A 72,089-nucleotide genomic window follows, 5' to 3' on the forward strand; every position below is an offset into this window, starting at 1 on the left:
CTTGATTACCGGTCAATGATGTAAACCGTTAACAAGCGCGAGAGGAATCACCGATAATGATAATGACCCTCAAGGTACTGCAGTACAATTCACGTGGTGTGAATAAAGGACTTGGTGTCGAACACCACGCAAAATCTTCTGGTCGAAGGTCATTGATGTATACCTATCGCCGGAAGTGAGAAACTTGCCATTGAGGCATGCAAGCTTCAAAGTACTGAGGGGGTTGTTCCTAGATCAACTTCTTGGATAATGAGCTGAAGTCGACAAGAAGTGATCCGTTAAAGGAGGGCCTTAATGAATCCCACATCAGTGACACGGAACGGAGCTAATGATTTTAATGGAGGTGAAAACAATCTGTGACATATGATTCAGGGTGGCGGTCATGGATGGATGAAGGATAATGTATGGCAGTGGATGGGACACGGTCGAATCTTTCTGAACAACATCTCTTGAACATATAACGACACTGATGCGATGGATCGGTAGCATTACCCCAAATGTGGATGGTTTGGCGAGACCATGGTGATGAGACCGGTGAATGAAACAACCCAACCCGATGTGGTACGGAGGAAAAGTGTCATGTTCAAGAGCGACTTGCTACCATTAAAGCTTTGAGGTTCTCCCAATTTTTCCCCAGTCATTTCTGACCAGTACCTCTTTATTTTTGTCAAGCTTGAGGAGGATAACATATGCTTGTTCTATAACCTGCCCTTCGGGCAAGCCCATCGCTATGTTTTAACGAGCCTAGCGATAGGGAAACTCGTTCTCGTCTAAAGACAAGTTTGTCGCTATTTAATCATTTTAACGAGTCTAACGACAAGGAAAACTCGGTCCTTTTCATTTTTAGAGAGTCTGAAAAGGGTACAGAAAGTTAACTCCAGAATTCCTTTTTCGTCATCTAATCCCTTAAGTCCGAAAAAGTATAAAACAATACAGAAGGGATGAGTTTTCGATAACTTTAACGAGCCGAATAAAACAAGCGCTCGACCTTTTTGTGCAATAATCCCTCAGGTCCAAAAAGATTAAAATCTAGAGGAGGGATAGCTCTTCCGGTCCTTTTAACGAGCTGGAAGGCCAAAACTCGACAATCTTTTCATATTTTACGAGTCAGTTGAAAAGAGCTCAAAGAAGACTCATCTTTTGAGGAACGAGTGATAAACAGGGATAGCAGCAGATTCCAGGTACAGGTTGGAATTTTCCAATGATGGCAGTGTCACAAGGATGGCTAGGTGAAATCACTCTTCGCAGCTGTTCCTCAAAATGGGTAAACAATCATATGGAGGTGAACGATCGGCCAAATGACGGTGGAGGTGGTAGGTGCAAACACGACCAAGGCTTTTTATGGCTGATAAATTTACGATCACAGAGGTTATTTACCGGAATAGGTTCATTTTTTATTTAAAAATGAGCTTAAACTCTGGGGGAAACATTGCTCACTGCTTTTATTTATTTTTTAACGAGCATGAAGACCGCGTTAAAACTGCTCGGATCTTGCATTTATTTTTTAACGAGCATGAACTTTATGCTAAAACTGCTCGAATATTATGTTTATTTTTTAACGAGCATGAACTATGTGCTAAAACTGCTCGATTATATGGTCAAATTTTGATTTTTTACCATTACTAGCTTTTCTCTTTTCAAGGATAGTAATGCATTTTCAATTGCTGCAACAAACTTTGTTAGAAATGAATAATATTTGCATGAAAATGAGATTATAACCCTAATATTTCGCTTTGAACTACGTAAAAAGCCATTAAAAGGTGTTTTTACCTCTCATTTTACCATTTCATTTGCATTTGGTTTGTTGGAGCTCTGGAGGTGCCTCTTTCCCCTTGATTTTCACCAGCTGATTCCGGGAGATTCTGCGGACAATTTTCGGCGCCGTCTGGACCAGGTAGGAGCTAAACTCTAGCTCTTTCTTTTCATGGTTTCCTTTTCCAGTTTTATGCCTGTTTTTCAGTCTTTTTGAGCCTCAGGGGTTTTGCCAGGGCGCCCTAACTTTAGCGCAGGTTCCCCATTCGAAACCTGCGCTGAATGTCAAGCTGCCTTAAGGCAGCCTGACCTTCAGCGCAGGTGGGACACTCTCTGCCTGCGTTGGGCTCAGAAAACTGAGTTTCCAGCTCATTTTTTGATGAATTTTTGCCAGTTTTTCATCAAAATCAGGAACTTACTCCTTCTCTTGTTTGTTTTGCAGGGAACTTTGAACAAAATGTCCCTTACATGGCGAGAACGAGAACATGAAGAGGAGGACATGATTGCCCTCCATGACCCTGTCACGGTGAACGCGCTGCGGAACTGTGGCCTGCTGAAGTTTTATTATATAGAGCTCTCTCATGAGGTCTAAGGAGGCTGGAATCTTGTGAATGTAAGGAAGTGCTGTTGGTTTGAGTTTAGAACTATTGGGTGATTTGCTTTGAAGGAGGTGAAGAGGAGATTTCTTTCTGCTTGGAGGTGATGCTGGATTGGGCCTTTTATGGTTGTATTACTTCCTGAACTTTACTTCTTCCATTAATAAAGCATTTGAGGTTCTTCTATATGCATGTGTCTCAATGGTGTATTGTTATGCTTGTGTATTTGATTTATTCTAATCCTTGAATCAATTATGAATGTATGCTTCTTGTAGTTTCCCTCTCTTGCCATTTTGCAGGATCTTAGTGTAGCTGGGCCAGTGAAAGAGCAAGGAGCTGGGAGCAAGCAGGAAGGAGAGAAGATTGGATCAACCATTAGCAGAAGACAATGGTTAGTGGATCTCTTTCTCCCCTATTTTACTTTCATAAAGAAGAAATCTTAGATAGCTTTGCTTCGATTGTTGCTGAGGTACTATCACCCTTAGAGTGGGATAGGGTCATTCCGTATTGGATACTTTTCCCAACGACAAATTGGTGACTCCACTGGGGACAACAAAATGTCCCTTACATGGCGAGAACGAGAACATGAAGAGGAGGACATGATTGCCCTCCATGACCCTGTCACGGTGAACGCGCTGCGGAACTGTGGCCTGCTGAAGTTTTTCCGTATCTCTAGCATGAGAGCACAGATCACTTTGCTGCGGTATATGCTTGATGCTTGGGATCCTATTAATCAAGTATTCCAGATTAGGGGAAAGTCCATCCCCTTGACCATAGAGGACATGTACTTCTTGACTGGATTGTCAAGGCGAGGTGCCCCCATTTCCTTGTCAGGTACGGCCCGGGGGACCGATTCCGTGAGAGATTATGTCCTCCAGTATTGCAGGGAAGGTTCTCAGCCGAGCAGAGACGGCAAGATTGTTATCCGTGAGATTACTGACAGGTCTCTCAGGTCCATTCTGTATACCATTGGTAGGATGGCCGGTAGCGCAGCTCTACATGTTGCCAACAGATCTTATATGCAGCACGCCTTGGAGTGTCTCCAACTGAAAATATTCAACTGGTGTGATGCAGTACTTGTTCAGATGAAAAGTCAGTTGACCAAGGTGAAGGACGGGAAGCTGAAGAACTTTGGATTTGGTTCCATTCTGACTGCCTTCGCCTTGGAGAAAATCCCACTGATGCAGCCTCAGTATATTATACTCGACTTGCCTTCTCTGACTGAGCCACGCATGCAGAGGTGGGTCGATCACATGTCTAGGCATGCTGGTCAACCTTAGATTACTTTTACTGATGCCTTCTTCAGGTGGTTTGAGCGCCAGGAGATGGTCTTCTCCGAGTATCCATATGTGGGTATGGATTTTCGAGGTGATCCAGATTTGGTGTTACCGGATGGCGATCAGTGGGGCGCTATTGGTAAACTCTTTGACCATATTACTGTTTACTGTTCTTATTTATAATGTTGCTGTTCTTTATTCTATCAAGACTTTTAATCATACTCTTGGGTGTATGCAGATGTTGGTCCTGTTCGTCCAGCAGTTCGTCCGAGACCGCCAGTTGCTGCCCCGGCAGTGGAGCCTGCTAGGAGAGCTATCCTCCGCGACCTTGACGATACTGAGACCCTTACAGCTGTGCAGGAGCAGGTTGAGAGCCTTACTCTCGGCATTCCTGATGTGAGGATTGATGAGTTACCTTTACAGCTGCAGCGACACACTACTGGTGTGCCTAGACAATGGACTCGTCTCTTGCGCATGATTGCACAGGCCGTGACGTGCTATCATGAGCACCACTAGGCTAGGGTGCCCCCTAGCATCTTTTGAGTTTTAGGTCATATGACCAATTTTGTCTTGGTTACAGAACATTATGTATGAACTATAAACAGCTTATATATATTTTGATTTTCGAGTTTTATTCTGTTTGAGTTATATGATCCATATGTACAATCTTTGATGATGTGTCCTTTTTATAAATGTTGCAAATGTCTATCTAACACATAGTTTGCTAATGAGTCAGTTAATGTGTTTAAGTTTCTGGAAATATGTTGATATTGAATTGAATCAAATCGTCTTTCCAAGATCTTAACCCTTAGGAACATGCGATAAATAGCTGAATTGCGAACAGAATATATACCATTGAGTTGTAGTATTACGAGCTGTGAGTCTAGCCTGACAATTAGTCGGCGTATGCCACGTGTGATGGCATCAGAGAGTAGTTCTATCAACGCGCTATACTCAGCGATGTTATTCGTTGATTGCCCAATACACACACCTCTGAAACTTACTAACTCGCCGCTTGGATCAAAAATGGCCCAGGCTGCGGAGGATAGGTTCCGCGAACTACGACTCGCTCCGTCGGCATATCCAACACATGTCTCCAGAAGGTTCGACATCTGCAACAAATAAAAAAGGTGGATCACTCGACCAGAACAAATACTTTAGCGAAAACAAAATACAACAAAAGCATGCAGGTTACTATTTAAGCATAGTAACGCTTGAGGTACAGCCCGTTACGGGGCTGCGCCAGTGGAATTCCGTCGTAATCCATTAACTCGTAGGCTCCTTTTGCTAACACCCTTTTAACAATGTAGGGGCCCATCCATAAGGACTTGAATTTACCTGCTCCCAATTTATCGGATTCTTGGTCATAAAGCAAGACCAAATCACCTTCTGAGAAGACACGGGGTTTGACACTTTTGTCGAACTGAGCCTTGACTCGTTTCTTATGGGCTTCATTGGCCAAAGCGGCATCACGACGGGTTTCATCCAATTGGATTAATTCCAAGAAACAAGCCTCTTCTTCTGAAGTTCCGGGGAGAATATCGATTGCGAGTTTAAGCGACGAAATTTCGCACTGGATCGGCAAGATTTCTTCCAGGCCATACACCAGTTGAAAAGGTGTGAACCCAGTTGCGTTCTTTACTGACGTTCGGTAAGCCCACAAGGCTGAGTATAGGATTAGGTGCCATCTTCTTTTATGAACTCCGATCATCCTTTGCAACACACGCTTCAAGACCTTGTTGATTGCTTCAACTTGCCCATTGGCTTGCGGATAATACGGGGTAGAGCTGTCGTGAGATAGCCCTATCTTGGCAGCTAATTCGACCATCATGTGATTGCGGAAATGCGATCCATGATCTGTAACTATAGCCTGTGGTACGCTGAACCTGGCGACTACATGATTAAAAAAGAAAATGGCAGCTGTTTCACCAGTGTTATCCAATGTAGGCATCGCCTCGGCCCATTTGGTAAAATAGTCAACAACGACTATAATATACCCATGCCCCCGGGTCGAGGTGGGGTTACATTGCATGAAATCGATGCCCCACTTGGCGAAAGGCCCAACAGCAACTATCGGCTATAAAGGTGCGGGTGGTCGTCTGGTTTTGCTATCAAAAATTTGACAAGCATGGCAGCTTCTGACTGCGGTTATGCAATCTTTGAACATGGTTGGCCAGAAGTATCCTGCTCGTAAGATTTTTTGTGCTGTTGCATATCCAGATTGATGCCCCCCACATGCGCCTGAATGACATTCATTCGGGGCTTTTTCGGCCTCCTCATGGGTAAGGCACCTCCTCAGAACTGTATCGATACCACGACGGTAAAGTGTATCACCGACGATCATGTAGTCTTTTGCTTGGTATCGTATACGTTTCTGTTCAGAGTGAGAGGTGTTTGGCCTGAATTTTTGGGTTTGGAGGTAAAATATGATATCTCCATACCACTCATCGCTTGTAGATATCAGAAACAAACTTTCGTCCACGATTGACTCTTCTGATGTTTCATCGTTGGACGACGATGGGAGATCGCATAATAATTCTGCGAAAACTAGAGCTTTCTTTGATTTGGATTTTACAAATTCCAGATCAAACTCTTGAAGGATCGCTATCCATTTTGAATATTTTCCCCCCAGCAACTGTCACGACAGTATATAAGTCATGGGGTTGCAATCTGACAAGATGGTAGTTTTCCGAAAGAGGACATAATGTCGAAACCTTTGAATCTCTTGAACAGCTGCAAGCGCTAGTTTTTCCACATAAGAATATTTACTTTCTGTATCATTTAAGTTTTTACTTAAATAATATATAGAATGTTCAATTCCATCGACTTCTTGAACTAAAACCATCGCAATGGTTGTATCCGCTGCAGCCAGATACAGGTTAAAATCTCTTTGATAGTCCGGGGCGTACATTAATGATGCTTTTACTAGACAATCTTTCAGAGCATCAAAGGAAGCTTGCGCCACCTGGTCCCAGACGAAAGGTACATCCTTTTTCAAAAGACGAGTATAACCTTTAGCAAGTTCTGCGTAATTTGGAATGAACCTCCTCAGAAAGTTTGCTTTCCCTTGGAGTTTCTGAATCTGAAGCAAATTTGAAGGTGGAGGCAAATTAATGATTGCCTGAACCATACAGGGGTTGAGACGAATCCCATCCTTAGAGACTACAAAGCCAAGCAAACGACTAGAACTGACGCAAAAAACACATTTGTGTGGATTGAGTCTTATCTTGTAGTGTCGGCAACGTAGAAATATCGCTCTTAAATGCTGCGGATGATCGTCCGCTTTCGTGAATGAGCCGGAAGGTCGTCGAGATAAGGTTGAACAATGTTCTTGATGTCATGGAAGGCATAATTCATTGCCCTCTGAAACGTCGCCCCTGCGTTCTGTAAACCAAAGGGTAATTTTCGATAAGCGAATGTGCCCCACGGACAAATAAATGCAGTATTTGACTGGTCCTGTGGGCGGATATTTATTTGATTATACCCGGAAAATCCATCCATAAATGAAAAGATTTCACATCCGGCGCATTCATCAATTATCTGGTCAATGAAGGGTGTAGGGTAGTTGTCCTTTGGACAAGCTTGGTTTACATCCCTATAATCGACACACACTCTAATCGTCCCTTGTTTCTTCATAACAGGGACAATATTCGATACCCAATCGGTTAAAGGAACCGGGTAGATGAATCGAGCATGGAGAAGTTTTTCAACTTCTACCTTAATGGCAGCGGCTTTCTTGGGGTGCACCTGCCGAAGCCGTTGTCTTACTGGTTTGACATCAGGATACATTTTAATTTCATGTTCAACGATACTCGAGTCAATGCCTGGCATTTCATCATATGACCAAGCAAAGACATCTCTAAATTCGCAAAAAAGAGCGTTATATATTTCGAGTTTCTAAGGGGAACAACCTTCGCCGACATAAATATTCTCTACAACATCTATTTTAGTCGAGATATTTATGGCTATAGTATCTTCAATATTGGATAGGTTTTGCTTGGAATCCACCGTATTTCCAGTATTTGTTAGGAATTCAAAAACTGAAGGGTGATAAAGGTCACTCTGAGTATCTTCTTCATATTCCGGAAGAAGGGAACGATGGTGGTGATCATTCCATGGTGCCCCCTCAATCAACATTGATTGTAAGATTCCTTCGTCAGTCCCATGTACTTTCGACCAAGGATCTAATGGGGTTCCATATTCTCTAGACCTATCTACCCAAACGCTTGACGAGCGTTGATTTGGGTTCGCCTCCCATGCTTGAAACATTGATTGCTACAATATTTCTAAAGGGCTTGGGGGCAAAACCATTGTACGATCCATGTCGACCTTCCTGGAAGATATCATGTTGCAGGTTGCTACAAACGGTACATTTCCTGTGTAAATAGGAGGTGGTAGCGCGAAAGTTCCCATCAATGTGGGGTCTTTCAATAATCCTACTCCGATATCTTGAATTGAATGGTTGCTCTCATGAATCATGGGAATGCTTCCTGTAACTTGTGAACCATTAGGGAGGAAATTCTGTTGGTCGACGATCGTAATCCCTCCTTCAAATGGGAATGCGATCTTCCTAAAATAAGTCGACACAACAGCTGCCATGGCATAAATCCATGGCCTACCCAGTAGGATGTTATAGTCAAGATTTCCATCAATGACCTCAACATCAATTTCTACTGTTTTTCCTCCTAGTTCAACTTTCAAGTTATTAAGGATACCATACGGCTTATAAGTCCTTCCGTCGAAAGCTTTTAATGTCGTCGAAGATCGCGACAAGGTTGGAGATCCTAAAGTTTTCCAGCAACTCATCGACACAATACATGTTGATGCTCCTTCATCAATAATTGTTCTGTGAACAGTTTTGTTGAGGGCTTTCACTTGAATAAGGAAAGCTAATTGAGCTGGTAACTGAGGATCGTATCCTTTGTAATCAAAGGATACAAGATTGGAATCCTTAGGATCAACCCCACCAATCGCTGATAACAATGCCTGCCTTTGGGTTGGACAATTTTGTAGTACCTCAAGAGTCGACATAGCGGATGGCGATTGTGCCAAATCTTCCACTATGTTATAATGCCGCGCCGCTCTGGCGCGAGGATTAAATGTCGACTTGTGTATTACACCCTTTGGTGGTTTTATTGTTAATTCAGGAATGATGGGTGGTACAACTTCTGTCGAAGTTGTTGTCGAACTTCTTGGTTGATCTTTTCCTTTTTCGTTCGACAGCTGAGGATTCCCGTAATCTTTGTTCCTTGTCAAAATCAAAGCATCATTCTGCTGTTTTGAAACCGACAACATAAGTACTTGCGACGGGGAAGCATTTCCACTATCAACCAGATTTTGACCTGGGTTGGGAAATGGATCAGTTAACACAATTGAGGTTTGGGAACTTTTAAAGAACCTCTTTAACTCAGCTTTGAATGGGCAATTCTTTGTGTAATGATCCTCTTCATCACATATTTGACATGGATAAATTTGTTTCCCTTGCCCAGGAGGGTTTGAAGAATTTTTCCGAGGAGATGATTCACCTTGTTTCTTCTTCTTCCCTTTGTTTTGCTTTTTCTTGCTTCCTGGTTGATTGGTTTCTTTGCCCTTATCTGCTGATACGGCATTTACTTCCGAAGCAAGAATTTCTTCTTTTGCATTTTGATCCGAATTCTTACGGGCTTTCTTTGACGAAGCCTTTATCGATTTCGCGTTTGCTGTGCCAATCACGCCATCACCGGCATGAGAGTCACTATTTGATTTAGGAGGAGGAGGAATTGAAAATTCCGGTCTAGGGGCGTCAGGTATTTTGTCGTAGAGCGTGCCGGACTGAGTATAAACTAAGTCCAAATACTGTGCACGAGCGATAACTTGCTCCTCTGTTACGACTCCCCCTTTTGCCACATCTTCCGTTATAGCAGGAAGTAACGACTTTATAAACCACTCAGCTAACAGCTGATCAGGAACGTATGTTTTCACCATCCTACGACGACGACGCCACTCATGTATATGATCAGATATATGGGTGGCAGTTGTCTGCTTGAAGTTGGTTAATATTTCTGTTCCCGTCTCGTACCTTATCGGTAGTTGAAAATGGGTTAAGAAAGTCGTGGCTAGGGAACTAAAATTGTCGAACGAGGCTCTAGGTAATTCAATATACCATTTAGCCGCTAGACCTGTCAATGTCCTCTGGAAAAGGCGAAGCCTTATCGAATCATCGTTTAGGGTGTTCGACGAACACCACAGATGAAAAGTCATCACGTGATTCGATGGGTCTTCACCTGGATTTCCATTGAATTTAGGAATGTCAGATGGAAGTTTATGAGGAATCGCTGGCCACTAAGGGGCATAAGCAATTGGATCGTTGGTTAGCTGGTGTAAATCGGGTAACTCTAAAGTCACCACGAATGGTAACTGTTGATTCAGGTTAGGCGAAGCATAACCAGGGTACGATGGAATCGCTTGAGCAGTGGGCCTTTGCATACCAGTATAATGTAATTGATGTTGGTATGATTGATATGGTTGGTGGACTTGACCACTGTAAAGTGGTTGGTTTTGACCGTTTTGGATATACGGTTGTCCACTGTTCGCAAAGATCTGCTGCTTAGAACCTTGATATACCTGCTGTAATTGCGGTTGTTGGTATTGCACAAGCCATGGTTTTGAAGCCATGTTCTGCTGTGCTATGCTAACCGTTGGACCAAGGTGTGGGGTAATTGTACCCGTTTGGACCTGTGTCGCCCCGCCAGTTGGCGATTGTGGTTGTGACCCATGTTCAAGGGGCTGTTGCATTACAACCTGAGAAATCTGAGGTTGACATGCAACAGGCATCGCTTGAACTTGTGACACTGTTACAATAGCCGGTGTGGTTGGGATGTTCGTCATAGGTACACACTGCTACATAGAATATACAACCCTTGGTTGTTGAGGTAGCATAGGTACCCAACTACTTGATGCAACTCCAGTATAACTTGAATACTGTTGTGAACTCACGTATGGGTACCCTCCCGGAAGGGGTAATGAAAGGGCATACTGCCCCCCATACGGTAGCAATCCGGAACTCAAGGGGATTGATTGTCCTTGGGGACTGGATTGCCCAAATTGAACTCCAAATGGATCAATTTGGCGAGTCTCAACATAAGAGTTGCCGGATATTATTCCGGATGAAAAAACTGGAACAGACCATACTGTCGAAATAGTCCCTTGGTGGACTCCTTCTAGCGGTTGTGAGCTAGTCGGGACAGCTGGTATGCCGGCAAACATCGTCGGAGTGACGGCAGGGGCTTCTGCTGTCGTTGTGTCGTTTGACACAGTCCTAGATGATGACGGTTGTTCAGACATTTTAAGTCTATCCAATAGATTTCCTAACGATTCTACCGGAACCTCCACTTGTGGTGGATTACCTTCTGATGAAGGAAATAGAGTGACCCCGACTCCAAAATGAGTTGGAGTACTTGCTTGCGAATCCTCTGCAATTTCCTCTATCGCAATCAAACCGGGTGGAAGAGGAAAAGTGTCATGTTCAAGAGCGACTTGCTACCATTAAAGCTTTGAGGTTCTCCCAATTTTTCCCCAGTCATTTCTGACCAGTACCTCTTTATTTTTGTCAAGCTTGAGGAGGATAACATATGCTTGTTCTATAACCTGCCCTTCGGGCAAGCCCATCGCTATGTTTTAACGAGCCTAGCGATAGGGAAACTCGTTCTCGTCTAAAGACAAGTTTGTCGCTATTTAATCATTTTAACGAGTCTAACGACAAGGAAAACTCGGTCCTTTTCATTTTTAGAGAGTCTGAAAAGGGTACAGAAAGTTAACTCCAGAATTCCTTTTTCGTCATCTAATCCCTTAAGTCCGAAAAAGTATAAAACAATACAGAAGAGATGAGTTTTCGATAACTTTAACGAGCCGAATAAAACAAGCGCTCGACCTTTTTGTGCAATAATCCCTCAGGTCCAAAAAGATTAAAATCTAGAGGAGGGATAGCTCTTCCGGTCCTTTTAACGAGCTGGAAGGCCAAAACTCGGCAATTTTTTCATATTTTACGAGTCAGTTGAAAAGAGCTCAAAGAATACTCATCTTTTGAGGAACGAGTGATAAACAGGGATAGCAGCAGATTCCAGGTACAGGTTCCAGTGTCTCCAGCCTTCTTTGCAGTTGACATTCAGCGCAGGTACAGGTACAGGTACAGGTAGCCTTCTTTGCAGTTGACATTCAGCACAGGTAGATAGTGGAGCAGTTGACATTCAGCGCAGATGCTCAGTGGAGCAGTTGACATGATCCAGAATTAGCTTGTTTTTGAGTGTTTTCAGGTGGAGAACTGCTATTCAGTGCTGTGGTTTGCTGACCTTGTTCCTCTAGGGGTAGGAACAACATGTTTAGGGACTTTGGATCCCTTAGATTATGGACATTTCATGCTTCATGCTGTAAGGCACAAAAATGTCTATAACACGCGGGACATGGGATAGATGACACGGCGGAAGGCATAGACCCAAGCATGACATCAACACAACTGAAACGACCGTGTAGTACGTAACGAACAGGACCACGGAAGAAGACCAAGGTGTCCAAATTGGATGGAGAGCCTATTACACTGACATAGGGTGATCTATACGACATCGGTAACATAATTCGTGAGGTCACCAGCGAAGTGCTCCAGGAAGCAATGGTGAAGCAGCAGAATGTGTTGGGGGCCCTTAGGGCACAACTCCAGGGACTTCAGGTGCAGCCCCCACAAGAAGGAACGGTAGTCACCTACAGTGCCATGGGAACATCAGAAATAGAGCAGCTATTGCGGGCCAAAATGGCTAACACTGTTGCGCTGCCGGAAGGAGCACTGACACCAGACAACATGGAGGATAGAGCCACGGTAGGATGGATCAAGGTGCTCGGCCTAAACTTGGCCACCCTTCCGCAGGATATTTTATACTAGCTACAGGATGGAGCGACAACAAAACTCTGTTCTAGGGAGGGACACGTAGTGAAAATGCTAAGTGAACAACAAATCAACATCGAACAACTTAGCCTACAACATGATGAAGTGGTGGCGCAAAACTAGCAATTGGAGTAGGTCGTAGAAGAAGCATGTCGCTGCGTCCCAAAACTGGAAATTGCGACAGATCTACCAATAGGAATGTGGATCCACAAATTGGCCAGTGGATTCCACGAGGTAAAAGAGGAAGCTATGAGGATCCAATTGGACCTCAACCTACAAATTATTGCACTATGATTAAAGGTGCAACCCTCCATTCCCCCAGAAGTTCGAGAACAGTGTGCCAGTGATATCTGAAAAGGGCTAGGAGAAATTAAATAGGCAGTGTAGAGCTATACCACTTTGTTGGAAGAATCCTTCGGGGTCCTCACAACCTTACATGAGGATCCCACCATACAGCGGTTGGAAATAGAGGCATGGGAGCTTCAAATGCAATATTATAGTGTGCGCAGGATAGCGCAGACAGTAGTCATAACTTAGCGGCTCACAAGGCTACAACAAGCGAAGGAATTGAAGGAACAAGTGGACGCAGTGCACCAAAAAGAGGCAGTACTTAAAGCACGCATCCAGCCTTGGATCGATGAGGCCTTCCTCATCACGGCTGACATCGAAGGAAAACTTGCACACATGAAAGCGATGCATGACCTAAGATAGGGATTTGACCCTGATAGTGAGCATTCAACCGAGCGAGTAGAGCAGATCCAGCAGACAGCAGAGCAGTGCGCTGTGGACCTTCACGCCGCATAGGCACAGTTAGATGGACTTCGCGCAAAGATCACCACACTAGCAGAGTGACTCGGGATGAGTCACGATGATTGTGTTAGGGGCTTGCTGGGTAGCGGATCCCCCCCATAGCAGGTTTTTGGGGATTGAAGCCCAAATTTTGGTCAAGTGTAATGTAAAGACCCCACGAAATGCGGGCACAGAGGGCAAGATTCTAGGGTTTTCCGCCATAAGATAATGTAATTTAATGTAAAGTGTGTCAGCCTATCCACGGTCCGCAGACCATGGGATTGTATAAATAGAGCGAGGCTCTAAGTGTAAAGCCAGTCTTAGTTTTGAGAAGTAACAGATAGATGCGAAGGCATGGTTAGAAGATAGAAGTGAATCTGAAGTGTATTGGGTCATAGTGGCAGGTAGAGTCTATGCAATTGAGTGCGAAGTCGGGGCTGTAACTCAACTTGAGTATTAATAAATATTAGATTGATCCAGAATATTGTGCGTCTGTTTATAGATCTACATTTCTGTGTTATGGTTATCTTTATGCATTTGTATTATTTTCAAGTACGCACGCCAAACTGAAATGTGAACAATTAATAAGAATATTGGGCTTGCACAAACTAAGATAAGCACTAATATACTAGCACAGTAAGGATTGGATCGGAATAAAACAGAATTCACGAAGGTGCGCACGGGTTGCGAAGAATTGAAAGTTGCGCGAAGCAGCGCAACACACAGAATAGGATCGCGACCCTCTAGAACCCTCATCAAAACATCCCTAGGGTGCGGAAACCTAGTTCCAACACCCTCCCATAATACTTTAGGTGAGACCTCAGTTCGCACTCCGCGGACTATTGCCGAAAGGGCCAGTAGTACTGGGATTTGCTTGGCTAAACTCACTGCTGAACTTGGGTCAGGCCTTACGTATCCAACAATGGAGCTATGTTCATATGCTTGATTTGATTCGTATTTGGTTTCTTAACTTGATCAATCCATTAAATTCAATTAATGAGATACATTCTCCACTTTAACCATCTTCTATAAGTTAGTTAAACTTTTCTAACCTTTACATGGAAAATCCTGAAAAAACACTGTCGGAAAAACCAAATACTAGCTGACAAGTATGAGGAATGCGGGGAAAGTCACCTCCAGGTTACATAAAATATTTCACTTCACAAGAATACCGTATGTATGCTACTTTACTTCACCAAAACAACATATACATACTAAAATCTGGTTTTTCAACTTGTTTTGGTCACCATCTAGATGACAGTTGCAGGAGGATGTGAGGGACATCATGACAAACCTCCAAAACATGTAAAATATAGTCAATCATCTGTCAACACTTGTAGATCCTCTCCAATCCCTATGTATAACATCATCAACATGAGATGCCCAATCTGGGACATGGAGACCTAATCAACAACGCTCCTCAACTCTAGTTCATGTAGCAACCACCAACACTTGTATGCAACAACATGATCAAGAAGATCATCATCATGGGAGGGCCTCAAAACTAGTGCAGCACACAACCATCCAACTAAACAAAAACGACATGAACATGAGGATCATGACATCCCCTGGTCACACTCTATGTGCACCACTTGCAAATCACTACTTTGTTCTCAATCTCCATGCTAGTAGACATGCCAATGCCAATGTAACACATCATCCACGTACAAGACACCTGTAGAAACACATACACATGCATAGTTGATCATAACCAAGTCACCTAAAACCCAAGAAATTAGGTTGACATCAATTCCAACCAACCGACACATCTGCAACACACATAAATGTCAACAATCTCCACCTTTTGGCATTGATTCCAACCTTAGCTTAAAACAACCATCTAAAATTTGATCTTCATCCTCACATTCTCCACCTTTGACATCAACAGAAAAGTATAAATATGTCAAGGAAAAGATATATATTCTCCTATCCATGCAATGGGCTCCATCAACAAAATCATGAAAACTCCACTCAATATCATATGCAGGTGATGAACAATGGAGTGCAATATTAAAAGACAAAAGCACTCCTCCATATAACTGAAACATTTGTTCAATAAAATCCCCCCTAGACATAATATATGCCCCAAAAAAAATACACTAGAGTAGTAAGGTGCATCTCCCATCATCAACATGAACTAAATCACATTCTCTCTCTCTTGAAGAAACAAAAAACATAATCCATGTCATAGTAGAAGCAGATCAAATCACCAACACACATAACAACAAAAACATAATATGACCAGCTAGAAGTAGCAACTCTTATCAACTCCATAACAACAACAACATATATCTAACCAACTTTGAAGCAACAACATCAAATACATCCTCTCCACAATATATTGTCCAACAGGAGAAAATCTCATACATCAACAACAATAATGACTGTCTAGACACAACATCTCTCTGAAGTAGACATGGTAGCAACAAATCCATGATGATAGGTCACAATAGTATGATCAACCATACTCTACTGAATACAAACATCTCCATGGAAGAATGTAACTAATATACCTAATTTCCAATAGCTCCTTGACATATGAAAGAGGCTTTTAGAAACAATGTTAATACTGAGAGGGGGGGTGAATCAGTATTCAGGATAATTTTAAACTTTTTATGCCAATTTTCTTTTCTTATTCAAACTTGAAAACCATCCATATAATCAACAAAAACATGTAATATGGCAACAACATGAAATCAACATACACGCATACACACATACACACCATGAACATCATACACATGAGACACAAGGCTTTACGTGGAAACCCTTTCAGGAAAAAATCGCCAAATCTTGTTGTTGTTATTGATGTAAAATAAGAGCACCTACTATTGGATTAAGGGGGCTTGACCCAGGTTTAGAGTTGTTCACGTCAACCAAAAAAACCCTAACTTCTGGCCCTTTCAGCAACAACCTGCATAACACAGGTTGCAGTCTCACCCGAAGCAGTATTGGGGGATGCTAGAACCAGGTTTCCACATCGAGAGACAATGTGATAAGCGGTCTTAAGCTCTTATAGTTCAGACCTACCTTCGTGCTGATTGGTATCCTTCTACGACCTGGTACTGTAACTTAAGTAAAATAGCTTCTAGACCTTCATGAAGGTCTGTGATTAGTCCCTATAGACCCTAAGGAATCAGTCTATCTACTTTCTCGCACTAATCAATAACCCTAGATCTTCCTTCGCACAAATCAATCCAATTCATTAGAAATCATAACAAAATTAACCCTTATCTTCGCGAAAATAGATAATTACTTAATTCATGCATAAATAAGGTAGATTTAGTAGTTTCGTGCAACATTTATTCTTTATTCCATAGAAAACATATTACTCAGCGATAGATCATAACATAAACAGAATTAACAATACTATTTAGATGAAAGATATTTCTTCAAAATCAATCTTTATTAAGCTTCAACGTTCGAATTACATACTTCTCTACCCTGCGCACTTAGTTGCAAGGGTTTGCGCACTCAGCTGTGGACTTACCAAGGCCTCTTGCGCACTTAGCTGCAGGATCCTTCCCCTTTCACCTAAGTACAGGAAAAACGATTCCTACCTTAGCACTTACCCAAAACAATCTCTATCTTGACTTACCTATCCTTCACTACCTCTTAGACTCGCTATGACTCAGCTATACATAGCATTCTTCAATACAATACCATGGTCCGCGGACCATGGTATTATCTCAAAACCAACCTATTTACTTATACAAACAAGGGGCTAAAACCCCTTTTACTCTTATATAGCTAGCTCTACATCCACATTTCACATCTACTTTACATCTTTTACAAAAAATTTACAAAAATTGGGTGAACTAACCACAAAACTGACCCTATTTACAAAAATTGGGTGAACTAACCACAAAACTGACCCTAGGGACCCTATCCCAACACCTACTCTATTACATCAATCTGTTTTTGTGAGCCACCACTCACAAGAAGTACCAACTCCCTTTGATTGTTTGCTAGCACTCACCAGTAAGAAGCACCAACTCCCTCGTTTTGTAGATCCTTGTCTAGCTTACTAGAAGCACCATGTGAAGCACCAACTTCACGGATTTGTTGTAAGCGCCAACTTGCAGCTCCTTGAATTTATGCAAGAACCAACTTGTAGGAGGCACCAACCCCCAAGACTTCTCAAGCACCTAGTAAAGATGAAAGCACAAACTTCTTGTATGTAGACTACAACCCACACTCAAATAGGAACTTAATGTTCTCTATAATTTGGCAACGACTTTTCCTAATATCAACTCTATTCTTCATAGCCTTCGTCCCACACAACACTCTCTGTACCTCTGCTTGATTTTCTTACTCTGTAGCAACATAGTGATATGCTAAACAATAATCACTCGTCACAGTCCATGCAACTCTATGTTCTCTTCTCTTCATCAGCATATAGTCATCTTTTGACCTCTTTCACTCCAAAAAACTCACATAGCTCTCAACCTTCTTGTACTAAACAAACACCTTCGTCCTTGCTCACATAGTGCATAGGAAACTTCTGCCTTACACACAATGCACAGGAAACTTACACCTTTCTCACATCAGTGTAGGAAACTATGCCTTTACTCATAGGAGCACAACTCTCGGGGTGTCTTACCTCTGCATAGGCACTCTCGGCCTCTCTCTGCAGGACAAGCTCTCACTCAGCCTTAAACAGTAGTGCACACTCTTAGAGATTTCTGCTAAGCTCTTTGGCAACTATACTGCTTCCCACCATTTCTCATCTAAGCTCCTGGGTTTTGTTCCTCTGCTTCCCCCTGATCGATGATGCCACTCTATCCTGCATTCACACTATGCGAGTGTACCTAAACATGGCTCTTCATTCTGTTGTTGCATCTAACTTGGTCTTTGCCACTGCATTAAACAAGATAATGGTCACTTGAATATTTTCTCCATACTGAGAATTAATTCTCAATCCACTTGCACACTCCACTAGGCACAATCCTCTCTGTGAATAGATCTCCTATCGCTGAGGCTCTCCATGCTTATTCATGGTTTCACAGTACTTCAACATGGCTTCTCTATGGATCATTGTCCTTGTTGCCTTGTCTCAGAGTTTTCTGTAGATCCATCTGACTCCATGAACCAACTCCTGTGATCTGCATCGGTTCTGTTATCACTCAGAAGTTTTCCCTAGAAGTTATTAAAAGAAGGAATAATCCAAGGTAACCACAAACCAAATCTTTTAGACTCAAGTTCTAGCCAACCTAAGTCTAGAGAGGGCTCTCTCTTAATAATTTAACTTTGTTTCTATTTAGATTTTAGGCTAGTTCTTAGTGTTCATGAGGATTTTGATTTTGATTGAAGGTTGGGTGGTGGAATTCTTGGAACAGATGGATAGAGCTAGGTCTTTAAGCCATTGGGCTATGGAGTCAATCAAAGGATAGCTTAACTGGACCAGATCATTAAAGGGATTGTTCACAGGGTAGGCTAGCAAAGCAAAAGACAAATCTTCAAAGGGTTGATGGATGGAATGATTCTAACTAGGGTAAAAGGGCAATGAAGAATCCTTAGAACAAGATCAGAAAGAGGGACAGAGGGTGATCATCAACAAAGAGTAATTAAGAATCCTTTGCTACATAGACCATAGGGAGAAACTATGGAAGTAAGGGAGCATTTAAGAATTCCCTAATTAAGATAGTTAGCAGAAAACATTAAGAAGGTAAACAATCAAGACAGAGGGTATTAAAGCAGGTTTTGAAATATCATTCCTAGTTTACCATTCATAGTTCATTGAAACACATACGATTATTAATAAACATAAGGAAAAAACAATAATACACATGAGAGAATACTTATTTGATTTTCACTTTACACAAGAATCCTATAAAATGTTTGAACTTTATTCCATGATCCAACAAGCCAATCCAGTTTTGATACAATAGCACTTTGATTTTTAGATAAAGTCTACATAAATGTCTTTGAATCCACCACCAATACTTTGAAATGGGGAGTATTTATACAAAAAATATTACAAAATATCTCATAATATTTTGAGATTTAATTAAGGAAATAAAAATATCTTCAAGCATGAAGATAGAGACAGATGGAAACTGCATCATGTTGTCCCTCTTATTGTGATAGTGCTGGCTATGGCAGTTGAATTTGATCCCTTTTAAGCTGGCTAATATTTTGTATGCTGGAATCATCCTTGTCTTTAGTCTTTTACTGATACTCTTTAACCTACTACTCTTTGACCCTGTTTACATATTTCATCTAGTTGCCATTCAGATTGACTGTGGTAACTTATAGTAAATCTGTCATTTTTTCCCACCATTCATCTTCAGGTAACTTTACTTTGAGCAGTCTCCTATAGATCTCATCTGCCTCAATGTATTTGGAAAAATTAGGCTTGGTGACAAAGAGATGATTCACCTCATTCTCTAGGAAAAATAGATTTTCTAAAGTATCATACAATACTTTCCCTGTTGGCAAGGCTTTGATTCCTAAAGTGCTTGCATGTTCTTTGGACAACTTATTTAATTTGTCAACATAATCCAATTGGATCATTAGCTTTTCATGGATGTCCATAGGAATTGGAAGGCCTTTACCCTCAAAATTTGAAACTTTGCCATGAATCTGTCAAAGCCCACCTGCATGTTATGGCATTTTCCCTCCAAGTTAAGCATAATGTTTCTTTTAGAGAGAACCTTTTTGACTTCTATGATGGCTTCAGTTATGTCCTCCACACCAAGCTCATTTAGTTCATGCTTGTTACTGTTGTTCAAGAAGTGGATGAGTTGATTAGCATCCTCAGGTTGGTCTCCTAAGTCGTCCTTTACCTTTTGAATTGCTTTGGTGGCCACTTTCACCAGTTCTGTTTGCTCAAATATTACTTGAATTGATGGACAAATATCATTGACAGAGTCAATGATATTGGCCCAGAGCATCTCTTTGGTCTGTCCTAGTGGCTTTTGTAGAGTTAAAACTTTTTATAGGACCTTAATCTTCTCACCCATCCTTAGGGCTTTCTGTGTTTGTTCTCTCTGGTGTATTTGGGTAAGCTTGTAGTCAATTTCTAGGCTTGCCACTTTCTCCTTAAGCCTTTTATGTTTTGTTGCCTGGATGGACATTTCCTCCATGGCTTTCACTAACTCTGTTGTCTTTTCTGTTGAGGTACCTGTTGTTGTAAACTCAGTTGTGACTGGCAGTGTTGTGGTAGGTGGAGCTGTTGGTGCTAAGGATGCTACCAATGTTGAGGGAACTACAGTTGTCACTGTGGGAATGGTAGTTGTAGAAGTGGTGGCCAGTTCACTTTGTTTGGACTGAATCAATGTGTCCAATTCTTTCTCTGCTTATTTCAACTGTTCATTTAGCTTTAGGACCAAGTCCATAAGCTCTTCTTGTCCTTTTTGGGTCTCTAGGACCTCTGCTGTCTGTGGGTGATGCAGTGGTGGAACCTTAAGTTGCTTCTTCAAAGTAGCTATGTCATCATTTTTCTTCTTGATCAGTCTTTCAGTGGCCTTCACATCTTTGGGATCATGTCCCAACTCAATGATTAAGTCCTCTAAGGAATTTATTCTGGTGTCTTTTCCCTGTGAAGAGGCCTTCTCTAATTGGAATTGAGTTGATATATTATTTAGGGAATTTTGAAATTGACGAGCTGCAATATCTTTCCTTGTCAAGGTGGGGTAAATCATCTCCCCTGTCTGTTTGTGCAACTCAATCTAGTCAATAGGATGTATGTCCTTTACCACTACTTCAAAATCTATCGTTTTAAAGTCTGCTACTATTCTTGGTTGTTGAGTAGTAGGCTTCATAAATGTCATTTGAATTTTTCCTCTTTCACATCATAGGTTGAAATTAGCCTTGTCTGGTTTGTAGGTGCCATCTTTAGGTACTGCACATAAGTCTGGGCTTTTAGCCTTTCATTCCTGGCCTTTATATCATTATACCTTTCTCTAATGTCTTGATCTCTATCAGCTGGCATCCTAAAGGAGGACACTTCAACACTCTGTTGCCTTTCCAACATCTGAGTATGTGATGTGGAAGGTTCTAGTGTGCCCCCAGAAGGAGTGGCAGGCCTGCTTCTTTCTCTTTCTGTGCTGGTGGCCCCCACTGTTTCTTCTGTGAATTCCTATTTTGAAACAAGATTTAACCTCTGCCTTTTGACTAGGTTGGTCTCTTCATATGTTTGTGTTGTTTCTCTGCCTAATGTAGTGGCCTCTTTCCTATTCCTTTTGAGTCTTTTCTCCTCATTTAGAGGAGTTTGCAAGTTAGGTGGAGTACTCATAGTGGGCTGCTGTATATCTGTTTGATTTAATTCCTTTGATAGGCCTGGCTGTTCTGACTCTTCTTGCACCTAGGACTCTTATTCTATATGAGATTCACTTTGTACCTGTGATTCTCCCTGGGCCTGTGATTCATTTTGTGCTTGAGATTGTCCTGGCACCTGCAGGAAAGAACCTTCATCAAGCCTTTTCTCTAAATCAATTAGAGCATTTTCAATAGCTACTTGAATGCTATCACTGTCTACTAAAGTATTCTCCACCCATTCCAATTGGTTTGCATATTTCTCTATCTCCGGGATTCGATAGTGAATGTAGGGAGCCATCTTGTTTTTCTGTCTCCTATTGCAGATGAAGTCACAAGGGTCACATCTCCACATGAATCTTTGTTTTAGTTTAAGTGTCTGAAGGATTTCGTCTGCTTCTTTCCCAACTTCTCTGCTATTACATACAAAGGGGCCTAGTTGATATTTGATTCTGAGCTGGACCTTCTTTTTTGCCTTAACAAAATGAACCTTATCTAAGTTGATTATTTTCTTGTATTACTACAGAGAAAATAACCTCATTGGGAGGTATCTGGGCAGTATATATAGGGCCAACTCACAACCATAGATCCTAATTTCTGTGTGATTTTGGTACAAGTACCAATCTCCCACTTTGTGTTGTTTTGACAGCTGCAAGATCCTCATGATATCTGAATTGATTCTTGGAGGAGGACTTCCCGGCAGCATGGTCACTACTGGACGTACAAAAAGATCAATGAAATCTATGCATGGATATGGGGAATCATACTTATGTATGAAAGGAGTCCAAAAGATTATTGACCTAGGATTTCCTTTAGTGTCAAGCTTTTGGAGAGTGAAAGGGAACTTGTCAGCTTGGTAATATAAGAAAAGGTGGTACAAAACTAAAGAATACTTAAACACTCTTTCATTACTCATTCTCAGAAATTGTTCATGCATCCTATCAGCTATGTATTTGGCATAGTCATATATTACAGCAGGGGGCTGTCCTAGAGTGAAAATGGACATGAAGGCTAAAATGATTTCATCTATGTACTCACTAGTGGTATAGCCTAAAACAAAAGAAATCATTGCTACTATATCCTAACCAAATGGGGAAAATATGGTAGCCACATATGGAGGAGGTTCTATTGGGACATGTTTTTCCTCCCTAATGAAGGTTTGGAGCATTTCAAAAAGCTTGGTTGTGGTAAGCTTGAGAAATTTGTTTAGTAGGTCTCCAATTGAAATAGGGGTTAAGTTTTTCCCTAGTTGTAGTTGCAACATTTCATTGATTGACTCGGAAGTGATGGTGAAAAGTATGGTTTGGTCAGGGACATCACTACTCTTTTACTGGGAATGTAGTTTGCATGGCAATAATGAATGATTTCAGGGAAAATGTGTACCTCAAGAACTTGATACTTAGGTAAATTAGACTCCTAAAGACATATTTTGTCAGCATGGTTTGAGTATTGGTCTCTGTATCATATATACAGTGTGATAGGAGTTTCAAGGATAGAGGTGTCCTTGATTTGGAAATAATTATCAGCAAGGGGAAGGTGGTCCAGGTCGAGGTGTGTTATAGACATTTTTGTGCCTAACAACATGAAGCATTAAATGTCAATAATCTGAGGGATCCAAAGTCCCTAAACATGTTGTTCCTACCCCTAGAGGAACAAGGTCAGCAAACCACAGCACTAAAAATCAGTTCTCCACCTGAAAACACTCAAAAACAAGCTAGTTCTGGATCATGTCAGCTGCTCCACTGAGCATCTGCGCTGAATTTCAACTGCTCCACTCTGTACTTGCGCTGAATGTCAAATCTAATGAAGGCTACCTGCGCTGGGCGAGATTGGCCAAGTGGCACAGTCATTCTGCAAGGTGTCAATTGCCCAGGAAGCTTCCAAACTGACACTTGGGTCAAGGAATTCGCCTTGTGATGAGTAAGAGGGTCTTGATCTCCAAGTGGAAGCAAGAATCTCCAAGTGGACTCAAGAACTGAAGAATAACTGAAGTGGGAGAGGACACTAGTCAGCTTCATGCCAGCCTCAAGCTGACTCATCCTTTCTCCAAATCTCCTATATATAGAGCTCTCTCATGAGGTCTAAGGAGGCTGGAATTTTGTGCAAGTAAGGAAGTGCTGTTGGTTTGTGTATAGAACTATTGGGTGATTGCTTTGAAGGAGGTGAAGAGGAGATTTCTTTCTGCTGGGAGGTGTTGTTGGATTGGGCCTCTTATGGTTGTAACACTCTCAGAACTTTACTTCTTCCATTAATAAAGTATTTGAGGTTCTTCTATATGCATGTATCTCTATGGTGAATTGATGCTTGTATATTTGATTTATTCTAATCCTTGAATCAGTTATGTTGGCATTATGTTTCTGGTATGGCTATATGTTACAGATGTTGTACTTGATGGCAACTCCCGTGGCAAGGCTCTCATTTTATTGAAAATTAAGAAGGACGCAGGAAATCAGTTCATAAGGTGCGTACCCGCAGGTACACCATGCAGGGACCGCGTCCAGGTACGCAGGGCAGCCGTTCAGGAGGTGCGTCCCCCCAGTGCACACATTTCAAGGCAGAGAAAAGCACACATGGGGTTTCTTATGTTTTACTCTTGGTATTTAGCCGACGGTATTGGGTTATTATGGTGTCGGCTCGTGGTATTGTTCCATGATTTTAGGAGGAGCTTGCCTATATAAAGCAAAGGAGATCATTTGGTTTGAGCATGGTTTTGGTTGAATATCTTATGAGGGCTAGATCTGGTCTAGATCTAAACAAGGCGAATCTACTGATGGACCGAGATCTCTTCAGCGCATGTTCAGATCTATAGATCTGACTGTCTGGGTTACTTCTGAAGTCTTGAAATCATCTATGCCCGGAGGGACGCAGGTGCAGTAAGGGTTCAGGTGCGCCGAGACGCAGGCGCAGAAGGGTTCAGGTGCGCCGGGACGCAGGCGCAGAAGGGTTCAGGTGCGCCGGGACGCAGGCGCAGAAGGGTTCAGGTGCGTCGGGACGCAGGCACAGAAGGGTTCAGGTGCGCCGGGACGCAGGCAGTTCAATAGACTCAGAGCGAGGGACGCAGGCTAGCAGTTGAGCAGGGTGCGTCCGGGACGCAGGCTAGCAGTTGAGCAGGGTGAGTCCGGGAAGCAGGCTAGCAGTTGAGCAGGGTGAGTTCGGGAAGCAGGCTAGCAGTTGAGCAGGGTGAGTCCGGAAGCAGGCTAGCAATGGAGCAGGGTGCTTCCTTCTCTTAAAATCTTTGTTTATCATTGTTGTGTTCTGGGTTTGGTCCTATTACTGTTTGATCTGGTTACTACAGTTGATTGGGTGATTCTCTCATACTTGATGATCAATTGATGCTTATGGATCCAGTTTGAAAATTTATGAAAAGTGGTCCTTGTAAGAAAAGAAGTAGGGGGTTGTAGCTCCCTTCCAGGAGAGACTGGAAAACGAGAGAGAGTTGTAGCTCTCTGCAGGTTGTAGCCTGCGTACTGGTAAAGGACTGCACCAGTACAAAACCATTGTAAAAGAAGTTTCTAATTTGAAAGAAGATAGAGACATATTGCAGCAGGTGGTTTTCACCCACATTGGGTTTCCACCTTACATCTTGTGTTCTTTGGTGTGACTATCTGTTTTCTTTGTTCATGCACATTATTTTATGGTACTGACATGCAAATATAATTCAAAGATCAAATAAGGAAGGTTCATTAAAAGAATTAGATAATACTGATTCACCCCCCCCCCCCTCTCAGTATTATTTCCAACAATTGGTATCAGAGCAGGTCCTTCTGAGGAAGCTTGATCGCTTGAAGGAAAAGATCCATCAGAATGGCTAATCCAGAAAGAGAGGCACACATCAGGCCACCAATCTTTGACGGGAACAATTTTACTCACTGGAAGATAAGAACCACTGCATATCTACAATCACTTGGAGGAGAAGTTTGGGGAATCGTAGGAGGATACAAATTCCCATCAGCAACTCCTACAGATCCAGCAGAGAAAAAGCAATATGAGCTCAATGCCAAAGCTGTTACTGTCCTATTGAGTAGTTTGACTCAATCAGAATTTATGAAGATCATGCATTTCAAATCAGCTAAGGAAATATGGGACAAAATCGTCACAAGCTACGAAGGAGATGATCAGGTAAAAAGAGCAAAGCTTCAAACTCTCAGAATCCGGTATGAAACTCTTAAGATGCGTAATAATGAAAGCATAGCTAATTATTTCCTGCGTATGGATGAGATTGTGAATTGTATGAGGGATCTAGGTGAAGAATTTGAGGAAGTTGTCTTAGTTGAAAAAGTTTTGAGATCTCTGTCTGCTAAATTTGATTCTAAAGTATCTGCCATAGAAGAAAAGGAGAATGTGCAGAAAATCACCATGTCACAACTTCATGGGATCTTAACTGCTTTTGAAATGCGACAAGAGGTACCACCAGAGGCCGCATTCGAAGTGTCAGAAGAAGAAGATGAGGTAAATTTTGTCAAGAATCTTGAAAGGGGAACTGGACGGTTCAAAGGTAAGCTACCTTTCAAATGTTTTCTATGTGGTAGAGTTGGTCACTATGCTGCTAGATGTCCTCATAACAAAGGAAAGATATCTGAATAAGATGGTAGAAGCTATTATACCCATATTAAAAGTTCATTCAATGATAGTGAAGATATTAGAAGTCTCATGGCACATAAGAAGAAGAATGCTTCATCCAATAATAGTGAAGATATTAAAAGTCTCATGGCACATGAAGAGAAGAATGCAGAAACTGAAGAAGTTGCCAAATTAAAAGAACAATTGGAGACAGAAATCAGGGTAAGGGAGCAATTGTAGGATATAGTAAAGGATCAGAGTACAACTATTCAGAAACTTGAATCAAGGATCCTCTCTCTAAAAGAAGATCTTAAAAAATCAAGAGAACAGAACAGAGAAGATCTTGAAGATCAAGAACATGAAGTGATCAAACTAAAGCGACAAGTGGAAGAAGGAAGAAAAGCTGAAGAAGACCTAAGGAATCAATATCTGAAAAAGGAAGAACAACATCAAGTTGAGGTAAATATCTTGAAAGGTAAAATAGAAGAAAAGGATAAGCTTTTACGATTTCAAGATAGTACTAAAGTCTTGGATGATATTCTTAATAGTCAAAGGTCTCCTGCTATCAAGACTGGTCTTGGTTTTCATGAATATGTTGAAGGTGAATCTAGTTCACAAGGTGAGGCAAGAAACTCTAATGAGAAATCTGAAATGCTCAACAAGGAACAACCAAGGAAAGAAATTCCTCAAGGAAGATCCTTTACTCCTAACTATGGACGTGATAGACGATTATTTCCTCCACTGAAAAATGTTGAATGTTATGTATGTCATAATCTTGGACATGTTGCAGCCAGATGTAGAAGTAGAATGGTTCAAGAAAGATCATCGCATCCCAGGTATTTCAGAGGATATTGTTTTGCCTGCAATGCATATGGACACAAAGCAATTGATTGTGATAGAAGGAACATGAAAAATGTAAGATGTTATACATGCAACAACTATGGGCATAAAGCAAGGGAATGCAGGAGCAGATTTCAAAATTCAAAACAAAAGGACCATACATCGTCACAGTTGTAGGAATTGAAGAATACAGAGACAGAAAGGTGTGGCATAATTCAGACAGCGGACATAACAGACACAGGGGAATCTGAAAGTGATGAAATTCAATATTCCATCTTGCATACGCTGATATAATAAAGACAAGTCGCGTATATACGCGAGTTACAGGCTGCAAAGTTGCGTATATGAAGAAAGGGCAGCAGAACAGACTCAGATTCAGTCATGGTTGGCTCAGGCTCAGGGGGAGCAGAACAGACTCAGGAAATGGTTCAGTCATGGTTGGCTCACAGGTTCAGGGGGAGCATATAATGCATTGTTGGCATTATGGAGGATGGTCAGAAGAAGATCTTGGAAATAGCTGCAATATGTCTCTATCTCTTTCATGGTGGATTATGATTCTTTGCTGCAGATCTGGTTCATTTTCAGGAGGAGCATGATCTTAGGGGGAGCATACCCCTTTGCCCTTGATGTCAAAGGGGGAGAATGAAGCTGAAGTTTGTAAGGTTGCCATCAAGTCCAAAGGGGGAGATTGTTGGCATTATGTTTCTGGTATGGCTATATGTTACAGATGTTGTACTTGATGGCAACTCCCGTGGCAAGGCTCTCATTTTATTGAAAATTAAGAAGGACGCAGGAAATCAGTTCATAAGGTGCGTACCCGCAGGTACACCATGCAGGGACCGCGTCCAGGTACGCAGGGCAGCCGTTCAGGAGGTGCGTCCCCCCAGTGCACACATTTCAAGGCAGAGAAAAGCACACATGGGGTTTCTTATGTTTTACTCTTGGTATTTAGCCAACGGTATTGGGTTATTATGGTGTCGGCTCATGGTATTGTTCCATGATTTTAGGAGGAGCTTGCCTATATAAAGCAAAGGAGATCATTTGGTTTGAGCATGGTTTTGGTTGAATATCTTATGAGGGCTAGATCTGGTCTAGATCTAAACAAGGTGAATCTACTGATGGACCGAGATCTCTTCGGCGCATGTTCAGATCTATAGATCTGACTGTCTGGGTTACTTCTGAAGTCTTGAAATCATCTATGCCCGGAGGGACGCAGGTGCAGTAAGGGTTCAGGTGCGCCGGGACGCAGGCGCAGAAGGGTTCAGGTGCGCCGGGACGCAGGCGCAGAAGGGTTCAGGTGCGCCGGGACGCAGGCGCAGAAGGGTTCAGGTGCGTCGGGACGCAGGCACAGAAGGGTTCAGGTGCGCCGGGACGCAGGCAGTTCAATAGACTCAGAGCGAGGGACGCAGGCTAGCAGTTGAGCAGGGTGCGTCCGGGACGCAGGCTAGCAGTTGAGCAGGGTGAGTCCGGGAAGCAGGCTAGCAGTTGAGCAGGGTGAGTCCGGGAAGCAGGCTAGCAGTTGAGCAGGGTGAGTCCGGAAGCAGGCTAGCAGTGGAGCAGGGTGCTTCCTTCTCTTAAAATCTTTGTTTATCATTGTTGTGTTCTGGGTTTGGTCCTATTACTGTTTGATCTGGTTACTACAGTTGATTGGGTGATTCTCTCATACTTGATGATCAATTGATGCTTATGGATCTAGTTTGAAAATTTATGAAAAGTGGTCCTTGTAAGAAAAGAAGTAGGGGGTTGTAGCTCCCTTCCAGGAGAGACTGGAAAACGAGAGAGAGTTGTAGCTCTCTGCAGGTTGTAGCCTGCGTACTGGTAAAGGACTGCACCAGTACAAAACCATTGTAAAAGAAGTTTCTAATTTGAAAGAAGATAGAGCCATATTGCAGCAGGTGGTTTTCACCCACATTGGGTTTCCACCTTACATCTTGTGTTCTTTGGTGTGACTATCTGTTTTCTTTGTTCATGCACATTATTTTATGGTACTGACATGCAAATATAATTCAAAGATCAAATAAGGAAGGTTCATTAAAAGAATTAGATAATACTGATTCACCCCCCCCCTCTCAGTATTATTTCCAACAAGTTATGGATGGATGCTTCTTGTAGCTTCCTTTCCTTGTGCTTTTGCAGGATCTTTGTGTAGCTGGGCCGGTGAAAGAGCAAGGAGCTAGGAGCAAGCAGCAAAGAGGGAAGATTGGATCAACCATTAGCGGAAGATAACGGTTAGTGGATCCCTTTTCTCTTCTCTCTCTCATCTCATAAAGAAGTAATCTTGAATAGCTTTGTATTCAGTTGTTGCTGAGGTACTGTCACCCTTAGAGTGGGATAGGGTCATTCCGTATTGGATACTTTTCCCAACAACAAATTGGCGACTCCATTGGGGAAAAATTGGGAGAACCTCAAAGCTTTAATGGTAGCAAGTCGCTCTTGAACATGACACTTTGTCCTCCGTATCACATCGGGTTGGGTTGTTTCATTCACCGGTCTCATCACCATGGTCCTCGCCAAACCATCCACATTTGGGGTAATGCTACCAATCCATCACATCAGTGTCGTTATATGTTCAAGAGATGTGTTCAGAAAGAGTCAACCGTGTCCCATCCACTGCCATACATTATCCTTCATCCACCCATGATCGCCACCCTGAATCATATCTCACAGATTGTTTTCACCTCCACTAAAATCATTAGCTCCGTTCCGTGTCATTGATGTGGGATTCATTAAGGCCCTCCTTTGACGGATCGCTTCTTGTCGACTTCAGCTCATTATCCAGGAAGTTGATCTAGGAACACCCCCCCCAGTACTTTGAAACTTGCATGCCTCAATGGCAAGTTTCTCACTTCCGGTGACAGGTATACATTAATGACCTTCGACCAGAAGATTTTGCGTGGTGTTCGACGCCAAGTCCTTTATTCACACCACGTGAATTGTACTGCAGTACCTTGAGGGTCATTGTCATTATTGGTGATTCCTCTCGCGCTTGTTAACGGTTTACATTATTGACCGGTAATCAAGCAATGTCTTTCCATGTTCGACTTCAACGCAATTCTCACATGGATCGACTTGTACTTAGAGTGAAGATCGAACGAGTTTGAAGACCCCGGATCTAGTTTCATCCATCCAGGCTGCGATATATATTCAGGATATAAAGACATTTGTTATGTACATCATTGCAACAGATGATCATCCTACTCAAAGGATGATAATTTCAGCAGAGAATTATCAGTCTACCATCAGACGATCGTCTGTTCTATGTACCAAAATGAATTTATAAAGCTGAGCATGGGAATGCCCGCCTCAGCTAGATCATGAAAGCAGAATGAAAAATAATGTATTGTATTGTATTTTATTACATGGCATCTCTCAGCGATTGAATGAACTTCGGATCCTCCTGATAAAGAATTTCACCCGATAAACGACCTCATACTTTAGGGGGCAACTGTTATAGACATTTTTGTGCCTAACAGCATGAAGCATGAAATGTCAATAATCTGAGGGATCCAAAGTCCCTAAACATGTTGTTCCTACCCCTAGAGGAACAAGGTCAGCAAACCACAGCACTAAAAATCAGTTCTCCACCTGAAAACACTCAAAAACAAGCTAATTCTGGATCATGTCAGCTGCTCCACTGAGCATCTGCGCTGAATGTCAACTGCTCCACTCTGTACCTGCGCTGAATGTCAAATCTAATGAAGGCTACCTGCGCTGGGCGAGATTGGCCAAGTGGCACAGTCATTCTGCAAGGTGTCAATTGCCCAGGAAGCTTCCAAACTGACACTTGGGTCAAGGAATTCGCCTTGTGATGAGTAAGAGGGTCTTGATCTCCAAGTGGAAGCAAGAATCTCCAAGTGGACTCAAGAACTGAAGAATAACTGAAGTGGGAGAGGACACTAGTCAGCTTCATGCCAGCCTCAAGCTGACTCATCCTTTCTCCAAATCTCCTATATATAGAGCTCTCTCATGAGGTCTAAGGAGGCTGGAATTTTGTGCAAGTAAGGAAGTGTTGTTGGTTTATGTATAGAACTATTGGGTGATTGCTTTGAAGGAGGTGAAGAGGAGATTTCTTTCTGCTGGGAGGTGTTGCTGGATTGGGCCTCTTATGGTTGTAACACTTTCAGAACTTTACTTCTTCCATTAATAAAGTATTTGAGGTTCTTCTATATGCATGTATCTCTATGGTGAATTGATGCTTGTATATTTGATTTATTCTAATCCTTGAATCAGTTATGGATGTATGCTTCTTGTAGTTTCCTTTCCTTGTGCTTTTGCAGGATCTTTGTGTAGCTGGGCCGGTGAAAGAGCAAGGAGCTAGGAGCAAGCAGCAAAGAGGGAAGATTGGATCAACCATTAGCGGAAGATAACGGTTAGTGGATCCCTTTTCTCTTCTCTCTCTCATCTCATAAAGAAGTAATCTTGAATAGCTTTGTATTCAGTTGTTGCTGAGGTACTGTCACCCTTAGAGTGGGATAGGGTCATTCCGTATTGGATACTTTTCCCAACAACAAATTGGCGACTCCATTGGGGAAAAATTGGGAGAACCTCAAAGCTTTAATGGTAGCAAGTCGCTCTTGAACATGACACTTTGTCCTCCGTATCACATCGGGTTGGGTTGTTTCATTCACCGGTCTCATCACCATGGTCCTCGCCAAACCATCCACATTTGGGGTAATGCTACCAATCCATCACATCAGTGTCGTTATATGTTCAAGAGATGTGTTCAGAAAGAGTCAACCATGTCCCATCCACTGCCATACATTATCCTTCATCCACCCATGATCGCCACCCTGAATCATATCTCACAGATTGTTTTCACCTCCACTAAAATCATTAGCTCCGTTCCGTGTCATTGATGTGGGATTCATTAAGGCCCTCCTTTGACGGATCGCTTCTTGTCGACTTCAGCTCATTATCCAGGAAGTTGATCTAGGAACACCCCCCCCAGTACTTTGAAACTTGCATGCCTCAATGGAAAGTTTCTCACTTCCGGCGACAGGTATACATTAATGACCTTCGACCAGAAGATTTTGCGTGGTGTTCGACGCCAAGTCCTTTATTCACACCAAGTGAATTGTACTGCAGTACCTTGAGGGTCATTGTCATTATTGGCGATTCCTCTCGCGCTTGTTAACGGTTTACATTATTGACCGGTAATCAAGCGATGTCTTTCCATGTTCGACTTCAACGCAATTCTCACATGGATCGACTTGTACTCAGAGTGAAGATCGAACGAGTTTGAAGACCCCGGATCTAGTTTCATCCATCCAGGCTGCGATATATATTCAGGATATAAAGACATTTGTTATGTACATCATTGCAGCAGATGATCATCCTACTCAAAGGATGATAATTTCAGCAGAGAATTATCAGTCTACCATCAGACGATCGTCTGTTCTATGTACCAAAATGAATTTATAAAGCTGAGCATGGGAATGCCCGCCTCAGCTAGATCATGAAAGCAGAATGAAAAATAATGTATTGTATTGTATTTTATTACAGGGCATCTCTCAGCGATTGAATGAACTTCGGATCCTCCTGATAAAGCATTTCACCCGATAAACGACCTCATACTTTAGGGGGCAACTGTTATAGACATTTTTGTGCCTAACAACATGAAGCATGAAATGTCAATAATCTGAGGGATCCAAAGTCCCTAAACATGTTGTTCCTACCCCTAGAGGAACAAGGTCAGCAAACCACAGCACTAAAAATCAGTTCTCCACCTGAAAACACTCAAAAACAAGCTAATTCTGGATCATGTCAGCTGCTCCACTGAGCATCTGCGCTGAATGTCAACTGCTCCACTCTGTACCTGCGCTGAATGTCAAATCTAATGAAGGCTACCTGCGCTGGGCGAGATTGGCCAAGTGGCACAGTCATTCTGCAAGGTGTCAATTGCCCAGGAAGCTTCCAAACTGACACTTGGGTCAAGGAATTCGCCTTGTGATGAGTAAGAGGGTCTTGATCTCCAAGTGGAAGCAAGAATCTCCAAGTGGACTCAAGAAATGAAGAATAACTGAAGTGGGAGAGGAGACTAGTCAGCTTCATGCCAACCTCAAGCTGACTCATCCTTTCTCCAAATCTCCTATATATAGAGCTCTCTCATGAGGTCTAAGGAGGCTGGAATTTTGTGCAAGTAAGGAAGTGCTGTTGGTTTGTGTATAGAACTATTGGGTGATTGCTTTGAAGGAGGTGAAGAGGAGATTTCTTTCTGCTGGGAGGTGTTGTTGGATTAGGCCTCTTATGGTTGTAACACTCTCAGAACTTTACTTCTTCCATTAATAAAGTATTTGAGGTTCTTCTATATGCATGTATCTCTATGGTGAATTGATGCTTGTATATTTGATTTATTCTAATCCTTGAATCAGTTATGGATGTATGCTTCTTGTAGTTTCCTTTCCTTGTGCTTTTGCAGGATCTTTGTGTAGCTGGGCCGGTGAAAGAGCAAGGAGCTAGGAGCAAGCAGCAAAGAGGGAAGATTGGATCAACCATTAGCGGAAGATAACGGTTAGTGGATCCCTTTTCTCTTCTCTCTCTCATCTCATAAAGAAGTAATCTTGAATAGCTTTGTATTCAATTGTTGCTGAGGTACTGTCACCCTTAGAGTGGGATAGGGTCATTCCGTATTAGATACTTTTCCCAACAACAAGGTGAGGAGTAGTAATTGGTCTGACATCCATGGCAAAAGGGGCAAACATTCTTAGTTCTTGTGGATTTAAGAATGGGGGAAAGTAAATTATTAGTCTTTGAGGTAGTGGGGGTTCAATTCCAGGTGGGTTTTATGTTATTAAAGTTCCCTTTAATTTCAATTAAGAAAGCTTAGAGACTGGTTTGGAAATTAATACGGCTTTCAATGGATTCTGGCTTAAATACCTGGAATTGAAGAAAATAGGGTGTGAACTACGTAACTGGAAATTTTGAACAATTGAAAGGGCTTCAATCAGGCTGGAAGGCAATCTGGGAGCTTTTGGCGTCTTCATAGTGCAAGTGTACGTGGGTTGATGACTTTCAACATTCACAGGGGCGTGCATGGAAGATTACAGTTAAAAACGATAAGAACAATGATTTGGGGATTTTTTAGATTTATGTGCAAAAGCAAATTTGGCGGGTGCTGGTTGTACAGTGACAGTTTTTTCACGTAGCGGGATGAATAGTGACATATTTGGTGGGTAGCGGGCTGGCGATAAGTGGTTTTCTTCGCACAACTTTTGGGAATTTGACGGTATGGAGGGGAGGCCACCCGATTCCACTCATCGAGCGCCACGTTGCTTCGGGGGCCTAGCGGAAAACAACCCATTTCAGGCGAGTATTGTTCGAGTTTCGGGCCCTTCCGAAATCATCATGGGCTATCGGCTGGGGAGGGGGGAGATCGTTCGATAGTAGGATGCGGGAGTTGCATGGAAGTTAATGGAGGGGCCCAATGGGCAATTAAACGCAGCGGTTTTAGCTTAATGAGGGGTTAAGGCGGGCATTAAAGTGTCGGGGGGGATTTGATTGTTGGATAGATTAACTTTAATTAATCACAAATTGATTACTTATGTCATTTGTTGGGGTTGGATAATATAAATTTTATAAAACATCAGGGTAGGGATATTAATATTAAAGGGGTTTAATAAAATATATACGGGAAATGGTTTATTTTTTGGGAATTAACATATAAATAATGTTAAAAGTTAACATGAAATCGCGGGAAATGGATTGCACTAAGGATAATGCATTTTTGTAATTCATTTGTTTTTTACATAGAAACATTATAACTTAGGCTAAGTGTGTTCTTGTGTGTTTTTCATAAAAAGGGGTATCCATGGGGGTAATTGCTTTTCCTTAGGAAAATGGTGTTTTCACCTTAGGAAAAGGGATTTATTAGGGGAAAATGGATGAATTGAAGGGGGTGAATGTTTATGGGGGATTTTAGTACTTAAGATCTATAAGTCACTGGGCCGAGGGTCCGGTCCCTCCTGAAGCTAGAGAAACTTTTTGAGCCCCTTTGACTTAAGATTTTGGGTACTTCAAATTTATTGTGGGAAATTAGTTAAGTAAAGGATGAAATGGGTGAGGGGAAATTAATCAATTTGACTTTGTGAAACTTATGCCAGTCTACATTCTCATTCATACTTAGAACTTTCATGATGAGGGTGATAAATATGTTTTTTTCTAACAATCATCACAATTTTGCAACCTTTCTTCTACTTACCCATCTACTCATCCTACCATTTTTACTTCTCTTTATTAGGGTGCACTTGAGCTAGCAAACCCTTATAAACATTTTTCTTTTCTTTACAATGGTAATCTAACTAAATCTAACCTAATTACATCCAAGGGCTCAGATTAAACAGTTGAGCTCCTTTTTATTTACTCTACCTAATCTATTTATCTGCCAAGATTACACTATGTGGTCAGATTTTTATTCTCTATCTATAAACATGAAATTGAAAACATGAAATAACCAAGTTTAAACATTTTGACTGTCATGGATTGTGGAATAGGTTACAAACTACACACAATCATTTATTCTGCATAAAAATTATATAGTAGTGGCATTTTTACTGGCACACTTTCATAGTCTTTTCTTTTCTTGGGGTTCATATTTTTCATCTTTTTTGACCTTTTTGTTACTTTTGTCCTTTGATTTTTCTTTTAGGACATACCCTTTTTACATTTTTTAATTTTTTGAATATGGAAAACATTTGCAAAAAGAAAAGGTATGTACATATTACAAGTTTAATCTCAGCCATTCAAAAATTATGACTCCTATTGGTACAGGAACCTAACAGTGGCTCCACTTGGGGATTGCATTTCTTGGTGAAATGTCCAGAACTTGTAGATCAGTAGCTCTTTGAATTGCTATGATGTCACTCTGCAACCTTTTCCTTTTCACTTTTCTGCATTATTGCTATTTATGACAGTAAAACCTTTGAAGCTTAGGGCCTTCTCTTCAGGCTTCAACTCCAAAGAATCACTATCCAATCAACTCTAAACTTTGAAAAACAGAATATGTACAAATGATTAGTGGAATCAGTAACTAGGTTCAATGTAGTGTTTAAGAATTCGACCATTAACTGGTCCTCCTTCTGCTTCTGTGCCATCCATTTCTCTGAGGAAGAAAGCATTATTACCTCTGAATGCATAGATGACATATGGGCCTTTCCATAGGAAATAAAATTTTCCATGTTTACCTTTATCCTCTCTTCTTGTGTCACATTTCAAAACTTTGTCTCCTAGGTAAAAATCTTCTACCTTAGTCTTTTTATCAAAAGCCTTCCTGATCCTTTCCTACACAACTTGAGATCTGATGTACACTTCTTCCCTGGTCTACTGCAAGTGAATAGTTTGGTTGATTCTCCTTTGAATGTCATTTGGTTCAACCTGCAACTCTTGGAGCAAATTCATCACTGGTGTTCCCAAGGAAGACAGAAAAAAAACTTCCATTCCATAAACTAATTGATAAGGACTAGTACCAATGGATTTCTTTGTGGTTACCCTGTTTTCCGATAAGGCATTCACTAGCTTCTTGTTCCATTTTTTCTTGTTGTCTTTTAACAATTTTTTGATGATATCTACAAGACTTTTATTTGAGGATTCTGCTAGTACATTTCCTTGGGGGTAATAAGTTGTGGAATGGCCCAATGTTATATGGTACTTATTACAGAAATCAGTCATTCTCTTAGATTTGAAGGCTGCTGCATTATTAGTGATGATATTGGTTGGGCACCCAAAGATAGATAGGATATTGGATTCAAGAAAGGTTATTATAATAGTGTCAGTGGCTTTCCTTGATGGTATGGCTTCTATCCATTTGGTAAAGTAATCTCTAGCAGTGAGAATCCATTTGTGTTGGGCAGAGGAAGGTGGGTGTGGAGTCCTAAAAAGGTATGTTTTTAATGATCATTTCAGTGGATTTTTAGTAGGACTTATGAATCTTTTACATCATGAATATGGAAAACAATAGAAAATTGTGATAAAATATGTGGAATTAGTATGCAAGACTTATCCGCTGATAGTTTTCATTCTTCTGTGCAGGAAAGGGTAAAAACGAGGAGCTGCTATTCCAAAGAAGAAAAAAAGAATAGGGTAACTGTTGTCCCTTTGTCGAAGGACCGAGTGAAAACGAGGCAAAGCAGGTTGAAGCAAACTAGTCTGGAAAAGGAGGAGAAGGCACCAGCTCGGCGGAGGAGAAAAGAAGTGATTAAGGATTAACAGTTTGGCGAATCCCTCAGGATTTTCGATCCTGAGGGATCGCTGCTTTATTTATCTTATCGCTTAGACATCTCCGTCGTTACTCTTATATAAATGGACGACACTGTTAGTCTGGGGGAGGCTTTTTATGTAACTTCTTGTTAAAGGTTGAACTTTGCTCATCGAGTCTCGTTGAAATTGGCTCATTGTATTTTCTGTTTTATGCATTAATATAAACTTGGTGATTATCTTATCTTTGCGTCTGGATTAACCTAAAGCGGTGTACCCTTGAGGCTAAGGGCCCGACCCCAGAGGACACTTGCTTCTGTATCACTACGATTTTATTTCTGCGCGGTTTGCTTATCATCGCTAGTTGGTAATCTGATATGCTTTACAAGTTACATCACATGCTCTGTTAAGATTCGTTCGTTAATGTTCTTTCTATTGACTCCGCATTATATTATCAATACTTTCAGAGTGGATGCAATCTTATTAGACTTAATCGAACATTGTTATCATTATGTTATGGAGCTTCTATGCTGAGTATGCGTGTTAAGGAAATTATCTGGAAGATGTGTTCTTTATGATTCAGGGTTCATGCTGTTCCATTTTGAAACACAGTTGTAATTCCTATTGATGATTGGTGTTAAATCAGATTACTTCTTCAGAGTGTTATGTGTGTATGATTTTCACATGCTGTTCCATAATTAGTAGTTAATGTTGTTCCATTAGTTGGATGCATGATTTGCTTGGAAAATGAAAGATTGGAGTTTTGGATTACAATGAGTGCATTTGAGTTGATAAGATAAAGTTTGATTATTACTCGCGAGGTTTAAGTTATAGCGATTGTTGTTCCATTTCAGAGTTGTTGTTCCATTTTAAGCATTGTTGTTCCATTCTAGATTTGCTGTTCAATTTCCTGTTTGCCGTTCCATTTTTATCTGTCGTTTCATTTACTCGCATTTGGTGTGAGAGACGACCTGTGGCTGTAGTGAGCCTCTGCATTTACTGCCTTGCTCCCAGACCCGTGGTCCATGCTCTAGTTTCCTTTCCATCAGTTTCCAAAGGGATGGACTACTGTTGTCGAACCCTTGACTGATAAAGTTGCTTAACTTTAAGAGTGTGTGCTTTAGTCATTTGAAGGAACTTAGTCATAGACAAGCATTAGTTTACTCTTGTGTTTTTGTAGGATGCTGTACTACTAGCACTACTCTGACAAATAACCTCAGATTGAGTCACTCTTTGAAATAACCAAACGCTCCCGGATTGACATATTAATGTGAGGTAATTAGAGGTGAAAGAGACCCTTTTTATAGCTCTAGATTTTGGCGCCGTTGCCAGGGAAAGAGTGTAGCCATTTTTCTTTTTCAGAGTAGTGTACGAACCTGCTAGGGAAGAGTTGGATCTTAAAAACGAAAGGTAAGAACCTGCGTGCGGAGCATGTAAAAGCCCTGCTCCATTGTCCGCTTTCCTAATAGATTTTCTCTTGCTTTAATTGAATAGAATTTAGCAGTTCATTTGAGTGCATGACTAAGCAGAAAAAACCAGAAAAGAATATCAAGCTTCCATCCAAACCTGAAAAAGCTAAGGGGCCGGTGACCCTTGGCCGAACAACTTTCATAGACGAAATTTATAAGAAAACAGAATCTCAGCCATCAGTAGGTCCTAGGAAAATCATTTCTAAGCAGCCTACTAGTTCCCTTCAGGCCACAGGATCACCATCTGTAGCCTTTGCTGAGGTGCATAGTCAAACTGAAGAGCAGGACTTTCAGGAAATTGAAAATTCTACTCCAGAACTATTGCAGGAAGGGAATTTCAGTAACTTTTGTGAAGGAGAAGGAGAAACTGGGGAAACTAAGGAACCAAAATCTCCCATTGGAACAGATCAACCATTAAACAACCCAGATAAGGGGAGCGTTGTGAAAATCATTGTTGAGGGAATTCAATCTCCTCAGACATCAGGTATTCCTCTTATCCCAGATAAAGGAAGTGTCATTAAAACTATCCCTGCTAAAATCGTTCCCTCTCAACCTAGGAATACCCTCCTAGATATCCTAGAAGGTTATTGGCATATATTCGATCCTATGGCTTAGAATCAGCCAAATACTCAAACCTCTACATTACAATATCCTATAGTGGATTCTGCAGCAAATGCGCCCATGAAAGCTATCCCTCTTCAACATATCCCAACCTTTCACGATCTCACATCAGAAGATCCGGATGCATTTTTATTTGAATTTTATGTGTTGTGTAGGGGATATGATTACACCACCGATCCCCAGAAATTGAAATTATTCCCCTTGACATTAAAGGGGGCTGCTCTAAGATGGTTTATGGGACTAGGTGGTGGGGTCATCAACAATTGGGATCAGATGAAAGAATCCTTCTTAAAAAATATCAGGATTATTGTAGGTCTAGAGAATTGAAAGACGAAATATTTCAAATGAAAGCCAAACCAAACGAGACATTAGAAGAATATGTGGAACGCTTTCAATATAATTTACAAAGATCTCCTTATGCATCACTACCTTTACCTGATAATGTATTAAAAACTGCATTGATAAGGGGCATGAAGGAACAGTGGATCGAAACATTAAACATCATGGGAAAAGGGGATATTTATCAAGAGAATTTTGCTGACATTATTGATTTATGCATCAGGAGTTCGAGAGGCAGCACAAGAATAAAACCGGCAGAATATGATCGGTTTGCAAGAGACAATAAGATAGCAACAGAAGGAGTAACACATGTGGAGATTGGAAATTTTTTAGAAAATTTTAAAACTGATATTCTAGGGACACTACTACACAACTTGATATTATGCAGGCCAAACAGAAGCAGATGGAGGCAGAATAGAATTTGGAAATCTTCTGCCCCCGATGCAAAGAAAAACATAGTCACAAGGAGTGTCCACTGGATACAGTCCAAACATGTGCCATCTGTACAAACGATCATCCTAGGGAAAGCTGCCCCTCACTTCCTGGATTAAAAGTAGTATACAAGGAAGCAGAGGAAGAACCAGAATCAGTGTACTTGATCAACCAGCGTCGCCAGTGGCAGCAAAGACAATCTGGTAAGTTTTCAGACCCAATCTCTTCTTTTCAGCCTCCATAATATAATGCCCAACAATATAATATGTGGCAAAATTAGCCCCCACCCCCATTTTCAAATTGGTCACCACCACTGTTTCCTTCTTGGAACCCATGGCTGAATCATCCAAATCAATCTAGTTGGCCGAATTTCCCTTATAATTCACCATATTGGAAAAATAGCCCATATCCTCCGCAATGGATTCCCCCTACTTCACAAGGTTCATCCTCACAGACACACTGGCAACGACTGATGCAACAGCCAGTAGGAACTATTCCGCTCCCTCAACCTACTCTGCCAGCTCTACAACAAAATCCCCAGTCTAATTTGAGACCGCAACTCCCAGCCCAACCCAACCGCAATCCAAATAACAGACCGGTCCAATCTCTTCAAATCATTGAATCACCAGAAATAGGACCTGACCTGCGGGAGTGTAATGATCTTCAATTACGATCTGGACATATCATCAAAAATGAGGGAGATAAAACAGTTCATAATGAAGATCAATTAGTAAGAGAACATCAATTGCAATGAGAGGATGCAAATAATCAGCAGTCTCATAATCAAGCAACCACATCCTCTCCCCCGTTCCCAGAACGATTAGTCATACCTCGACCTTTACAATATCCTGACTTTGACATTCTAGGGGAATTACAAAATTTGTACATAACAATCCCGTTCCTCCAAGCCATTCAAGATATTCCTATATATGCAAAAAATATTAAAGAATTGTGCATAAAGAAACCAAGGAGGAATATAACAACTAATCCAAGAGTCCAAGTAGTCGGTACTTTATTTGATCTCTTATCTGGGAAAGAAACACCCATCAAATATGAAGACCCAGGAAATCCAATTGTAACTGTTCAAATTTACGGTCAGACCTTGTCCAATGCCTTAGTTGATCTAGGAGCTGCAATCAATATTTTAACAACCACCACCTGTCAAAAACTTGGCATTACATCTGTAGAACCTACCTCTACTTTGTTAGAATTGGCTGACCGATCTGTGATTAGACCAGAAGGTACTCTACATGATGTCATGGTCTCTGTAGATTCCTGGGAATATCCGACCGACTTCCTGATAATTAATCCAAAAACCTGACTTGACGGACACCCGCTAATCCTAGGTAGGCCTTGGCTTGCCACCGCCGATGCTTACATTGGTTGCCGGCAAAGAAATATGACCATAACTAAAGGACCCGATATTAAGAATTTGGTTATATACCCTCCAACGCAGCCAAGTCTCACAATAATTAAAACTAACAAGTATCATGTATCATACCTTACTGATAACATTAGATCTCCATTGACTTTGCAAGAGGCACTTGATTTTAAAGACCAAACAGAAGATGATGCCATTAACAATTTCATTAGTCAAACCGAAGTTGAATACTGCACACAATGTCACATGATAGAAGCAGCATTTGATAATGAATTAGAGGAAGATCCTCTGAAAGACACACATGATCAAACAATACCTGTTACTTCTGTCGCAAACAGTAAAATTGTGGAAATTGAACCGGGCAAAACTTTAAATATCAACGCCAACCTCACATCCGAACAAGAAACTAAGCTCATCCATTTATTAAGAAAATATCAGCAGGCATTTGCATGGGATTACCCTGATATGAAAGGAATCAACCCACAATTGTGTACACACCACATTTATGTAGAAAAAGATGCTAGACATGTTCATCAACTGCAGAGAAGACTTAATCCTCATTTAAAGGATGTGGTGAAAGCGGAACTTCAGAAACTCTTAGATGTTAATTTTATTTATCCTATTTCTGACAGTAAATGGGTCTCTCCGCTTGTGGTTGTACCAAAAAAGAATGGGAAATGGAGAATTTGTGTGGATTACAGGGAACTCAATAAAGCAACACAAAAAGACCACTTTCCACTCCCATTCATAGATCAAGTGCTAGATACTTTGGTAGGAAAAAAATTTTTTTCCTTCCTGGATGGCTTCAGTGGATACAATCAGATTCAGATTGCCCCTGAATACCAGGACAAAACAACTTTCACTTGTCCTTGGGGGACATTTGCCTACCGATTTCTACCTTTTGGCCTATGTAATGCTCCCGCCACATTCCAAAGGGCTATCCTTAGAATTTTTGCAGATTCAATAAATGATGGACTTGAGGTGTATATGGATGACTTTACACCCTATGGAGATGATTTTGATCCAGCGCTAAATACCCTAGAAAAAGTCCTACAACGCTGTATAGCTACCAGACTTTGCTTAAGTCACGAAAAATGTTACATGATGATGACTGAAGGACTTATTCTGGGACACTATGTTTCAGCAACTGGCATTCAGGTAGACCCGACCAAAATCCAAATACTCTTGCTTATTCCCACTCCTACTACTCAAACAGAGGTACGCAGCTTTCTTGGATTTTCTGGATATTATAGACGATTTATAGAACATTATTCACACATTGCTGCACCTTTATATGCACTAACTGGTAACGTTGATTTTCTTTGGACAAAAAAATGTGAACGTGTTTTCAAGGATTTAAAGAAGCTTGTATCCACAGCTCCAGTTCTGCGAGGACCAAACTGGGATCTGCCATTTCAGATATCAGCTGATGCCTCAGATACAGCCATTGGCGCAGTCCTTGGGCAGGAAGAGGATAGAAAACCATATGCTATCTATTACATCAGCAAAAATTTATCCCCTGCTGAATTAAATTACACTGTTAATGAAAAGGAATTCCTAGCTGTAATACATGTTGTCAATAAATTTAGACATTATATTACAGGTTATCCTGTTATTTTGTATACGGATCATTCCGCCATAAAATACTTAGCAAATAAGCCTGTCACAAATGCCAGAATAACCATATGGTTGGTTTTAGTGCAGGAATTCGATATCACAATCAAGGACCGGCCTCGCAAAGAGAACCCTATAGCCGATTTTCTCTCGAGAATTCCAAAGCCAATTGATGCAGCAATAGTTGAAGATCAATTTCCTGATGAACATCTGTTTGTTGTTGCTGTTCGAACACCCTGGTATGCCGATGTTGCCAACTACCTTGCAGTAGGTAAACTACCAAAACACTTAACCCCTAATGAGCGAAAACAGATTGTTCAGAAGAGTACTCGATTCTCCTGGATTGGGGGCTATTTGTTTCATACAAGGGCAGACATGCATATCAGGAGATGTGTTCGAGAAGATGAAATCATTGACATCCTAAAAGCCTGTCACGGCGGATCGTGTGGGGGACACTTCGCTGAGCGTAGAATGGGACACAAAGTATTACAGACAGGATATTATTGGCCCACGATTTTCAGAGATGCAAAGAAATTTGTCCAAGCCTGTGACAGCTTCCAGCGAGCAGGATGTCCTGGTCAAGCTGACGAGATGCCTCTCAAACCTCAGTTAGTCATCGAACCATTCGAGCGGTGGGCTCTTGATTTCGTTGGACCCATCAACCCCTCATCAAATCAGAGAACATATATCTTGGTGGCAACAGAATATGTCACCAAGTGGGTTGAAGCAAAAGCATTGCCAAGAGCCACAGAGGACTCCATTATATAGTTCCTCTTCCATCTATTTGTACGTTATGGCCTTCCAAGGGAAATAATCACATACAGAGGACCACAATTTGCTGGCAATAGATTAGCAGCAACACTTAATAATTATCATGTCCAGCACAAAATGACTACTCCATATCACCCACAGGCGAACAGACAAGTAGAAAGCAACAATAAGATAATAGAATCGATCCTAACAAAAACCATTGCGTCACATAGGCGTGATTGGGCTGCCCGACTACCTGAAGCACTATGGGCCTATCGAACAACATGGAGAAGTACCACTGGTTACTCACCTTATCAATTAGTGTTTGGAAAACAACCCATTTTCCCTATAGAGTTTGAAATCCAAACATTACGAATAGCACAGGAAGTTGGCTTAGATCTAACTGAGGCACAGATTAATCGACTACAACAGATCAATGAATTGGACGAAATTAGGCTCTCCGCACTACAAAATACAACATTGATTCAACAGCAGCGAGCTAAATGGCATGATTCCCTCATCAAAAACAAAATCTTTCATGAGGGAGACTGGGCCCTATTATATGACTCTCGGTTTCAGGATTTCCCTGGGAAACTCCAGACTCATTGGTTGGGACCATACGAAATCCAGAAGGTACATGAAAATGGGACCATCACTTTAACCACCATTGACGGTTCTGGATATACCTTCAAAGTGAATGGCCACCGAGTTCGTCTCTATCGTAAACCACTCACTCGGGAATCCTTTTGCCAACAACTACGTAGAGACGCTGATATGGAGATTTTAGGAGAGGAAGAGAAATCTTCCTCACCTGTAATTCATTAAAGGAATTCATTTCTTTTCACAATTTGTACATAATTTCTTTTCTTCGAACTTGTTTGTGCATACATAGATTTCAATTTTTCTGCCATTCCTGAAATGAATTGCATTTGCATGTTTCTGCTGCTCCTTTTCAAAAGGAGCAACACTTTTTGATTTTCTGCTGTTCCTTTTCAAAAGAAACAACACTTTTTGATTTTCTGCTGTTCTTTTTCAAAAGGAACAACACTTTTTGATTTTCTGCTGTTCCTTTTCAAAAGGAACAACACTTTTTGATTTTTTGCTGTTCCTTTTCAAAAGGAACAACACTTTTTGATTTTCTGCTGTTCCTTTTCAAAAGGAACAACACTTTTTGATTTTCTGCTGTTCCTTTTCAAAAGGAACAACACTTTTTGATTTTCTGCTGTTCCTTTTCCAAAGGAACGACGTTCGCTTGTCTTGTTGTTCCTTTTCTAAAAAGAACAACATTTTGATTTTTGTTGTTCCTTTTCCAAAAGGAACGCCATTGGTATGTTATGCTGTTCCTTTTTCAAAAGGAATGGCATTGTTGTGTCTGCTGTTCCTTTTTCAAAAGGAATGGCATTTGCACTTTTGAAACCTATGCTCCTCTATTGTTCTCTCTTTTTGTGAAACAGCTAACCTCTTGCTGGTCCAAGTGAGGATGCTTCTTGGGCCTATTCTTTCAAAGTCTGGTAGAGACAAGCGATGCACTGATGCAATGAATACAAAATCACAACATACTGAAATCAGGCAATTATAAAGCGCTATCTTTATAAGGCTATGTATTGGTAAGAGGACAGAAGAAAGGATATACTTATCTTTTGTTGTCATTGTCTTATTACATTTGCCCCGATTGGTTATCTTTATCATGCCATTTTTTTCTCCTTTTGATTTTTGTTTAGGAATAAGAGCAAAGGGTTTATATCCTCCTATTGAGATGATAAGACTTCTTCCACCATTCCTACTCTTAAGGAGTGTTGAACCACCCTTTGTGGATATATAAGGAAAAGTGCTTTATGAAAAAAAAAGAGAAAGAAAAAGCAAATGAATTATAAATTTTCAAATGCAGGATAGGGGGTCTCATCAAGAGCCAGCCTACCATGATCATGAGGATGGAAGCGAAGTGGCATTCCCACTGTGGCCACCACACTAGGAATATGGTCCAAAAGGTATAGCAAATAAACAAACATTGGAACAGGAGGTCTCATCACGAGCCGACCTACCCACTCTTTGCCCCCTCCTCGTGAATGGCATTATGGCTAACTGGTTACCAAGCCAGCATAATGGCCTACACTTTGACATCACATTCCTTAATATGCACATAAAGGATCATGGTTCCGGGGGTGAAATAAACAACTCTGCCAAGGTTATCGACACCTGTCGGCAGCAGAGCACTATTAATGGTATCAAAGTCACATTAATTACACCAATAGGTAGGATACTAGTACTCTTTTGTTTCTTATATCCTAGGCACTAATCATGCATTACCTCTCGACTTATATACCGCATGAACATTTATTACACCAATCATGGCAAAGGAGGTGACAATGACCACTTGAGGTTTGGCAAGTATGACAGACGTCCTATCCCCCGCCCTCGCATCATATCACAACAGCCTCTTACGTAATATGCGATCTAACTTTACGCCTCAATTTCGGCAATCGGTTGTTTTTCTAAACATGGCATATTTTCATACGCTGTTCCTTTATGACTTGGTTACAGATAGGGGGCCGCTCCTTTCTTTGACGGCTGGGGCATCCTATCGCATTGTGGGGGGAGAGGTTCACCTCATGATTCCCTGGGTTATGTGTCAGCTCATTATTAGGGAAAGATAGCGTACCAGGAAATGGCACGGTTTAACGGCATTACATTTCTAGTTTTTTCTATACAAGTTGCTGTTCATAAGTCATTTCTGTTGCATACTCTATGTTTTTTTCTAAATCCGACGATTACTACCCTCTCTGTGTTTCACACAACACAAGCAGTTGTTGTTCCATTGAGAATCCACAGTGAAACCATGGGAGGCAGGGCAGTTCGAAGCGAACCACAGAAATTGACAGTCTCCGCTGCTGCTCGGGAGATCCTGGAAAGAGCAGGGTGGCTGACTTATCTCAGTCACCTGAAGGAGTCCAATGAAACAATGGCGATGGAATTTCTGCAGAACCTACAGGAGGATCACTCCATGGTGCGGGGGAAGTGGATAGTAGTCACCGATGATATAATTGCAGAAGTCTCGGGACTACCAGCCACCGGACCTGTATGGACATTAAAGAAGGAAAGACTCCAGAAAATCATGGAAATTTTCCAGGACGAAGGCTAGATGTTGTTGGGAAAAGTATCCAATACGGAATGACCCTATCCCACTCTAAGGGTGATAGTACCTCAGCAACAACCGAATGCAAAGCTATTCGAGATTACTTCTTTATGAGATGTAAGAGAGGGGAGAAAGAGATCCACTAACCGTTGTCTTCCGCTAATGATTGATCCAATCTTCTCTCTTTGCTGCTTGCTCCCAGCTCCTTGCTTTTTCACTGGCCCAGCTACACCAAGATCCTGCAAAATAACAAGAGAGGGAAACTACAAGAAGCATACATTCATAATTGATTCAAGGATTAGGATAAATCAAATACACAAGCATAACAATACACCATTGAGACACATGCATATAGAAGAACCTCAAATGCTTTATTAATGGAAGAAGTAAAGTTCTGAGAGTGTTACAACCATAAGAGGCCCAATCCAGCAACACCTCCCAGCAGAAAGAAATCTCCTCTTCACCTCCTTCAAGCAAATCACCCAATAGTTCTATACTCAAACCAACAACACTTCCTTACATTCACAAGATTCCCGCCTTTTTAGACCTCATGAGAGAGCTCTATATATAGGAGTTTTGGAGAAAGGATGAGTCAGCTTGAGGTTGGCATGAAGCTGACTAGTGTCCTCTCCCACTTCAGTTATTCTTCAGTTCTTGAGTCCACTTGGAGGTTCTTGCTTCCACTTGGAGATCTAGATCCTCTTACTCATCACTAGGCGAATTCCCTGATCCAAGTGTCATTTTGGAAGCTTCCTGGGCATTGACACCTTGAGGAATGACTGTGCCACTTGGCCAATCTCGCCCAGCGCAGGTAGCCTTCATTACAGTTGACATTCAGCGCAGGTACAGAGTGGAGCAGTTGACATTCAGCGCAAATGCTCAGTGGAGCAGTTGACATGATCCAGAATTAGCTTGTTTTTGAGTGTTTTCAGGTGGAGAACTGATATTTAGTGCTGTGGTTTGCTGACCTTGTTCCTCTAGGGGTAGGAACAACATGTTTAGGGACTTTGGATCCCTCAGATTATTGACATTTCATGCTTCATGCTGTAAGGCACAAAAATGTCTATAACACTAGAGTTTAACAATTAAAGGGAAGGGAGTCCTGCCAGCAACGCTAGGAGAACCTTGGGCAGAATTAGCGAGAACAGTGCAAAGCTACATCACCTGCGAGGGGAGAAAAGACGTGGTAAGGCCACGACACCTTAAACTCTTAACTGTTTTAAAGTAGAAATGCTCTGTAAACCTTCCTGCACTTTCGAATTATTTACTCCATGACGCCGCACGAAGCCTGAAAAAGGCACAACATGTAGAGTCAGTTGTCAGCCACCATGGATTAATCCGACTAATAGTTAGGCATAGCCTCACCCAGCAGCAAAGCAGCAGGAATGAATTAATCGCAATAATCGATGGGAGAGCGACAACACCTTCCCCAAAATGTAAACATACTCTAAGCACACCAGAACGTCCAGAAAAACACAGAGAATTAAGAAAACAAAAACATGTTGCAAGCACATCCGAACGACCAGAAACACGCTAGGAATTAGCAAAGCGTAAGCATGATACTGATACACCGGAACAGCCAGAGAAACGCAGAAAATCAGTCTGGTTGGCCCGGATAAGAGGAAGGCTGGAAAAACTCCAGGAAAGCACCAGCCAACCAGTGGTAATTGAGGACGAAAAACCCTCACAACCAGAAATAGAAGATGAACAAGTTGAAAGAGAAAAGGAAGGAGAGGCCAAGGAGGCTGAGCAATCCGAAGAGGAAAATGACGAAGTAGCTGAGCATTCGGAAACAGAAGCCAAGCCTCCTAAGACAGAAGCCGAGCCCCCTGAGACAGAAGTTGAGCATCCTGAGATAGAAGCCGAGCATCCTGAAACGGAAATTGAGCTTCCTGAGGTAGAAGATGGACAGTCCAGGCAGGAGGAGGAAATGGGACAGTAGGTAGGTAGTCCACCACAGGACCCAGTGGGAGAAGAGGAATTGGCCGCAATCTTGGCCAATATGGGTGAGTATGGCCAACCTTCCACTCCATCATACCTCCACGACAAACCCCAGGAAGAAGATGCACCTAAAAAACCACATGCAGAAGAGGCAGAGAAAGGAAATCTACCTGTTCATGATGAAAAAGAGATAGGAGACACTGGGAGGGAACAATCTGTTCCCATGGCACCAGAAGAAATTCCAGAGGAAGTGAGGATAGAAAGCGAAGCTAGAGAACCAGTTAGGGTCCTTAGCCCAGAACAACCAGCACAAAACAGTGAAGAAATACCCCACGAGAAAGATCCAGGGACTAGTCGTGGCCCAGAACGCAGCAAAAAGCCTATTGTTCCTTCTAATAAAACATTGGAAATTAGAGAATTACGAAAGGAACAACAGAGGTTATTGAGCATAATAGCCCAGATCCACCAGCAGATCAGGATCCTGAAAGCGAGGCAGAGGACAAGGAAGACTGCCAAGAAGAAAAAGATGACCACTGCAGTAAGAAACCACAGGATAAAACGACGGAGGACTAAAAATTGCTCTGTTGATCAAAACCCTGCTCAAAATCCAACTGTTGTTCCAAATGAAGCTGAAGGCCCAACTACTGTTCCAAATGAAGCTGAAGGCCCAGCTGTTGTTCCAAATGAAGCTGAAGGCCCAGCTGCTGTTCCAATTGAAGCTGAAGGCCTAGCTACTGTTCCGAAGGAAGCTGAAGGTCTGCTGTTGTTCCGAAGGATGCTGAGGGACAAACTACTGTTCCATTCGAAAAGGAACAGCTGCCAGCCGGTATTCATGTTAAAAAATAAAAGGATAACGAGGAGATTCAAACAGAGGCACCAGCCTCAGGGGTGATAAGGGTTCTGAACTCGAAACAACGCAATAAGAAAGTTCAGGTAAAACTCCCGGCCTCCACTGATGCATGGAAAAGAGATCCAAAGACGAGAACCCTGCACAAGGGATTGAAACAAGCTCAACAAGAAATGGAGAAGCTTAGAGAGCAAACACTCCCTCGTGAGAAGTATGAAGAACTCCAACAGCAACTAAGGAACGTCAATCAATCCGAAAGCCAGGCCTTTGAAGGGTGGCAAAAGGAACAGGAGAAAGTTGCAAAGGTAACCCGTAGGCTAGTTACTGTTATCAAACAGATGGATACCTTGTGTTCTTTATACAATGACGTTTTAGCATGTAGGGCCCCTGCCAAAAGCTATGCTTTGTTTTTATTGGAACGATACTTACAATTAAAGATAAAGGTTGTTAAAGCAGGTGCCCCGATACAAATTAACACTGTCAATGACTTTATATATTGTTGTAAACATTATGGGGTGAAGGTCCAGAGATTGCTATGTGAATTCTATTTGCATAACCTCGTATTAGACCAGGAGACTGAGTTGAACCCTAGCCCTTTTGTTGGGGACATTCAATTGCAAGCATTCATCTCATTCGGGGTTAATCAGATTAAATGGCTCAAAGCCTATAACACTTTCCAGAGACAGGAAAATGGCCTAGACTTGTGGGTAAGGGCAGAGCCTAGGGACCCAATACAACTATGGAAAGCACATAGAAACCTTATGAGAACTCCGGGTGTTATCGAAACGTTAGGACCCATGCACGAGGCACTCATTCGACAAACTTTAGAATATTTTCTTTCTATCAAAGACCTTGCCATTGATGCAGCGAAATTTCGGTACCGAACCTCTAATCCAAACATCCAGCTCAGGGAGCCATTTAAGTATGAGAATTTTCAATTAGCTGCCAATCATTTGAACCTCTATGGCGAAAGCATTTTGAGGGCAGGGCCATTCTGGTTAGGATATAGATTCCGCAGTCCAATTATCTGGCACCCTGCACCCAGATATCAAGCCTTATATGAGATGCCTGAGGGTCAATTAGGCCAGTTCTTTGACTACCTAGTCGCTCACCATGGCTGTAGGCCTCCACATGAGATTCCTTCTCCAGTCTATTCTCTCACTGATTTGCATGTCAACTACAACGTTTTCATGAGGGCATGAAACAGGGTAAGCAGGGGGGTGTGTGGAGTCCAAAAAAGGTATGTTTTTAATGATCATTTCAGTGGCTTTTCAGTAGTACTTATGAATCTTTTACATCATGAATATGGAAAACAATACAAAATTGTGATAAAATATGTGGAATTAGTATGCAAGACTTATCCACTGATAGTTGTCATTCTCCTGTGTGGGAAAGGGTAAAAACGAGGAGCTGTTGTTCCAAAGAAGAAGATAAGAACAGGGTAACTTCTGTCCCTTTGTCGAAGGACCGAGTGCAAACGAGGCAAAGCAGGCTGAAGCAAACCGGTCCAAAAAAGGAGGAGAAGGCACCAGCTCGGCGGAGGAGAAAAGAAGTGATTAAGGATTAACAGTTTGGCGAATCCCTCAGGATTTTCGATCCTGAGGGATCGCTGCTTTATTTATCTTATTACTTAGACATCTCCGCTGTTACTCTTATATAAAGGGATGGCACTGTTAGTCTGGGGGTGGCTTTTTATGTAACTTCTTGTTAAAGGTTGAACTTTGCTCATCGAGTCTTGTTGAACTTGGCTCATTGTATTTTCTGGTTTATGCATTAATATAAACTTGGTGATTATCTTATCTTTGCGTCTGGATTAACTTAAAGCGGTGTACCCTTGAGGCTAAGGGCCCGGCCCCAGAGGACACTTGCTTCTGTATCACTACGATTTGATTTCTGCGTGGTTTGCTTATCATCGCTAGTTGGTAATCTGATATGCTTTACAAGTTACATCACATGCTCTGTTAAGATTCGTTCGTTAATGTTCTTTCTATTGACTCCGAATTATATTATCAATACTTTCAGAGTGGATGCAATCTTATTAGACTTAATCGAACATTGTTATCATTGTGTTATGGAGCTTCTATGCTGAGTATGCGTGTTAAGGAAATTATCTGGAAGATGTGTTCTTTATGATTCAGGGTTCATGTTGTTCCATTTTGAAACATAGTTGTAATTCCTGTTGATGGTTGGTGTTAAATCAGATTACTTCTTCAGAGTGTTATGTGTGTATGATTTTCACATGCTGTTCCATAATTAGTAGTTAATGTTGTTCCATTATTTCGATGTGTGATTTGCTTGGAGAATGAAAGATTGGAGTTTTGGATTACAATGAGTGCATTTGAGTTGATAAGATAAAGTTTGATTATTACTCGCGAGGTTTAAGTTATAGCGATTGCTGTTCCATTTCAGAGTTGCTATTCCATTTTAAGCATTGTTGTTCCATTCTAGATTTGCTGTTCAATTTCCTATTTGCCGTTCCATTTTTATCAGCCGTTTCATTTACTTGCATTTGGTGTGAGAGATGACCTATGGCTGTAGTGAGCCTCTGCATTTACTGCCTTGCTCCCAGACCCGTGGTCCATGCTCTAGTTTCCTTTCCATCAGTTTCCAAAGGGATGGACTACTGCTGTCGAATCCTTGAATGATAAAGTTGCTTAACTTTAAGAGTGTGTGCTTTAGTCATTTGAAGGAACTTAGTCATAGACAAGCATTAGTTTACTATTGTGTTTTTGTAGGACGTTGTACTACTAACATTACTATGACAAATATCCTCAGATTGAGTCACTCTTTGAAATAACCAAATGCTCCCAGATTGACATATTAATGTGAGGTAATTAGAGGTGAAAGAGACCCTTTTTATAGCTCTACAGTGGGTGGATTTCACTAATGAAGTCAAGCCCCCATTGTTGAAAAGGTGCTTCAGCAGATATTGGTTTTAAGGGCAAGGGTAAAAGCTTTTTATTTCCTTCAAATATTTGGCATTTATGACATGAGGTTATAAATTTCTTTACATCAGAAAACAAAGTGGGCCAATAGAAACCGGCTCTAAGAATCTTGTCAGTAGTGGTTTTCCAGTAAAGATGTCCTCCACAGTCACCTGCATGAAACTCTTGTAACACCTTGCCATATTCTTCTTTCAATAAATAGTTAAGAAGGATACCTTCATGATTCCTCCAAAACAGAGCATTGTCAATTATGCAAAATTTTAAATATTTCATTTTTAAAAACCTGCTTTTGGTCCTGGATAATTCAAGAGGAGCTTGTAAATTTTGTAAAACATATATGATGTCAGCATACCATGGTGATTCAATAAAGGCCTAGCTGATTGGTGGAGTCGCCATCTCCTCTCCATTATCCATTTCTGCAATAAAATTTATGTCTAAGGCCTGCCAGTTCGATTCAGCCATGAGCTTGGCTAAACCTTGGCCTTTGATTAACGTTATTGGCTTGATCTCAACGTCCTATTCTAATATAGTAGCTATCTGCTTCCCTCTCATTCCATCTGGACCATCCTGAGTTAGGATATCCTTGACTACTGCATTGGGGACATAGGCTATTACATGAGAATATGGAATGTAGACTCGAAAATCTTTGATAGCTTTGACCAAAGAAAAAGCTTGCTTTTCCATTATATTGTATTTTAAAGGGGCATCTCCTAGGGCTTTGCTAAAAAATGCAATATGTTGTTCACAACCCTCATGTTATGAAACCAGCTCAAGAAAAGATAGAAAAGATAGATCAACGCCTTAGAATTCAGCCTCTTTGAGGGGGCAACCTCCTTTACATTACATAAATGAACAATTCTTGGATGATCCAAATGACAAAACCTTCTTTCTATATATAGGAGTCTAAGGAGTCGCAATATAACCCAGACAACCTAACAATAATAATATAAAGCCACAAAAATAACAATAGAAGGATTCTATGGGGCACAGTAATAACAATATGGGGGCAATATGGGCACAACAATATTAATAAGGGGTATAACTACAATAGTAATGGGGTAATCACTAGTATTATAGGGACCCAACATGCCCCTCTCCTTCAAAAAAGTGTTGTCCTCAACGCTTGAGTAGTTCTGGATACTTCTGTATAAACTTCTCATCCTCCCATGTGGAATCTTCAGCAGATAAGTTCTTCCACTTGATAAGATACTCCGAAATTGATCGATTTCGTAGCTGTCGAGTTCTTGTTTATGTGACTACTTCCAGTTCCAATATAATTTTTCCTTCCTCGTAAGGTTCTGGCAATATTGTTTGAACTGGGAGCTTTTCGCCTATAACCTTCTTTAAACATGAAACATGGAAAACTGGGTGCAATCTAGAAGCTGCAGGAAGCTCCAATTTGTATACCATAGTACCAATCTTTTGCAACACCTTGTATGGACCATAATACTTTGGTGATAATTTATTATCCTTCTTAACTTGCTTGAGGGACATTTGCTTATATGGTTGTAGCCGTAGGAATACCCAATCACCTACATCAAAACTTCTTTCACTGCGATGTTCATCTGCCTGTTGTTTCATTCTATTCTGTGCCAACACGAGGTTATCCTTTAAGAGTTGGAGGACTTGTTGTTGATGTTTGATGTGATGTTCCACTGCCTGAACCTTATAATTTTCTCTTAAATATGATGTGATGGATGGTGGTTGATACCCATAAAGTGCCATTAATGGGGTCATTTTTGTTGCTGTATGGAAGGATGTGTTATACCACCATTCAACCAGAGGCAACCATTTGACCCATTGTGTCTATTTATCAGATACAAAGCAACGAAGATATCCTTCCAAACATTTGTTTACTATCTCAGTTTGCCCATCAGATTGAGGATGATAAGATGAGCTATGCACTAACTGAGTACCAAGAAAATAAAATAATTCTGTCCAAAAATTTCCAGTGAAAATGGGATCTCTGTCACTTACAATAATCTTTAGGTTTCCATGTAGCTTTTGAATTGTTTCCATAAATGCAGTAGAAACTGTACTGGCTTTAAATGGATGTGATAATGCACAAAAGTGTGCATACTTGGTAATTTTGTCAACTACCACCATGATGACACTCTTTCCCTCAAACTTGGGTAAACCTGTGATACAATCCATTGAAACCTCCTCCCAACGTTGGCTTGGAATGGATAAAGGTTGTAATAGACCCGGTGTCTTAATTGTTTCAACTTTATTTTGTTGGCAAACCAAACATTCCGCCACAAACTTTTGACTATCTGATTTAAGGCCATCCCAAAAAAATTCCTTCTTAACCCTGTGGTAAGTTTTTAAAAATCCTGAGTGCCCTCCTAACGGAGAAGTGTGCAATTCCATAAGAATATTTTGTTTTAGCTGGGAATTCTTACAGAGGTATAAGCGATCTTTGTACCATAATGAATCATTTTGCCAGCTAAATGTATCAGACGTACTAGAATCTTGTTGTAAATTTCAAATAAGTGCCCACACTTCTTCTTCATTCTTCCATTCTTCCCTTGCTTCGTTTATCCAATCTGGTTAGATAATAGAAATGGCGCACAACAATGCTTCCACATCCTCATCCTTTCTTGAGAGTGCATCTGCCACCACATTTTGCTTCCCTTTTTTGTAGATGATTTCGAAGTCATAACCCAACATCTTTGTGACCCACTTTTGTTGCTCTTGTGAAGTCCAGTGTAGCTAAGACCGGTGCTTGGAACATTGCCTCTTTAAGATGTTCAAAGGCCTTTGTTGCTTCCGGAGTCCATGAAAATGAATCTTTCTTCAATAATGTTGTTAGAGGTGCTGCTATTCTCCCATAATTCTTAACAAACTTGTGATAATACCCTGCCAACCTGAGAAATCCTCGCAGATGCTTTATGGATGTGGGGATTTTCCATTCCTTAATGGCTTTAATTTTGCTAGGGTCTACCTTAACTCCTTCATGAGATACAATATGACCCAGATATTCCACCTCCTGGACTCCAGAGAAACATTTGGATCTTTTTGCATATAATTGTTTCTCCTCCAATAGTTGTAGCACCCTGTCAACATGTTCAACATGATCCTTCCAAGACTTGCTGTAGATTAGTATATCATCAAAAAATACTAACACAAATTTTCTAAGGAATGGTTTGAAAATTGAATTCATCAAACCTTGAAATGTTGAAGGTGCATTGGTAAGGCCAAAAGGCATGACCAAAAATTCATAATGACCCTCATGAGTTCTAAATGCTGTTTTTGGAATGTCTTCAGTCTTCATTCTGATTTGATGATATCCTGAATGAAGATCCAACTTGGTGAAGTAAATTGATCCATGCAATTCATCCAGTAATTCATCAATGACAGGAATGGGGAACTTATATTTAATAGTGAGCTTGTTGATCTCCCTATAATCCAGACACATGCACCATGATCCATCCTTCTTGTGCACCAATACTACTAGAGCAGAGAAAGAACTTTGACTCGATTGAATTATACCAGCCTCTAGCATTCCTGCAACCATACATTCAATTTCGCTCTTTTGAACATAGGGCTATCTGTATGGCCTGATGTTTGGAGGAACACTTCCTGGACTCAGATGAATAGCATGATCATGATCACGCATAGGTGGGAGACCTTTGGGAGTCTCAAATACCTTGGAATGATTGTCCACGACTTTTTGGAGATCTGGAGAAATAGATGATTCCGATGTGGAAACATCTAGCGAACATAATTGTGCAATTAAACCTCTTTGTTCCTTTTTTAGAAGCTTTGTCATACCATTAGAGCTGATTATCTTTCTTGGTTTCCCTGCAATACCCCTTAATTCAACTTCCTTTCCTTCTGTAGAAAATTTGATGAAATGTTCTTGAAAATTAAAAGCTATTGTAGCCATTGGACTCCTAGTACAACATCAGCACCTCCCATTGGAATGGAAAGCATTGGGCTAGTCAATACATATTATCCCATGGATAGCTTGATATTATGGCACTTTCCAGAGCAATTTCTTGTTCCTCCATTTGGAATCATCACTTGACACTCTGGTGCTGGATATAGGAAGTAATTCAATTCTTTTGCTACCATACAATGAATAAAATTGTGGGTGCTTCCCGAATCAATCAACACTATTACCTTTTTCTTCTTGATTTGTCCTTCTATCTTGATGGTTTGAGGAGTGGTAATTCCCGCCAATGCATTACAAGATATGGTCGGATTTATTTGTTCTTCATATAGGCTTTGTTCCTAGAGTATATCCTCTTCTTTTGACCTTTCTTGCTCCTTTTCTTCTTCCTCTTCACAATCTATTTAGAATAATTTCTTCTCAGCACACTTATGACCTTTAGTGTATTTTCTATCACAACTGTAACAAAGCCCTTTTGCTCTTTTTTCTTCCAATTGTTGTGGTGTCAACCTTATGGGTTGTGGAAGACTAGGGGCAACAACACTTCCGTCTTTATAGTTGTGAGCGGTATGCTTCCTGGTTGCCATAATTTTGCTTTCCATTTTTCTTGCTAACCTGAATGCCTTCTCTAATGAATTAGGTTCCTAAAGGCAAACATCATGTTGGATATTATCCTTTAAATACCCTATGAACACATCAATCCTATGCTCCTCTGGAATATCTTTTACCCTTATGTTCAATTTTTGGAACTCCTCAATGTGCTCCATTATTGAACCCTTTTGTTTGAGACTTATCAATTGGCTAAAAAAAGTGTTGCTTTTTGTATCCTCATAATGTGCTATCAATTCTTCCATAAAAATTGCCCAAGTGATAAATCGTTTATGAGAGCAAAGCCATTGATACCATACAAAATGATTTGGTTCCAAATATAAAGTTGCCATACGTACCTTTTTTGTGTTTTGCACATTATTGAGATTGAAGAATTGCTCCATCTGTAATATCCATGTGGCGGGTTCCTTGCCATCAAACTTCCTCATATCGATTTTTGGAATATGGTGAGTCTTCGATCCAACATTAGAGTCTATGGAATCATGATTAAAATTTCTTTTGTTCTCATCATGAGTACCCTTTCACCATTAGTGACCATTTATTGTAGCAACTTATTCATATTTGTCTTCAATTCTTCCATCTTATCATCCATGCCATCAATTTTAGCATCCATGCCATTCACCTTAGCTTGCATGCCATCCATCTTAGCTTCTACGCCTTTCTTTAAACAATCCATCTTAGCTTCTACACCTTTCTTTAAACCATCCATCTTAGCTTCTACATCTTTCCTTAAACCATCCATCTTAGATTTTGTTGCTTTTTGTGCAAGTGACACTTGTTGCACTTGTTCTTGTAATTTTGATATATCATATAGCATTTCTTCTTCTTCTTCATGAGTCATGCTAGAGCTTTCAGGTTCCTTACTAGGTGTTTGCATTTTCTTTCCTCGAGGCATCAATTACCGATAATAATGCTCTACTAGCCCTTTTAATTCCTTCAAAATAAATTTTCAAACCACTTCTTAAGCAAAAATTTAAAAGAATCTACACACATTTTTTTCACTTTGTAGGAGCTTGATATTTCCTCTGATGTATTTCTGTACTTTCAGATCATCCAGTTCTGAAATTACAAACTGTGGTAGCCCTCTGTGTCCTCTTTCCAATGCCACCAGTCTGATCCAATTTGGATTCGCCAAGGAAGATTTATGCGAAATCTCCCACAGTGACCTGATTATATACTAGTTCAGTAGAGTGAACTTGTATGACGTGCCATGAGTCACCGTTTCGACCTTTGGATCTAAAAAATGCATACAAGAAACTACAGTCCATCCTCTTTCTGTAGCTTCTTACAAAATTTTAATCTGATCCCCAGAGAGAAAGTTATGACGATTTTTCCCAGGTCACCTGTTTGGAATGTAATTCAGGAGTTTACAAAAAGACCAACTTACTTAGATCATATCTCCGCAAATATAGTGCGAAAAGCTCTGAAATTCGGACCTGAGGTTCAGCACGATTTCTTCTCAAATGGGTTTTTTTTCAACTTATGAAACATCGCATAAAAAAGTTATAGTGAAAATTCCACGATGACCTGTTTGGAGTAGCGAAACCCTAGAATCCAAAGCTCTGATACCAAATGTTATGAAACCAGCTCAAGAAAAGATAGAAAAGATAGATCAACACCTTAGAATTCAGCCTCTTCGAGGGGGAAACCTCCTTTACATTACATAAATGAACAATTCTTGGATGATCCAAATGACAAAACCTCCTTTCTATATATAGGAGTCTAGGGAGTCACAATATAACCCAGCCGACCTAACAATAATAATATAAAGCCACAAAAATAACAATAGAAGGATTCTATGGGGCACAGTAATAACAATATGGGGGCAATAGGGGCACAACAATATTAATAAGGGGTATAACTACAATAGTAATGGGGTAATCACTAGTATTATAGGGACCCAACACCTCATCATTCCTCTGTAGTAGGACTGCAACAATAGTGTGTTCTATGGCAAAAGAGAATATAATGAAATCCTTATCAAACTTTGGACTGATCAAAACTAGTGTTTTCGTTAAGGCTAGCTTAATATATTTAAAGGACTTCTTAGCCTCAACTGTCCATTTTATGATTGAATCTTTCTTCAACATGTTATTCAATGATCTAATTAATTATGCTAAGTTAGAATAAATCTCCTAAGAAAGTTTATTTTTCCTAAAAAGGCTTGTAATTCCCTAATGCTCCTAGGATGTTGTATTAGTAAGATGGCTTCAATTCTTGCAGGGTCTATTCGGATACCAACTTTGGAGATTATGTGGCCTAACAATTTACCCTCTTCTAACCCAAATAAAGATTTTTTAGTATTCAAATAAATTTCATACTTCCTACATTTGATGAAAACCTGCCTTAGATGATCTAAGTGTTGTTTATCAGATTTTGAGAATACAGTGATATCATCTAAGTATATTACTAGGAAGTCATGGATTTCCTTAGCAAAAGCTATATCCATAGCTCTTTGAAAAGTGGCCCCTGCATTCTTTAACCCAAAAGGCATCTTCACATACATGAATGTGCCCCAAGGAGTAGTGAACATAGTTTTTGCCTGGTCATCTGGGTGAACTAAAATCTGATTGTAACCAGAAAACCCATCCAATAATGAGATCCTGGCTGGACCTACAAACCTTTGTAATATATGATCCATTTTAGGGAGAGGGTAATTGTCTTTAAGTGAAACTTTATTGATATTCCTGAGATCAACACACATTCTAATCTCATTAGTCTTTTTCCTTGTGGGCACCAAATTTGAAACACAATCATAGAATCTAATTGGTGCTATTATCTTGGCTTCATACATTCTTCTGATTTCCTATTCAATAGAAGTTAATAGAATAGGATTAATCCTCCTAAGCTTCTATCTAAAAGGTTTTTGATTTTATTTTATGGGGATGGTGTGTTGTATTATGCTGGTGTCATAGGACTTGAGGTTCTCATAACTCCAAGCAAAGACATCTTGGAATTCCTTTGGCAGTTCTATGTATTTCACTTTTTCAACAGGAGGTAAAGACTTTGTAAGTTTTATCAATTTTAGATTTTCCTCAGTCACTCTTCGTTATCAGATTTTAAGGGTTCCATCTTTGGTTTTCTAGGGACATCATTTGAATCAAACAAGTCTTCCAAAGGGGTTAATCCTTTGGGCAAAAATTTGTCTTTGAGATTAATGATTTCAGAATCTTCGTTAATTATCTCTTCTATTTCAACTTGCTTTAGGTTTTGAATATCTAATTTTGTAAACTTTGTGGGATGGAATCTATTTCTTCATCTTCTAATTTGTTAATTTCTATTTTATCCGTAAAATCAAAATCTAATGTTATGTAAGTATCTATGTTGCTATTTACAAATTCTTCCTCTAAAGTTAAAAAATTATTGATTTGCTGGTCATTAGCAAATACTTGCTAGCTTTTCAAGTTGTCTGGGATAGCCGATCTATGCCTCACCTCAGCAGTGTACTGATGATTAGGTTGAAATGGTAACTTACAAGTGCTGGAAAACATTGCTAAACTATGAGCCTGCATATTATGTTTCCTTGGAATGACTGCAAGCTTAGTTTCTATAAAAGTGTTTAATATTTCTACAACTGTTCCTCTATAAAAACTTAATCTAGGGTCATTGGTCATATATACAACATTAATTTGTTTTATAACCAACTTAGAATCTCCCATAATAGAAACTCTTATTGCTCATAACTTCTTAACTAATTTGAGACCTAAAAGAAGTGCTTCATACTTAGCCATGTTGTTGGTGCATTTGAAATTCAGTCTGTAGGCATGGCCTTCTGAGTAATCATTCTCTAAATTGTAAATCCATACTCCTGCTCCTGCCCCCAACTTGTTCACTGATCCATCAAATTCAAGATGCCATAATATTTCATGTTCATAATTCTCACTATCTGGGGGGAAAAAATCTTCTTTGATTAAGGTATCTTGATCATCTTTTCTATTTGAAAGCTCTTGAGTTTGGACAATTTCATTTTTAACTATAATTGCAATTTCTTTTGGTTCTGAAATAGTGTTGTTTGAAGTGCTTTCTTTTGTTTGTTCAGAATTGTACAAAATAAAAGAATCGATGTCAGAATGCATGGAATAGATAGGAAAGTTTTAAGGCCTAGCCTGACTACTCACTACATATTTAATTAGGGTTTCTCTGTATAGTTTTTTAGGATGTCCAAAGACTGAAATTATGGCATATGACATATCAAGTTGCAAAGATCCTTGGAGTTTAGTCCCCCATGATCTAGACAATAGCGTGCCATATTTAGGTGGTATATCAGCAACAACTATATCCATGAGAATTGTCTTAGCAGGATATTGTACTAAGGAAACACATAGGTCTTTGATCAGCCCTAGGCACTTTACTTGACTTGAATCAAATGAGAACAGCTCCTCGTAAGGCCTAGTGATGTCTAAGTTCAATTTTTCTGTAACAGATTTAGGCATTAAATTGTGTGAAGCCCCAGAATCTAACATTGCATTGTGTAAGATCTTATCATGAATGTTAAGGGTAATATAAAAGGGTGGTATTCCTCCTTCTAATGGTTTTCCATTAACATCAGGACCGAATATAAGCTTAGGTTGATCATCAAATAAGTTAACGGAGTCTTCATTCTCAATTAAGTTTAAAGGTTTTCTTATTTGAGATTTGTAAGGTTCATTTTTAATCAACTTTGTTAAGGGGACTGAGATTTTTATCTTAGCCACTTCTGCTCCCAAATTGAAAGGCAAAGGGGCTTTTTCTGTTTGAGGATTTGGAATTTTCATGGTAGGATTTGGAGTAGGTTGCTTTTCTTTTTCTGCATTTGAAGTCTTTTTCTATGGATTTTCTAATATGATGTTTGGAGATTCCTCCACTATTTCCTTGGAGGGGATTGAAGTGGATGGTTGATCATTAGGGGGTTGGTCATTGGTTATATCTACAATGGTGGGACCAGAAGGATTCTGATTTGTCCTAGAGAGGATTTGGAGAGTTTTTGTAACTGTAACTTCCTTGATTTTCTTAGGTTGATTTGGTATTGCTTTCTTGTTTTGGTTAGGAGTACCAGTGTTATTTTTACTTCTCAAGTTGTACTGTTTGTGCACTTAAAAGATAGCAAAATCATACCCTTGCTTGTAATCGAATGATTCTCCTGATTGGGTCTGCAACTGCTGAAGCATGTGTAGTTCTTGATCATCTTGAGTCAAAAAGACAGTTTCCTCCTCATCTAATCCCATTAAGTTAATTTGTGTGTCTTGTTCAGGGTCTTCTGAATGGGAAGTTTCAACATAGTTTTCTTGAAAAGGAGGCCTAATATTCTGATCACGTCCATTTTTTCCAATGTTTTGATTTTGATTCTTTCTAAAGTTTGGATTTCTCACTAGAGGTGTCCGTTGATTACCCTAGTGAGGCTTCCTTTCAATGTTCTCTATCCTATCCATTAGTTTTTCCATTCCTTTGGCTAAGGCATCTATTTTAAGGTTAGGGGATGAGGATTCATCTTTCAAGGGTCCTCTTCTTTCATTCCTAACCCTAGCTCTTTTTGCTAGCAGATTAGCTTCTACACTAACTGTTACACTTTGCATGTCTTCTAAAGTTGGAGGATTTATCTCTCTAAGTTGGAAGGCCATATCAGTATCAAACCCATCAGGAAAATTTATCATAGCTAAGCTAGGTGGGGGTCTGAGATTGACTAGTATTGCATTATATATATTGTTGAATCTAGTACAATAATCCTAGACTGTTTCATTTGGTCCTCTCTTGATGTTTTCATATTCTGAAAGGATCTGCAGAGGGTTCTTTTTCTTTTCCCATCTATTTAAAAATTGTTGATAAAATACTTCTAAAGTGTCTATGCTATTAGCAGGTAAAGATCTAAACCATGTTCTTACATCACCAGCTAGAGTCTGAGCAAACAGTCTCGTTTGGTCATCTCCAATATCAATTTCATGTAATTCAAAGAAGTTTGTCATTTTGTTTGTACGTTGTTGTGCTATGTAAGTTCCTATGCCATCAAATTGGACAATTTTGTTCTGGTAATCTTGTGGCATGGCACCTCGTGGAGTAGGCAACACAAGAGGAGCATATCTATTTGCCATGGCTCTAAGTTGGGCAGGACTAAGAAGTGGAGTTTGGGTTCCTGAAGATGATACAATGGATGATGGGGAACTGGGAGTAATGGGTGACTGATGTGAAATGGTAGGTTGGTGGGAAATTGAAGGTATAAATTGGAGGTGAGGAATGAACTTCAGAGATGGAAGGGAATAATGGTGAACTAAAGGGAGTTGAAATTGTTTCACAAAGTTCAGGGATCTTAATAGTAGTAAGGGATGACTGAGGAGAATTTAGAATTTACTGATCAATTGACAATTTTTCTTTTTGGACTTCAAGTTCTGCTGTAAATTCTGGATCTAGAACTATGTCATCAAGTGCACTTTCAGACCTGGTTCTAAATAGGGAAACGTCAAATGACTTGTCAAAGGGGAGGTCTTCTAAAAACAACCACTCATCAAGGCATGTATCTACTTTGATTGAAAGTGTAGGACTGACTGAACTTTCTTGTCTTCTGGATATTCTTGAAATCATATTAGCATTATCAAATACTTGGGGAGGATTTGGATCTGGGTTGGCCCTAGTATAGTGAGTTCTCCTTGAAGCTAGAGTTTCAAACTTTTCTAGTTACTTTCTTTTTATGAAATTTTTGTAAATAAATTCTAATAAACCCTTCAAGAGGCTTGAAATAAAAATTTTAAATTTCTCAAAGGTTTATTAAGATTGAAGGTTTGATTCCCCAGTATGGTCGCCACTATGTTATCACTCAGAAGATTTCCCTAGAAGTTATTAAAAGAAGGAATAATCTGAGGTAACCACAAACCAAATCTTTTAGACTCAGGCTCTAGCCAACCTAACTCCAGAGAGGGCTCTCTCTTTATAATTGAACTTTGTTTCTATTTAGATTTTAGGCTAGTTCTTAGTGTTCATGAGGAATTTGATTTTGATTGAAAGTTGGGTGGTGGAATTATTGGAACAGATGGATAGAGCTAGGTCTTTAAGCCATTGGGCTATAGAATCAACCAAAGGATAGCTTAACTGGACCAGATCATTAAAGGGATTGTTCACAGGGCGGGCTAACAAAGCAAAAGACAAATCTTCAAAGGGCTAATGGATGGAATGATTCTAACCAGGGTAAAAGGGTGATGAAGAAACCTTAGACCGAGATCAGAAAGAGGGATAGAGGGTGATCATCAACAAAGAGAAATTAAGAATCCTTTGCTACATAGACCACAGGGAGAAACTACGGAAGTAAGGGAGAATTTAAGAATTCCCTAACTAAGATAGTTTAGCATAAAGCATTAAGAAGGTAAACAGTTAAGACAGAGAGCATTAAAGCAAGTTCTGAAATATCATTCCTAGTTTACCATTCAGATTTCATTGAAACACATATGATTATTAATAAACATAAGGAAAAAACAATAATACACATGAGAAAATACTTATTTGATTTATGCTTTACTGTTGGGTCCCTACAATACTAGTGATTACCCCATTACTATTGTAGTTATACCCCTTATTAATATTGTTGTGCCCCTATTGCCCCCATATTGTTATTACTGTGCCCCATAGAATCCCTCTATTGTTATTTTTGTGGCTTTATATTATTATTGTTAGGTTGGTTGGATTATATTGTGACTCCTTAGACTCCTATATATAGAAAGGAGGTTTTTTCATTTGAATCATCCAAGAATTGTTCATTTGTGTAATATAAAGGAGGTTTCCCCCTCAAAGAGGCTGAATGCTAAGGCGTTGATCTCTCCTTTCTATCTTTTTGTGAGCTGGTTTCATAACATTTGGTATCAGAGCTTTGGATTCTAGGGTTTCGCTGCTCCAAACAGGTCTTCGTGGAATTTTCGCTATAACTTTTTTTCTGCGATGTTTCAGAAGTTTCAAAAGAAACCCATTTGTGAAGAAATCGTGCTGAACCTCGGGTCCAAATTTCTGATATTTTCTCGCTATATTTACGGAGATATGATCTGAGGAAGTTGGTCTTTTTGAAGACTCCTGAATTACATTACAAACAGGTGACCTGGGGAAAATTGTCATAACTTTCTCTCTGGGGATCAGATTGAAATTTCATAAGAAGGTACAGAAAGAGGACATCCTGTAGTTTCTTGTATGCATTTTGTAGATCCAAAGGTCGAAACAGTAACTCGTGGCACGTTGTACAAGTTCGCTCTACGGAACTAGTCTATAATAAAGTCACTGTGGGAGATTTCGCATAACTCTTTCTTGGAGTATCCAATTTGGGTCAGACTTTTGGCATTGGAAAGAGGACACAAAGGGCTACTTCAGATCACAAATTCAGAACTAGATGATTAGAAAGTACTGAGATACATTAGAGGCAATATCGAGCTCCTACAAAGTGAAAAAAAGGTGTGTAGTTTTTAATTTTTTTTGCATAAGACTGGTTTGAAAAATTAGTTTGAAGGAATTCAAAGGGCATAGTAAAGCATTATTATTGGTAATTGATGCCCCGAGGAAAGAAAATGCAAACACCTAGTAGGAAACCTGAAAGCTTTAGCATGACCCATGAAGAAGAGGAAGAAATGCAACATGATATATCAAAATTACGAGACCAAGTGCAACAATTGTCACTTGCACAAAAAGGAACAGAATCTAAGATGGATTGTTTAAAGAAAGATGTAGAAGCTAAGATGGATGGTTTAAATAAAGGCGTAGAAGTTAAGATGGACGATTTGAAGATATATTTGAAGACAGACATGGACGAATTGAAGATAAATATGAATAAGTTGCTATAAGAAATGGTCACTAGGGGTGAAAGGGTACTAAAGGAAACTCATGATGAGAACAAAATAAATGTTAATCATCATTCCATAGACTCTAATGTTGGATCAAAGATTCACCATATTCCAAAAATCGATATGAGGAAGTTTGATGGCAAGGATCCCGCCACATGGATATTACAGATGGAGCAATTCTTCGATCTCAATAATGTACAAAACACACAAAATTTATGTATGGCAACTTTATATTTGGAACCAAATCAGTTTGTATGGTATCAATGGCTTTGCTCTCGTAAACAATTTATCACTTGGGCAATTTTTACGGAAGAATTGATAGCACATTATGAGGATACAAAAAGAAACACCTTTTTTAGCCAATTGATAAGTCTCAAACAAAAGGGTTCAATAATGGAGCACATTGAGGAGTTCCAAAAATGAACATAAGGGTAAAAGATATTCCAGAGGAGCATAGGATTGATTTGTTCATAGGGTCTTTAAAGGATAATACCCAACATGATTTTCGCCATTGGGAACCTGATTCATTAGAGAAGGCATTCACGTTAGCAAGAAAAATGGAAAGCAAAATTATGGCAACCAGGAAGCATACCACTCACAACTATAAAGACGGAAGTGTTGTTGCCCCTAGTCTTCCACAACCTATAAGGTTGACACCACAACAATTGGAAGAAAAAAGAGCAAAAGGGCTTTGTTACAGTTGTGATAGCAAATACACTAAAGGTCATAAGTGTGTTGAGAAGAAATTATTCTACTTAGATTGTGAAGAGGAAGAAGAAAAGGAGCAAGAAAGGTCAAAAGAAGAGGATATACTCCAGGAACAAAGCCTAGATGAAGAACAAATAAATCCGACCATATCTTGTAATGCATTGGCGGGAATTACCACTCCTCAAACCATCAAGATAGAAGGACAAATCAAGAAGAAAAAGGTAATAGTGTTGATTGATTCAGGAAGCACCCACAATTTTATTCATTGTAAGGTAGCAAAAGAATTGAATTGCTTCCTATATCCAGCACTAGAGTGTCAAGTGATGATTGCAAATGGAGGAACAATAAATTGCTCTGTAAAGTGCCATAATATCAAGCTATCCATGGGAGAATATGTATTGACTAGCCCAATGCTTTCCATTCCAATGGGAGGTGTTGATGTTGTACTAGGAGTCCAATGGCTACAATCCTTGGGTACAATAGCTTTTAATTTTCAAGAAATTTTCATCAAATTTTCTACGGAAGGAAAGGAAGTTGAATTAAGGGGTATTGTAGGGAAACCAGGAAAGATAATCAGCTCTAATGGTATGACAAAGCTTCTAAAAAAGGAGCAAAGAGGTGTAATTGCACAATTATGTTCGCTAGATGTTTCCACATCAGAATCATCTATTTCTCCAGATCTTCAAAAAGCCCTCGACAATCATTCCAAGGTATTTGAGACTCCAAAGGTCTCCCACCTATCCGTACTCATGATCATGCTATTCATCTGATTCTAGGAAGTGTTCCTCCAAAAAAAAAGGCCATACAGATATCCCTATGTCCAAAAGAGTGAAATTGAACGTATGGTTGCAGAAATGCTAGAGGCTGGTATAATTCAACCGAGTCAAAGTTCTTTCTCTGCTCCAGTAGTATTGGTGCACAAGAAGGATGGATCATGGCGCATGTTTCCGGATTATAGGGAGCTCAACAAGCTCACTATTAAGGATAAGTTCCCCATTCCTATCATTAATGAATTACTGGATGAATTGCATGGATCAATTTACTACACCAAGTTGGATCTTCGTTCAGGATATCATCAAATCAGAATGAAGACTGAAGACATTCCGAAAACAGCATTTAGAACTCATGAGGGTCATTATGAATTTTTGGTCATGCCTTTTGGCCTTACTAATGCACCTTCAACATTTCAAGGTTTGATGAATTCAATTTTCAAACCATTCCTTAGAAAATTTGTGTTAGTATTTTTTGATGATATACTAATCTACAGCAAGTCTTGGAAGGATCATGTTGAACATGTTGACAGGGTGCTACAAGTATTGGAGGAGAAACAATTATATGCAAACAGATCCAAATGTTTATTTGGAGTCCAGGAGGTGGCATATTTGGGTCATATTGTATCTCATGAAGGAGTTAAGGTAGACCCTAGCAAAAATAAAGCCATTAAGGAATGGAAAATCCCCACATCCATAAAGCATCTGCGAGGATTTCTAAGGTTGATAGGGTATTATCGCAAGTTTGTTAAGAATTATGGGAGAATAGCAGCACCTCTAACAACATTATTGAAGAAAGATGCATTTTCATGGACTCCGGAAGCAACAAAGGCCTTTGAACATCTTAAAGAGGCAATGTGCCAAGCACCGATCGTAGCTACACCGGACTTCACAAAAACCTTTATTGTGGAATGTGATGCTTCAAGAAATGGAATTTGGTGCTGTTCTAATGCAAGATGAAAGATCCATTTCTTTTGAAAGTCGTCCAATCAAGGGAAAGTTTTTAAGCAAAGCTATTTATGAGAAGGAAATGTTGGCAATACTCCATGCACTTAAGAAATGGTGGCCCTACCTAATGGGAATACACTTCAAGGTAAAAACGGATCATGGTAGCCTTAAATACCTTTTAGAACAAAGATTATCCTCTGAAGAGCAACAAAAGTGGGTCACAAAGATGTTGGGTTATGACTTTGAAATCATCTACAAAAAAGGGAAGCAAAATGTGGTGGCAGAAGCACTCTCAAGAAAGGATGAGGATGTGGAAGCATTGTTGAGCGCCATTTCTATTATCCAACCAGATTGGATAAACGAAGCAAGGGAGGAATGGAAGAATGACGAAGAAGTGTGGGCACTTATTCGAAAGTTACAACAAGATTCCAGTACGTCTGATACATTTAGCTGTCAAAATGATTCATTATGGTACAAAGATCGCTTATACCTCTGTAAGAATTCCCAGCTAAAACAAAATATTCTTATGGAATTTCACACTTCTCCCTTAGGAGGGCACTCAGGATTTTTAAAAACTTACCACAAGGTTAAGAAGGAATTTTTTTGGGATGGCCTTAAATCAGATATTCAAAAGTTTGTTGTGGAATGTTTGGTTTGCCAACAAAATAAAGTCGAAACAATTAAGACATCGGGTCTATTACAACCTTTATCCATTCCAAGCCAACGCTGGGAGGAGGTTTCAATGGATTTTATCACAGGTTTACCCAAGTCTGAGGGAAAGAGTGTCATCATGGTGGTAGTTGACAGACTTACCAAGTATGCACACTTTTGTGCATTATCACATCCATTTAAAGCCAGTACAGTTTCTACTGCATTTATGGAAACAATTCAAAAGCTACATGGAAACCCAAAGATTATTGTAAGTGACAGAGATCCCATTTTCACTGGAAATTTTTGGACAAAATTATTTTCTTGTCTTGGTACTTAGTTAGCTCATAGCTCATCTTATCATCCTCAATCTGATGGGAAAATTGAGATAGTAAACAAATGTTTGGAAGGATATCTTCGTTGTTTTGTATCTGATAAACAGACACAATGGGTCAAATGGTTTCCTCTGGCTGAATGGTGGTATAACACTTCCTTCCATATGACAACAAAAATGACCCCATTTATGGCACTTTATGGGTATCAACCACCATCCATCACATCATATTTAAGAGAAAATTCTAAGGTTCAGGGTGGAACATCACATCAAACGTCAACAACAAGTCCTCCAACTGTTAAAGGATAACCTTGTGTTGGCATAGAATAGAATGAAACAACAGGCAGATCAACATCGCAGTGAAAGAAGATTTGATGTAGGTGATTGGGTATTCCTACGGCTACAACCATATAAGAAAATGTCCCTCAAGCAAGCTAAGAAGGATAATAAATTATCACCAAAGTATTATGGTCCGTACAAGGTGTTGCAAAATATTGGTACTAAGGCATACAAATTGGAGTTTCCTGCAGCTTCTCGATTGCACCCAGTTTTCCATGTTTCATGTTTAAAGAAGGTTATAAGCAACAAGCTCCCAGTTCAAACAATATTGCCAGAACTTGACGAGGAAGGAAAAATTATATTGGAACCGGAAGCAGTCATAGAAATAAGAAATTGACATCTACGAAATCGATCAATTTCAGAGTATCTTATCAAGTGGAAGAACTTATCTGCTTAAGACTCCACATGGGAGGATGAGAATTTTATGCAGAAGTATCCAGAACTACTCAAGCGTTGAGGACAACACTTTTTTGAAGGAGAGGGGCATGTTGGGTCCCTACAATACTAGTGATTACCCCATTACTATTGTAGTTATACCCCTTATTAATATTGTTGTGCCCCTATTACCCCCATGTTGTTATTACTGTGCCCCATAGAATTCCTCTATTGTTATTTTTGTGGCTTTATATTATTATTGTTAGGTAGGCTGGATTATATTGTGACTCCTTAGACTCCTATATATAGAAAGGAGGTTTTTTCATTTGAATCATCCAAGAATTGTTCATTTTTGTAATGTAAAGGAGGTTGCCCCCTCGAAGAGGCTTAATTCTAAGGTGTTGATCTCTCTTTTCTATCTTTTTGTGAGCTGGTTTCATAACATTTACACAAGAATATTGTAAAATGTCTAAACTTTATTCCATGATCCAGCAAGCCAATCCAGTTTTGATACAATAGCACTTTTATTTTTAGATATAGTCTACATAAATGTCTTTGAATCACCACCATTACTTCGAAATGGGAAGTATTTATACAAAAAATATTACAAAATATCTCATAACAGTTTGATATTTAATTAAGGAAATAAAAATATCTTCAAGCATGAAGATAGAGACAGATGGAAAACTGCATCATGTTGTCCCTCTTATTGTGGTAGTGCTGGTTGTGGCAGTTGAATTTGAGCCCTTTTAAGCTGGCTGATATTTTGTACACTGGAATCATCTTTGTCTTTAGTCTTTTAATGATACTCTTTAACCTGCTACTCTTTGACCTTGTTTACATGTTTCATCTGGCTGCCATTCAGATTTACTGTGGTAACGTATAGTAAATCTATCATTTTTTCCCACCATTCATCTTCAGGTAACTTTAATTTGAGCATTCTCCTATAGATATCATATGCCTCAGTGTATTTGGCAAAATTAGGCTTGGTAACAAAGAGATGTTTCACCTCATGCTCTAGGAAAAAAAGATTTTCTAAAGTAGCATACAATACTTTCCCTGTTGGCAATGCTTTGATTCCTAAAGTGCTTGTCTGTTCTTTGGACAACTTACTTAATCTATCAACGTAATCTGATTGGGTCGTTAGCTTGTCATGGATGAACATAGGACTTGGAAGGCCTTTATCCCTCAAAATTTGAAACTTTTCCATGAATCTGTCAATTCCCACCTGCATGTTATGGCATTTTTCCTCCAGGTTAAGCATAAGGTTTCTTTTAGAAAGAACATTTTTGACTTCTATGATGGCTTCCGTTCTGTCCTCCACACAAAGCTCATTTATTTCATGCCTGTTCTTGCTGTTCAAGAAGTGGATGAGTCGATTAGCATCCTCAGGCTGGTCTCCTAAGTCCTCCTTTACCTTTTTAATTTCTTCGGTGGTCACTTTCACTAGTTCTGTTTGCTCAAATATTACTTGAGTTGATGGCCAAATATCATTGACAGAGTCAATGATATTGGCCCAGAGCATCTCTTTGGTCTGTCCTAGTGGCTTTTCTAGAGTTAATTTTTTTCTAGGACCTTAATATTCTCACCCATCCTTACGGCTTTCTGTGTTTCTTCTCTCTGCTGTATTTGGGCAAGCTTGTAGTCAGTTTCTAGGCTTGCCACTTTCTCCTTAAGCCTTTTAAGTTATGTTTCTTGGATGGATATTTCCTCCATGGATTTCACTAACTCTGTTGTCTTTTCTGTTGAGGTACCTGCTGTTGTAGACTCAGTTGTGACTGGCGGAGTTGTGGCAGGTGGAGCTGTTGGTGCTAAGGATGTTGCCAGTGTTGAGGGAACTGTAGTTGTCACTGTGGGAATGGTAGTTGTAGAAGTGGTGGCAAGTTCACTTTGTTTGGACTGAATCAATGTGTCCAATTATTTCTCTATTTCTTTCAACTAGTCATTTAGCTTTAGGACCAAGTCCATAAGCTCTTCTTATCCTTTTTGGGTCTCTAGGACCTCTGCTGTCTGTGGGTGATGCAATGGTGGAA

The sequence above is a fragment of the Pinus tabuliformis genome, chromosome 9, assembly GCF_031772625.1.
Source record: "Pinus tabuliformis cultivar Carrire ecotype Pingquan chromosome 9, CPIR1, whole genome shotgun sequence".
NCBI lineage: Eukaryota > Viridiplantae > Streptophyta > Pinopsida > Pinales > Pinaceae > Pinus > Pinus tabuliformis.